The sequence below is a fragment of the Hesperophylax consimilis genome, chromosome 19, assembly GCF_061612785.1.
Source record: "Hesperophylax consimilis isolate HC1 chromosome 19, BYU_Hcon_1.0, whole genome shotgun sequence".
In the NCBI taxonomy this organism is placed as follows: Eukaryota; Metazoa; Arthropoda; class Insecta; order Trichoptera; family Limnephilidae; genus Hesperophylax; species Hesperophylax consimilis.
In genome coordinates this window covers 25,404,919-25,465,866 of record NC_142854.1, presented here as the reverse complement: position 1 = coordinate 25,465,866, position 60,948 = coordinate 25,404,919, and the positions used below count along the sequence as shown (strand labels likewise).

At 36.6% G+C, this 60,948-nt stretch overlaps 1 protein-coding gene across 1 annotated transcript; it reads left to right on the top strand.

Annotated features, from left to right (window-relative positions):
* Positions 1 to 247: 247 nt before the first annotated feature.
* On the top strand, positions 248 to 58,493 carry LOC149415044 (prion-like-(Q/N-rich) domain-bearing protein 25). The gene is made up of 9 exons (XM_089643063.1): positions 248 to 281; positions 2,528 to 2,705; positions 32,407 to 32,500; positions 42,685 to 42,834; positions 46,581 to 46,721; positions 47,959 to 48,091; positions 51,823 to 51,959; positions 54,834 to 55,000; positions 57,058 to 58,493. The coding sequence occupies exons 3-9, from the start codon at positions 32,413 to 32,415 to the stop codon at positions 57,232 to 57,234; spliced, it is 993 nt and encodes a 330-aa protein (XP_089499189.1). The 5' UTR covers positions 248 to 281; positions 2,528 to 2,705; positions 32,407 to 32,412; the 3' UTR covers positions 57,235 to 58,493.
* Positions 58,494 to 60,948: the final 2,455 nt, after the last annotated feature.

Below are 60,948 nucleotides of genomic sequence, written 5' to 3'. Positions count from 1 at the left end.
ATAATATGCTTTATATAAATGTTGATACGTTTTTACTACGTAGTGCACACGAATAATTGAAATATACAAGTTAGCGAGCAAAACTTACATGTAATAAAAGGGGCAGATTATAAGTATCTATGTATCAATTATCTTTCATAGTGATGTTGTAATTTTATGCTACGTGGTATTTGCTATACTGAATAATTTTTGGAACGCTACGAAGTTCGCCGTGTTAAATTTTAGTTTTCCCACGGCTACGGTAGATGGCAGTCATGTCGTTAGCGGTCCGATAGAAAAATGTTCGTGTTTTTAATCATAACAAACTTCAAATAGAAATATCAATATTAAAATACCAATGTACAGTTTGTACTGATTTGATTTATGTGAAGTGATTCATGGTCAAACGTTTCGTGTAGTTATAATTTTAAAACAGTGAGTTTTTAGGTATTATTTTGCTACAAGTGCATTTAGTGTTTTGGTTTTTGTTCTGTGATGTTTATGTGTATATAAATGCGTATATATCTTTATTATTCTCTTGTCGAAGGTTGGCAAACATCAGTTTGATGCATTTTACAGTACGACTAGCTCTATGCAAACTCTGATCTGCAAAACATGATTTTTTGCAGTATTTAGTTTCATAGAAATTTGATGCATGAATTAACATTATGAAATAACAAACGCATCTATTTCATTATTTCATAGGCCGGAATAATATAATAATATCGGAGGTTGTATCTGGATATCATCAAGTAGAAATGTGATGCTTTTCCAGCTGTGAGCTCTTTGCAAAATTGATTGTTGTTAATATATTGTCTACAAAACACAATTTACAGTAGGTGTTTAGTTTCATCAACAAATCTATAAGTCACGCATTTGAACAGTGTACAATTAATAACAAATGTGTCTGTTTCATTATTATTCTTATGATAATCTCTCCTATCGTATGTTGGCTATCATCTATCTATTTTACAACGGTGTTTGTTTCGGTTGTAAACTTGCAATTTTTAGTTTCACAAATGAATCTGTAAGTCACGCTTACAGCGTACAATGAGACAATATGAGAAAATGCTTGTGGCGGCATTTATTATGTAGGTTTGCTATCATCAGGTAGATATTTGATGTATTTTACCGCTGTGTGTATTGCTATATCCTAAAAGTTGTAAAATGTGTAAATTCATAACTTTGGTCATGCTTTTGAACAGTGTAAAAATAAGAAATTAAAAGAATACGATTTAATTTCCACTCTCCTCTTGCATTCTTTGTGAATCACCACATTTGTCAAACGATCATGCGTGGTTTTATCATACATACGACTCAGGGATCTAATTTCTACAGCATTCAGTCCGCTTGCATCCTTCCTCTGCCAGTTCCATGCATCACTGCCATACAGCAGAGTAGGTACCAGCACTCCATTGTGGACTGCTAGCCTCGCTTCTTTGGACAATGTGTTATTCTGTAGTTCCCTGCATTTACCCTTCTTTCAATATCTCTGTCAGCCTTCCCATCTCTGGTAAACATTCTTCCCAAATACACAAACTCATCCACCTGCTCCAAGTATCGTTGACAATTATTTTGCACACCGTTTTCGTGCTCTCTCTTTCAAATACCATAAATACCCGGTGTTGGTTTTGTGGTTGTAAATTCTAGTACCCGATAGCCGGGTAAAATATAATAAATAATATTATTATTTTGTAATTGTAAAAACTTCTTTATTTAGTTTTTAATTTAATCTTAACCACGTAAGTGAAGCAGTCGTGTACAAAAATATGCAATGCGCGGACCTAGTGTATTGGACAGACCTGTGATTGAATTTGCCTTATCAAATGTCTAAAATAAAGTGAGAATCTTAAGTGACGAAGTCGTGTAAAGACAATATTCTGTGCGCGGCCCGGCGTAATGGATAGACCTATGGTCGACTTTGCTCTAGCAGGCCTAGAAAATAGATTTTTCCGTGAAGTTTATTTTAATTATTTCTTATGAACGTATTACTAAAATCTCTAATGTTTTTAGAGGAATCCATCGGGAAGTTACTAATTCATCTTCTAGCAATATAAAATCAGGTGCTTACCTCTAATTTTATAGTTTTCAAATCGTTTTAGATAAAATAAATAACTTAGCTTAGATTAACTGAGATTTTAGTAATACGTTCATCAGAAATAATTAAAATGTGAGCGTCGAGAAAACCCCCGTTATTATGTAGTCTTCCTCGAACGTCTCCGACTTCTTCTGCGATTCAAACCACTCTCTAAACATTCCCGACACTAATAAGAACAATCTTCAAAATTTTCAGAGAAATCTGTCCAGTAGTTTTGAGTCTATATGAGACAAACAAAAATCAATTTTTTTATACTTATAGATAAATTATGTAATCATTTTATAATTTTTATAATTTGAGAGTGTTCAAAAGGAAGTCATTGAACAAGTGAACTGTGAAAAGGAACCAATCATAAAATTGTTGAAAATATACAATTATTTATTTTTTATAATCTCCTTTCCTGCAACCGAATTTGATTTTGTGATTATTCTACAATTAACATTAACAAAGTATTTGTGTTAATTAATAACAATGTGTATTGTTTAACACAAAAAAATATGTGATACGTTAAAAACTTTAAGAAAAATTAACTGATAAGTGATAAGATGATAAGATAAACTAGTTAAGCATCATGTGATTCTGTGCAGCTCACGGAGGGACATTTGAGAACGGAGCACATCTTTAAACGGTGAGTTTTCATTATTTAATTTAAAAATGTAAAAAAAATGTTTTTATTTTAAACTAGCTGACATATACCCGGCGTTGAAAGGTTTGTTGTAAAGTTTTGAGATTGTAAATTCTAGTGTTCCTGTTGACTTACACGTCATACATTCTACTTAGACTTCTTTCTTCGTTCGTCACTTACTAACATTCCCAGAAGAATGGGCTATCAATGCTAGTTATGCACTAGGTATAATAAAATTCAAAATTAAGTATTGCAAGATACAGTATGATGATGCCATCACTATTATTATTGTCAAGTGTCTATAGTAAATCTCAGTGTGTATTTTCAGCGAGCAAACTCGCATCTCTAAGTTCTCTCCTGTATAACAAGTCTAAATAAAGTAATTAAACAGTGCCTTTCTTAATCTTAGCAATTACTTTTCTTAATCTTACCAATTACATTTCTTAATCTTACCAATTACATTTCTTAATCTTACCAATTACCTTTCTTAATCTTACCAATTACCTTTCATAATCGTACCAATTACGCTTGCATGCCTTGCATTTATTCCGGATCTCCACATTTTGAACACGGCCATAACCACAGACATAGCAATTAATAGACGAGAAGATAATGGCGAGGGGTAAAATCAACTGTTGAAGAACGAAGGGCGTAAGGCTGACTGTGATTCGTCAATAAATCAATCTGACAGTAAATAGGCATCTCGCATTATAATATCACCATTTACTTCTTAAAAGTAAAATCTGCTTTTGAATGAATAGACATTTTTACACGGGAGCGCAAATTACTTGCCACGTTATGAACAAATTTGCGAAGTCCAAATTCGGCAAAAAAATTCGGTTCTATTTTCAAAGTATTTAGTTAAGACACTTTTATAAATGTTCATAATTTACTTCCCAGCAACCAACCAGCTTTGTGTTTCGCGTCCAGACGTTTCTCGATGTGATAGTATAATATGTTTCTAAAACTGATCTATATTTTACGATGTGAATATGCAAATAAAGTAAAATAATGCTTATATATGGAATGTAATACGACAATTGGGTTTATTCTCTTTTTCACATCTATTTTTACAAGTTTTCATAGTACAAGTCAACATTTTGCCGTGTTATTTCGTAAAATGAACCGATGATGCCTCGACCATAGTTCGCACAAGAATGATGACGTCACGTTTTCAAATTTCACTTGAGGCCATACGCGAGCCCAGCCGGCTCCAATGGAACCGGTATGGGGAGTGGGGATAATACGCTTTTAATCACTTAGGGCAGGTCTACTAATATTCATATGTCTATGGCCATAACAATGTTTTACCACACGAACGCCTCAGAGATCTCATTTCTACAGGATTCAGTCTACTTTCATCTTTCCTCTGCCAGTTGGATGCCTCACTGCCATTCATCAAGGCTGGCATCATCACTCCATTGTGGACAGCAATTTTTTTTTTTACGAAACATTACACAGGAGGCCCTGAGGAAAATAATCTCCTTCAGGACCTATTTCATCTTTGGGAATGCTGTGTAGAGGGTCTTTAAAAGGAAAGTAAGTTCTGGGAAGGGATAACTATGAGGGGTGGGTAGGAATCTTGGCGACGGACGTATTAATCCATCCCTCCCACTACGATGGATGGATCTAGATCAGAGATGGGCAAACTTTTTAAGGAAAGGGCCAGATAAAATAAAAAAATATCTAGGCGGGCCGGAAAAAAAAATTAATAAAATAATTTTTTATAAGTGATATAAGAACTTAATACTTTATTTTTTAATTTTTACATCATGCATAATATTGAGTACATTATATGCTAAAATGGTAAAAAAGTAACAAAAATTAATTATTCTTTAGAAGAGTATGAAGGCGTATGTGACAGATGAAACTGTAGCTGAGCTTCTAAAAGTTTATCATAATCTGGTAAAAACTGGGATGAGCTGATTCGCAGTAGTGAAGCTAAATGGTGGTCAGTCAATCGGTTTCTAACACTGTTTTTGCGAAGTTTCATAGTAGAAAACACCTGTTCACAGATGTAGGAAGATGCAAACATCGCAATTATCTTCTGAGCGTGAGATTTCAAGTTTGGGAAACTTGATTTTGACAGGGCCTTGTAGAACTCAATTTTGGAAACGTTGAGAAACAGTTGCTTCAATTCAGTGTTACATTGCAACTCAATCAATTCGAGCTGCAATTCTGGTTTGACTGATTCACAATCCATATTAAATGGCATGCTAAAAATGTCCAGGTCCTGTTCTATAACTTTGAAGTCTTGGAATCTTCGTTCAAATTCTTCATAAAGATATTTCACGCTTTTCTCGTAGTTTTTAAGTTGGTCCTCCCTAACTGCAATAGTTTTTAGTCTTCAAAAATGGGTAAAGTCTTTCTTGACTAGTTGTTTAGAAAATAGATTCAATTGCATTTTGAAACTCCTGATATGACCCCAAATATTATTGATTAATTGATTTCTTCCCTGGAGTTTAAGGTTCAATTTATTGATGTGACTGAGAAGATCTGTAAAAAATGCAAAGTCTGAAAGCCATATGTTTATATATATCTTTATATCCATATATATCTTTCATATGTTCACATTCGTCCATTCCTTTTTCTTCCATGAAAGAGATTATTTCGTCTTTTAAATCCCAAACTCGTTCGAAAACTCGTCCTGCACTGAGCCACCTTACTTTAGTGTAGTAAAGTACATTAGAATACTCAGACTGCAATGAGTCAAGAAACTCTCGAAATTGTATATGATTGAGTGCTCGTGAACGAATGCTATTAACAAGCTTAATAACAATATCAAGCACATGTTTCATGTCTAGAGCAGATTTACACAGAGCTTCTTGATGTATGATACAATGAAGAAACACAGCTTCGTTCCCAGGAAATGATTCCTTAAACATGCCTACGAAACCAGATTTCGTCCCTGTCATATTCGGTGCTCCATCAGTAGTTACAAATTTTGGTCAAAGGTACTTTCAAAGACGTGATAGTTTCTTGAAATTCTTGAAAAATGTCTGATCCTTTGGTCGTTCCCTTTAATGAACGCATGCAAGCTAATTCTTCAGTAACACAAAAGTTGTCATCAACACCTCTTATAAATATCAGTAACTGAGCTGTGTCAATTGTGTCCGTACTTTCATGAAACGCAAAAGAACAGAATTTAAACTCGCTTATCTTTGACTCTAGTTGTGAGACAAACTGCTTATCAATTACTTCAATTCTAGAAGAAATTGTTTTTCGAGACAAACTTACTGTCTCAAAATCCTTTGTTTTGTCAGGACACAAAATGTCACATACTTGGATCATGCAAATTTTTAGAAATTCACCATCAGAAAATGCTTTGTTACTTTTTGCAATATTGTATGCTACAACGTAACTGGCATGTGTAGCTAGCTTTTGAGAACAGCTTTGTTTTTTAAAAATATTTTGCTGACCTGACAGTTTCTTACTTAGAGCTTCTGATTTTTGCTTCCGTTCCTCTTCGGTCATAGTTTCATAAGTGGCGTTGTTATGTTTTGTCATGAAGTGTCGTAAGAGGTTGAATTCCTTAAATACCGCTACAGCTTCATTGCATATGAGGCACACAGGTTTATCCTTAATATGTGTAAAAAAGTATTTCCAAGTCCGCTCATCTTTAAAAATACGACATTCTGAATCAACTTAACGTTTTTACTTGCCATTGTAACGATCAAAAATGTCAAAAACACTACCAAAAAAGCACAACCATAGAAACACAAGCCAGGCATACAGCCGCAGAGGTGACTTGACACTGACTACGCCCGCGATGTCGCGTCGTGACTGTCCGAACTACACTGATGAACATTGAAAGATTGAACACTGACCTTGACAACAGAGGAAACGAAAATGGTAGCGCCCGATTCGTCCCGAACTTAGCCGAGCAACACACGCATTGCACTTCACATCGCCATGCATTCGCCATGCTACCGATCTGCAAAGCGCGAGGTTGTGTGCAAACTAATATTATATGCAATAATACCGTACTTAAAACACAATGAGAAGGAAACCGTTAAGTATTCTATTCTATCTACGTAGAGTATACATTTTGTTCAATTGGTAAATTGTGGTAGGGTTATTCAAAACAATGTCGCGGGCCGGATTGACTAGCCTGGCGGGCCGGACTTGGCCCGCGGGCCGTACTTTGCCCATCACTGATCTAGATGGTCTCTCAACCTAGGCTGGAGAAGTCAAAAGGTCTCTCAACCTAGGCTGGAGGGTTCAAAAGGTCTCTCAACCTAGGCTGGAGAAGTCAAAAGTTCTCTCAACCTAGGCTGGAGGGTTCAAAAGGTCTCTTAATCTATACTGGAGAGGTCGAAAGGTCTCTCAACCTAGGCTGGAGAAGTCAAAAGTTCTCTCAACCTAGGCTGGAGGGTTCAAAAGGTCTCTTAATCTATACTGGAGAGGTCAAAAGGTCTCTCAACCTAGGCTGGAGAAGTCAAAAGTTCTCTCAACCTAGGCTGGAGGGTTCAAAAGGTCTCTTAATCTATACTGGAGAGGTCAAAAGGTCTCTCAACCTAGGCTGGAGAAGTCGAAAGTTCTCTCAACCTAGGCTGGAGGGTTCAAAAGGTCTCTTAATCTATACTGGAGAGGTCAAAAGGTCTCTCAACCTAGGCTGGAGAAGTCAAAAGTTCTCTCAACCTAGGCTGGAGGGTTCAAAAGGTCTCTTAATCGATACTGGAGAGGTCAAAAGGTCTCTCAACCTAGGCTGGAGAAGTCGAAAGTTCTCTCAACCTAGGCTGCAGGGTTCAAAAGGTCTCTTAATCTATACTGGAGAGGTCAAAAGGTCTCTCAACCTAGGCTGGAGAAGTCAAAAGTTCTCTCAACCTAGGCTGGAGGGTTCAAAAGGTCTCTTAATCTATACTGGAGAGGTCAAAAGGTCTCTCAACCTAGGCTGGAGAAGTCAAAAGTTCTCTCAACCCAGGCTGGAGGGTTCAAAAGGTCTCTTAATCTTTACTGGAGAGGTCAAAAGGTCTCTCAACCTAGGCTGGAGAAGTCAAAAGTTCTCTCAACCTAGGCTGGAGGGTTCAAAAGGTCTCTTAATCTATACTGGAGAGGTCAAAAGGTCTCTCAACCTAGGCTGGAGAAGTCAAAAGGTCTCTCAACCTAGGCAGGAGAGGTCAAAAGTTCTCTCAACCTAGGCTGGAGGGTTCAAAAGGTCTCTTAATCTATACTGGAGAGGTCAAAAGGTCTCTCAACCTAGGCTGGAGAAGTCAAAAGGTCTCTCAACCTAGGCAGGAGAGGTCAAAAGTTCTCTCAACCTAGGCTGGAGGGTTCAAAAGGTCTCTTTATCTATACTGGAGAGGTCAAAAGGGGTCTCAACCTAGGCTGGAGAAGTCAAAAGTTCTCTCAACCTAGGCTGGAGGGTTCAAAAGGTCTCTTAATCTATACTGGATAGGTCAAAAGGTCTCTCAACCTAGGCTGGAGAAGTCAAAAGGTCTCTCAACCTAGGCTGGAGGGTTCAAAAGGTCTCTTTATCTATACTGGAGAGGTCAAAAGGTCTTTCAACCTAGGCTGGAGAAGTCAAAAGGTCTCTCAACCTAGGCAGGAGAGGTCAAAAGTTCTCTCAACCTAGGCTGGAGGGTTCAAAAGGTCTCTTTATCTATACTGGAGAGGTCAAAAGGTCTCTCAACCTAGGCTGGAGAAGTCAAAAGGTCTCTCAACCTAGGCAGGAGAGGTCAAAAGTTCTCTCAACCTAGGCTGGAGGGTTCAATAGGTCTCTTAATCTATACTGGATAGGTCAAAAGGTCTCTCAACCTAGGCTGGAGAAGTCAAAAGGTCTCTCAACCTAGGCTGGAGGGTTCAAAAGGTCTCTTAATCTATACTGGATAGGTCAAAAGGTCTCTCAACCTAGGCTGGAGAAGTCAAAAGGTCTCTCAACCTAGGCTGGAGGGTTCAAAAGGTCTCTTAATCTATACTGGATAGGTCAAAAGGTCTCTCAACCTAGGCTGGAGAAGTCAAAAGGTCTCTCAACCTAGGCTGGAGAAGTCAAAAGGTCTCTCAACCTAGGCTGGAGAAGTCAAAAGTTCTCTCAATCTAGGCAGGAGAGGTAAAAAAGGTATCACAATCTAGGCGAGAGAGATCAAAAGACGCATCCGGACCTGGACAAACCTCACCTTATGAACCCGGGTGCCTCTGTTAAGCCACCAAACGTAGCGAAATAATGGATGATGTCAGAGGTGTTGGTTATCCAATAAATGGTTCCTATACCCACCTCCAAAATTATTGCTTCGCTTCGCTTCTTTGGAAAATATTTACAGCATTTGATTCACTTGATCGTGGCATGTATTCCTCGGGCATATTGTAATGAATTGCAACGCCAGTTTTTCGAAAGACTCCGAGAATGTGAACACACGATATAAAGTTATCGTTTTACCAGACTTCATGCTCTGTTTAGTCGTGAATGTTAAACGAATTGTATTCATAGGTAACAATTATTTTAATGCATAACAATAGTTACTACCAGTTAGTAATTAACATAAAGTTTTTAGCGGTAGGTATTGGAAAGTAGCACGCTAAAAATATGCGAGCAATAATGGTCGAATCACACGACGCTATACTCTCAAAGCGTGGCCTATATCGCCATATCGCTCGCCAAACAATCCTATACAGACATGTCTCACGAAGCAAGTAATATATTATATTATCCGTGTTTTTTAACTCTTATTATTATAAGTAACAATTTTCATTAAAAAAGACAACCTCATTCAGAATAATTTTTTCAATAAAAAAGACAACCTCATTCAGAATAACTTTCTCAATAAAAAAGACAACCTCATTCAGAATAACTTTCTCAATAAAAAAGACAACCTCATTCAGAACTTTCTTAATAAAAAAGACAACATCATTCAGAATAACTTTTTCAATAAAAAAGACAACCTCATTCAGAATAACTTTCTCAATAAAATAGACAACCTCATTCAGAATAACTTTCTCAATAAAAAAGACAACCTCATTCAGAATAACTTTTTCAATAAAAAAGACAACCTCATTCAGAATAACTTTCTCAATAAAAAAGACAACCTCATTCAGAATAACTTTCTCAATAAAAAAGACAACCTCATTCAGAACTTTCTTAATAAAAAAGACAACCTCATTCAGAACTTTCTTAGTAAAAAAGACAACCTAATTCAGAATAACTTTCTCAATAAAAAAGACAACATCATTCAGAATAACTTTCTCAATAAAAAAGACAACCTCATTCAGAATAACTTTCTCAATAAAAAAGACAACCTCATTCAGAACTTTCTTAATAAAAAAGACAACATAATTCAGAATAACTTTCTCAATAAAAAGACAACTTCATTCAGAATAACTTTCAAATTAAAAATAAATAAATTTCTTTTGGTAATTTATATTAGGTTGAGAAATATTTACAGGTGCACATCACTAGACCTGACAAATAACGAGTATTTAATAGTAATGATATTGTCTAAATAAGTTCTTCATTTGTTTGTTACATAAGCCTGGTTCTCACCCATTTAGATGGAATTAGATCGAGAAATGGTTTCTTTGTAAGGTCATTTCGTTACTAAAAATAATTCTCACTACCTTGAGAAAAATCATTAAGCCAGGGGCTATTCGTGAACGAATATATACTTGAGAACCTTTTCTATAATCTCATAATAACTACTTTTACCATCACCCTAGAACCTAGCATGAAAGAAAACATTGACAAGATTATCTCATCAACAATATGGATTATTAGTCGACAGTTGTCTCGATTAAAATATCGTTAGTATACGAAGCTCGTTCGCTCTCTAGGGGATTTGTCAAAACCAACATCGACACGATAAAAGTTTATTTTTTATCAACAATGTTGTTTATTAGTCGACAAGAACTACTCTCCAAACACTCTTGGTACTAATAAGAACAAACTTTGAATTTTTCAGCGATATCAGTCGACCACTTTTCGAGTTTTGCGAGCAAAAACATACTCAGGCCGAATTTTTATATTTCAAGAAGATATTGGTTATTAGACGACATTAGTGAGCAGTACAATTAAATTTAACCATTCTCTCGGCTAAAGTATCGTTATTATACTAGGGGCTTTAACGTCAAATCCTACATCGACATGATAAAAGTATTTTTATCAACAATATTGGTTATTAGTCGACATCTTGTCTAAAGTTGTCTCGACTAAAATATCGATAGTACAAAAAGCCAGTTCGTTTTCTAGGGGCTTTTTGAAAGCCAACATCGACAATATTAAAGATATTTTTGTCAACAATATTTTTTATTAATCGACATTAGCGAGCGCGACCATTATATTTAACAGTTGATCTTGACTTAAGTATACACAAAGTAAAAGTTTTTTATCAACGATATTGGTTATTAGTCGACATGAGCGAGCACTACAATCACATTTTACAGTTTTCGCAACTAAAATGTTGTTAGTATTCCGTGTCCGTTCGTTCCCCAGATACCTTATCGTCAAAGACAGCATCGACCCGATTAGTCTTATCAACAATATTGTTTATTAGTCGACATGAACGCGCAAGCCACGTTTCGATCCTGGATGGAGGTCTGTCCGTCACCAAGGAGAAACTGTGTGTGTATTTCACTCTACATATTTAAAAAAAACATGTCAGGTAGTTTGTAATAATGTTCCAACAATAACAATAAACAAAGAATGACAAAGGTGTGTCGTGGTTTGGGAAGTTTGTCAACCGTACTTCCTGTCTGTCTGTGAACTTTCTCTGCGATAGTTGAATTCAATTTTCATGCATAAACAAACAGTAATTTCTTTCAGCAAGAATGGACAATTGAAAAAGTCATGTTTCAAATGCACGCTTCGAAAATATCGTGATATTTTTATAAACATCAAAATGTTGGACACAAAGAACTAACTAACCGTCACGCCATTCTGCAGGGGTAGGCTGAGAGAATAGGCCGCTAAACAACTCGGTTTTATCACGCACTTCTTGCTTCATTCATATTCATACATTGCCTCGTAAATTTTACAATGGAGGCCCTGAGGAAAATAATTTCTCTTGGGGCCTATATCGTCTTTGGGGCTGCTGTGTGGAGGGTCTCATCAAGGAAAGGTAGGAGGAGTAGTTCAGAAAAAAAAAAGGTATGAGGGGTGGGTAGGAATCCGGGAACCCGGGCACTCCTGCTAAGTCACCAAACGTAGCGAAATTTGGGCGAACTTGGCAGAGGTGTTGGTTATCCAATAAATGGTTTTCGGGGCGACGGTACCCATACCGCCTCCCAAATTAAAAATTTCTGTTATTCTGACTCTTGATATGGCCCGATTAAAGTATTTAGTTCACTTGATCGTGCCATGTCTTCCTCTGGCGTCCCCGATTTTTTCTAACATTCGCACACCGAGAAAAATGAGTATTTCTAATTATGTTAAAAATCTCTTCAAATTATTGGTAATCCGGTTAAAAATTTGATTGCAGGTCGTTTCCTGATAAACTATTAGCAAATTCCTAAGATATCGGAATACGTGTTCATGCACCTGCACTTCCATTGTATACAATGACGAAATGCTGAAATAATAGGATTTTTATGAACACGTGTTGCGACATCGTCATAATACGTTCGTAAATTACTAACAGTTTATCGGGAAACCTATCAATTAATTCGTTAAGGGCCTGCAATGTCATTTTTAACCGGATTACTAATAATTTGAACGCTTTAAGTTTTAAGGTCTAAATATACATATCTTATTTTTTATGTTTTATTCAGATACTCAGTTGATAAAGTAATTAATTATATGAAATTCCCCCTATAGAAAATAATCGCAAAATATGCTACGAAAATTATAAAAAAAACATCTGGTTCTGTTATTTAACATGTTATAGATATTGATAAATTCACAGTGTTTCTTTAAATACTACTTATCTCAGAAGCCAAGAGATTTTTGCTCTACATATTTTAAATAAGTCGTGTTTTGTTAAATACTTGCTGACGTGTATCCGGCGTTTCTAGACTTTTCTCTACTTTCTATAAATATAATATCCATGTATTATATATATAAACCTTCCGGAAGAAATTTTCTAAATGATAGTGAAAATCCTATCAAAATCAGTTGCATAGTTTAGAAGAACCAAGCGCACAAACAGACAGAAGCGTATAGCGATTTTGTTTTATACTATTTAGAGAAAATTTTAAAGAAATTTTCACTTACGCCCACAGACATAGGAATTAATAGACGAGAAGATATTTATTACTTTTATAAATGTTCATAATTTACTTCCCAGCAACCAACCAGCTTGTGTTTCGCGTCCAGACGTTTCTCGATGTGATAGTATATGTTTCTACAACTGATCCATATTATACGATGTGAATATGCTTAAAATAAAGTAAAATAATGCTTATATATGGAATGTAATACGACAATTGGGTTTATTCTCTTTTTCACATCTATTTTTACAAGTTTTCATAGTACAAGTCAACATTTTGCCGTGTTATTTCGTAAAATGAACCGATGATGCCTCGACCATAGTTCGCACAAGAATGATGACGTCACGTTTTCAAATTTCACTTGAGGCCATACGCGAGCCCAGCCGGCTCCAATGGAACCGGTATGGGGAGTGGGGATAATACGCTTTTAATCACTTAGGGCAGGTCTACTAATATTCATATGTCTATGCTTACGCCTCTTTATTATAATCATTTTTAATATTAGCGCGCTCTCTCTATCATTCGTATTTTATTCGTCCTTCTTTTTAAATGCTAATAACGAATCCTTGAGATATTTTCAAAAGACATCTTCATTTTACTTATCCGCCGAATAAATATTTGAAATCCTTAGAAGTTTGGCAAACTTTTAGACAACTGTAAGCCCTCGAAAGTTAACTTAACATTTTCTTTGTCATAAACTTTGAGAAACTCTGGTTTATGTCAACAAAGATATATACTGACTAATTAATATCCCCAACTGGGAGATCTACACTTTCCTACTACAATATAAATTATGGTATGATATATGTTGGTATGAATTTCAACTAATTATATTAGATAAAAAATAAAATAACCTTTATTTTTTTGTTTTCCAGTAGCGTAATGATACGAATGATTTGTCGGCAATCTTTCGCGCAATGTTTTCTGTGGATGTTTGTTGATATTTGTCGTTTGTAAATGCTTGGATATTCGTAATACAGGGTTTTCCAATAAGAGGTGTTATTTTGAATAGCTCGCTATTTCGGTAGATGTTACTTTTGAAGCTGTCATTTTTTAACATTTGATAAGTAGAAACTACGCCATTAATAAAAATGGAACGATACACGCTTCAACAACGCATTGAAATTATTAAAATTCACTTGAGTGAATCAAATGCAAATCATCTTGAGTGATGAGGCCCATTTCCACCTCGGTGGCTTCGTCAACAAGCAAAATTGTCGCATCTGGGGCTCGGAAAACACAAGAGTTATTGTTGAAAAGCCTCTCTATCCTCAACGTGTGACTGTTTGGTGCGGTTTATGGTCCGGCGGAGTCATTGGACCTTACTTTTTCGAAAATGAGGCTGGAACAACAGTTACGGTGAATGGATCGCTATCGAGAGATGATTAATGTTTTTTATGGCCGGAATTGGATGGTATTGATCTGGACAACGTTTAATTTCAACAAGACGGCGCTACGTGCCACACAAGCAACGAAACCATTAATCTTTTACGATTGAATATCTAACACCTCTTATTGGAAAACCCTGTATTTGTGGATTTTCGTGAATGTTTGTGGATACGCCTGCGGATTTTCACAAGGATGTTTGTGGATATTCGTGAAATTTGAGGGTGTTACGTTTGTAGATATTTGTGTATTTTCATAGATGTTTACGGATATACCTGTGGATTTTCATTTGTGCATGGTTATGGATTTTTGTACATGTTTATGGATATTCGTGGATGTTTGTAGATGTTGGTGTGTATTTGTGAATGTTTATGGATATTGGTGGATGTTTGTAGATATTAGTTTGTAGGTGTTGGTGTGTGTTTGTTGTGAATGTTTATAGGTATTGGTGGATGTTGGTAGATGTTAGTGTGTGTTTGTGAATGTTTACGGATATTCGTGGATGTTTGTAGATGTTGGTGTGTATTTGTGAATGTTTATGGATATTGGTGGATGTTTGTAGATATTAGTTTGTAGATGTTGGTGTGTGTTTGTGAATGTTTATGGATATTCGTAGATGTTTGTAGATGTTAGTTTGTAGACGTTGGTGTGTGTTTGGTGGGACCCAAACGCGATGTCAACTCAGCCACCGACCGGTCAATCAGATAAGATTATTAAATTATTAGATTAGGCTAGGTTAAGTTACTCTTAGTTTAATCTAGATTTACGGATACAAATCAGTTGAATATCGATGGTGAATTACAACAAAATCCCGAATATTTCATATTAAAAATAAATAATGATTATTATTATTAACTAGCTGACGTGTACCTGGCGTTTCTGGGGTTATCGTTATATATTATAGACATATACCACCGTAGACTTTTCTGTAGGCCTTATTAAGATATACAATTCCGTAGTATATTATTTTGATGTATCTCTTAAGCTTTAGCCAGCGTTGGCAATGTAGTGCCCGAAAACATCGACTTACCTGTACTTTCTATAAATAAAATACGCATGTCATATATGTAAACCTTCCGTAATAAATTCTCTAAATGATAGCGATCACCTTATCAAAAACCGTTGTGTGGTTTAGAAGAACTAAGCGCACAAACAGAATTTTTGGTATCGCGACTTTTTCAAAATTGCACGAAAAAATATATTTCTTGTGTGAAGTTAGGCTCACAATCAGTTAATAATACCATCAGTCAACTGTGTTTACTTTGTGCTAGGATATTTTTAACAGCTTTTCGTCACCTGCAAAAAAGTAAATAATTCCTAGTAATTCAGGTCAATGTTACACTTTTATTAGTACTCTGTTTAACAGGTCTGTAAAACACGGATGGCTTACTATTTAATCACCTGTCAATTAATTATAGTAGAATTTGCATTGAGAAGGAGTACGCTGTTTCAAATCCCGCCAATTTTGAAATTTTCGGACGTGGTACTACTACGATATATGAATTATTATGTGTTTGAACCATAGACATATGAATATTAGTAGACCTGCCCTAAGTGATTAAAAGCGTATTATTCCCCACTCCCCATGCCGGTTCCATTGGAGCCGTTTGTGCTCGCTTATTAGTCCAGTCAGTGGGGAGTTTTACCTTGCAAAAGGTTAGGTAGTAGCGATTTTGATATATGTTGTTAAGATTGGGACTCTAAGGAAAAAAAAAAGTTTTCGACCTTGGGAGGGTCGAGCTCGACCCGCCATCTTGGATTGAAGGTGCCAAAATTTGTTTTTTTCAAAATAATTGTGAAGTGGTCGTTTTTACAACCAAATTGTCCGAGCCAAACTTAAAGACAACTAAATTACCTACATTTTGTGTAGTAAGTTTTTTTTGTAAGTCTAATATAGGTAACGAGTTACAGTGGCGGAAATGTGAATATTTTTCTAAAAAATGATGAAATTCCCAACTTTGTAATTTTTTCGGGTTATTCATTACATAATTATAATAATTTTGTTAACTCATTTCCACACCACCATGAGGTAGAGAACATGGCGCATTTTTTTATTGTTCTATCCCCAGTAGGTCTACTCCACAGATATACCAGCGATGGTAGATTTCGAAATTATGTTACATTACTATGAATTATGTTACTATAAATTATGTTACTTAATAACAGTCTTCGTCATCAATGTCATCATCTAAATCATTGCCTGTGATTCTGGGCTTCCATTGACAAAATCTCTTCTTCTTCGTCCTCGACATCGATGTGAACCTCTGGCGAATTTCGGCATATTTGACCATTACAGCACCCACATACAATAGAACACTTCAATCCAGCTTTCCTGCAGCTACATACAACGCCGCATCCTTTTTTACAATTGCATGAAATAAATTTTAATAAAGTCTCGGGTGCTGGTTTCTTTGTCATTCTTACTGGAACGAGCCCGTTGGTGTCACGTTTCCAGCCCCAGTTTCTGGATTTTTTTGGATTCCATACCATTTTTGGACTTGATGGTACGTTCTAAATGCATGGTACCGTGCAGCGTCTTTCGTTGGTGGCAAAGAGGCAAGATTGAATTTGCTTTTTGTTGTCGACTTTGCGAAACGTTTGTAGCGGACTTCTTCCAAGGTTTCCTTATCCATGTCACCCCCGTACAAAGCAACAAGAAAGTGTGTTCCTGCAACTGCTGTCTTCTGGATCATGTTGTTTGAAGATTCCTATCATGGCATTGAGTCTTGTGTCGTTTTGCACAAGCGAAAAAATTTTTGTTTTTCCTTGGTTGAAGAAGGACGATGTTGTATCGCAGTCGCTAAAGGCATGAAGAAACAGAATATTCTCAGCCGCCTCTTTGTATTTCACACTATTCGCGGAATACAGTCTTTCAAAAGTTTTGCCTCTCCCAGGTTTGCGAAGATATATACTACTTTTGGGTGGTGCTAATGCTGTCAGCAGAACTAGGAGATCAACGTCTTCGCCAATAATGAAAACAGCGTCATATGATGAACACAAGGAAATCGCAGTATTGACAATCAACTCATCAGCATCTTCTTCAGCCTGCTTAACTGTAAAATCATCCTGTATAAATTGCTTTGTAAGCATCGAAATCAGACGGACTTTGTTATTTTCATTGGCTAAAAATCGTTCTTGTGAAACTTCAACTGGCATTGTTTCATCGAAAAGAACATCTGCAGACATGAGCATCCAGGCAACGTCCTGTAACCAGGACTCAATCAGTGTTGCCAAGTCAGCTGTAGACTAGGATCCCACTATAACAAATCAACGTCATCGAGCACACGAATGATGCTATATAGGTATATTGTAACGTAGAAATACGTTAAAATGATATTGTGTAATATGTTCGTACAAAATTTATCAAGAAAACTGGAGTTTTACAATTTTTTGTCAAAATTTTCTTCTTTCAACCGCTGTAACTCGTTACCTATTAGACTTACAAAAAAAACTTTCCACAAAAATGTAGGTAATTTAGTTGTCTTTAAGTTTGTTTTCAACTATTTGGTTGTAAAATCAACCACTTCATAATTATTTTGAAAAAACCAAATTTTGGCACCTTCAATCCAAGATGGCGGATCGAGCTCGACCCCCCCAAGGTCGAAAACTTTTTTTTTTCTTTAGAGTCCCAATCTTAACAACATATGTGAAAATCGCTACTACCTAACCTTTTGCAAGGTGGAGCCCTTTTTTATCCCCCACTGACTGGACTATATGGCCTCAAGTGAAATTTGAAAACGTGACGTCATCATTCTTGTGCGAACTATGGTCGAGGCATCATCGGTTCATTTTACGAAATAACACGGCAAAATGTTGACTTGTGCTATGAAAACTTGTAAAAATAGATGTGAAAAAGAGAATAAACCCAATTGTCGTATTCCATTCCATATATAAGCATTATTTTACTTTATTTTAAGCATATTCACATCGTATAATATGGATCAGTTGTAGAAACATATACTATCACATCGAGAAACGTCTGGACGCGAAACACAAAGCTGGTTGGTTGCTGGGAAGTAAATTATGAACATTTATAAAAGTGTCTTAACTAAATACTTAAACGAAATATTCGACTCTGAAAATAGAACCGAAATTTTTTGCCGAATTTGGACTTCGCAAATTTGTTCATAACGTGGCGAGTAATTTGCGCTCCCATGTAAAAATGTCTATTCATTCAAAAGCAGATTTTACTTTTAAGAAGTAAATGGTGATATTATAATGCGAGATGCCTATTTACTGTCAGATTGATTTATTGACGAATCACAGTCAGCTTCACTCCCTTCGTTCTTCAACAGTTGATTTTACCCCTCGCCATTATCTTCTCGTCTATTAATTCCTATGTCTGTGGTTTGAACTCTCAACCCTATGGGAGGTCCGCAGAGATCGGACCAGATGGTAAAGTTATTTTAACCTTTGGTTTCTTGCATAACTAACTATCGATGGGTTGAATATTCCAGTAATAATTTACGTTTGACTAGTTGTTAGCGTAGGCGAGATTTTACCCACGCTGTTACAATATAACTACCCATCACCCACATAAATATTGATTCAACGATGTGTACCTTCCTAGAAATGTGAAACAATATCTTCTGGTAATAGTTACAACTAGTGATGTTCATCCGGGAATATTCCTCTAGCAAGGCGATGCACTACGTCTTGTAATATTTTAAATTGAGCCGCTATCAATAACAACCCTTACGTAGATGGCGATAAGGTTTAAATTCCCGCTCAACACCATCCGCCTGTTTTGATTTATGCAAGAAAAAAACATGGCCAAAAAGTGCCTTTTATTTTATTTTGTGGATGTTCAGACATAAATATTTAATTTTTTTTCGATCATTTTATAAATAACTTAATTTGCCACATTATACAATAAAATCACAACCGAAAATGGGTTCGTAAGTAGGAGATTTTGAACTTTAAAGCAGTTTTCATTGGCCTTTACTTTATTTTTTCTGGGCTTATAAAAAGACTTATTTAAAAAATACTCGATTATTTCAAAGGCCAAGATTTATTCTACTCGCAGTATTTAATTAAAGCATCTGAAACATTTCTAGGCGACCAAATTATCAAACCAATAACACATGATTTTGCATTACTACGTATGGCATCGCCTTAAAAATTATTTATTAAGAAAGTTACTCTGAATTAAGTAGTTTTTAACTACTCAAGCTAATTTGTTCGGTTAACAGCCATCACCCGTAGAGTCAATTTTTCGCATTTCGGAACAGCTTCGGAAGAAGGTCTCATAAATAAATCGGCGTGACTCCCTTACTGCAAAAAACTGCACATTTCGAAACGATTCCAACTGGCCACAACGTCATGTCTGGTAAGAAGGCTGTCATCAACGCCGCCGAATTTACGAATAAAAACGAACATGTCGTTTTAAATCGAAAATGGCACTTTTAAATATAGAATAACTATAGAAAATTTATTTGTCAACATAAAAATAAAATAATAATAATGATTATCAGATAAATGGTTCCCGGGGAGGCGGTACCTAAACCTTCCTCCCAAATAATCCTCAGTATTTTCCTCTAAAAGTTCTGTTCTCAGCATTCTTTAATTAATATGATACATTTGTAAAAAAAACATGATATCTTTGAAGGACACAACTTCATAAGGATTTTCCATTTTATATTAAAATTTTCCCCGTTTCGAGAATAATCCCCAGAAATAAATTCCCGGGAATTTACCCACTATTAGGTACGACTAATAATTTTCAAATATCGATATTTCATTTTATACTAATATTGATTCTACGAAGTCAATCTCAAACTTTGGAACAATAATGTCTTCTCGAACCTTCGAGGAAGTGGTAATACTAGAAGTGTGTTTCTATTAATTAAGCTCAAATTTCCCCTACTTCTAGTGAAATTAAATAAACGTTTTAAAATTTTTGAAATTTATACATTATTAAATATTATTCGAAGGATATACCCACAGACATAGGAATTAATAGACGAGAAGATAATGGCGAGGGGTAAAATCAACTGTTGAAGAACGAAGGGAGTGAAGCTGACTGTGATTCGTCAATAAATCAATCTGACAGTAAATAGGCATCTCGCATTATAATATCACCATTTACTTCTTAAAAGTAAAATCTGCTTTTGAATGAATAGACATTTTTACATGGGAGCGCAAATTACTCGCCACGTTATGAACAAATTTGCGAAGTCCAAATTCGGCAAAAAAATTCGGTTCTATTTTCAGAGTCGAATATTTCGTTTAAGTATTTAGTTAAGACACTTTTATAAATGTTCATAATTTACTTCCCAGCAACCAACCAGCTTTGTGTTTCGCGTCCAGACGTTTCTCGATGTGATAGTAACAACTGATTCATATTATACGATGTGAATATGCTTAAAATAAAGTAAAATAATGCTTATATATGGAATGTAATACGACAATTGGGTTTATTCTCTTTTTCACATCTATTTTTACAAGTTTTCATAGCACAAGTCAACATTTTGCCGTGTTATTTCGTAAAATGAACCGATGATGCCTCGACCATAGTTCGCACAAGAATGATGACGTCACGTTTTCAAATTTCACTTGAGGCCATACGCGAGCACAGCCGGCTCCAATGGAACCGGTATGGGGAGTGGGGATAATACGCTTTTAATCACTTAGGGCAGGTCTACTAATAAATAAATAAATAAATAAATAAATAATTGTTTATTCCAGAATAATTCATATGTCTATGGATATACCCATCATTTTAATATATCATCGAATAAGAAGATATACTAAACGAAACATGAACCAGAACCAGACACAGAAAAATAAAAAAGACACTAGGTCTTACCGGGATAGGCGTCTTAAATCACTTGACCATTGTGACCTATTTTATCATATTGCAAACTACTTTTTCTCATATTTTTGGCATCTACCTTTTAAAATGAAAACAGAGTTTCTAATGAAATTGGTTTGTAACCTAGATAGTGTCTCGGCTAAACATATCCGATTTTAATTTTATTTTTAAGTATATCTTAAGGCGTATTAACCAGCGGCCGAGAATTCGAATTTGGTCTAAAGACGGTCTTGCGATCGGACGTTTTTTTAGAACGAGACAGAAATACCATATTCATTCCACTGCCAGCCGTACACTCCGCGCGGCGGTCGAAACCTACAGCATGGTTCCGATGAAATAACAATTATTGTGTTTGAATTTTCGGTTGTAGCTTTCTTCCTAATAAGTAGTTACATACATATTTGTAAATTATACGTCGGAGTGCGTAAACATAAATAAATACAAATGCAGTGCGTTGACATAGTAGGTACAAAATAGGTAGGTATTTGAATAAACATTTTTTTTTAATTTTTCAAATATTTTTATTCACTTGTTTTTAAAAAAAAATTATTTTACATAGGTTTTACAAAAGTGATTAACATTAAGTTTGATTGTAAAAATTCTCTCGTTTTACATATTTATCCGTTTGTACGATAGGTATTACCTGTAAGTTTTATTTCTAATACTTAAAGTAATTATGTCAAAATAACCTCGTTTTTTTTCTCCTAAAACAAGAAGCTCAATTCACAATATGACATTATGAAACTGACAAAAAGTAACACTAAAAATATTAAAATGTTGAATTATACCAACTTAATAGGGAATTGGACAATAGAATAGAAATTTTTAACAAAAACATGATTTGAATCGCACATCACGAATCAAAACCGTTATTTTGACGGGAATCATATACGCATATACTAAAATGTCGCGTTTCTGCAATAAAACACAAATTTAAAATTGAGCATCCGAATATCTGACCATGAGTGGCTATATTTTTGAGCTGTTCAAAGAAAAAGGCCATATCAACGATTCGATGTCCACTCATTGAAAGGTTTGGTTTTTTTCTTCTTCATTTTGCTTTTCTTGTTGCTGTCTTGTGTCAGATTCAGGCAGGTAATGTTCATCAACTGATACAGCTCCACTAATCTATGAAATAAGTAAACAACAACATAAGTAAACAATCAGGCAATAAGCTCGTCCATAAACACGCAATGTAAGCGATCCAATGTTCCCACGCGCAACTTGCACATTTGTCTCCAACACGTGCGCAACACATGTAAATTCAGAATCAAATTCATTTTGATGACGACCTACACAGATTATTGATTCTAAATTTATATTTTAGTAAAAATAAAAGCAAGTAAGTTAAAAAGAGAAGACGACATTGGATTCATTAAATAAATAAACAAAGATAAATATTTGGAGAGTTCTTTGTGCGTTGGAAGGCGAATGGCCATCCTTTCCAGCTTTCCAGAGTTATCTAGTTATCTTTACAGTTTCTTATCTGGTGAGCACAGATGCCGATCGTATGATCAAAACGAGATCTCATCAAAAAATATGGTGAGAATTTTATTACAAACAACAATAAGAGAACAGAATTTTATTACAAATAAGTTTACATGGAAATGGAATTAATCTCCTTCGAAGTACTGTGCTTGACTAGAGATATACTTATCCCAACGTTGAATCGTTCTTCTAATATCTTTGGTTGAATCCATGACTGGAAACATTTTACCACGAGTTACCCGACACCGTGTGTACAAGGTACTGTTGCTACGTGTTGCGTGTGTAGTAAATCGCGGTAATTACAGTTGAATCGGTCACCGTAATATACCATGCATTTCCCGACACTATGTATACAAGGGTATGGTTTTGTGCGTGTAACTCGCGTAATGCCGGGAATTATTGATATTTTATAATTACCGCGATATTCACGGTTTCAGTCACCGTAATTTCACCACGAGTTTCCCGACACCGTGTACACGTGGTAATGTTGCATGCGCGTAAATCGCGCAACACCGGGTAGTAAATGCTTGTTTATAATTACCGTAATTAGAGTTGAATCGGTCACAGTAATATACTACGCGTTTCCCGACACCATGTATACAAGGGTATGGTTTTGTGCGTGTAACTCGCATAACGCCGGGAATAATTGCTAGTTTATAAATACCCCGATATTGACGGTTTCGGTCACCATAATATCCATGATTCACAATATATTGTAGGTATTACCTATTTACATAATAAAATAATAATAATATTAATGTAAATTACACATACCGACGGAATTTTAGAGACAATATTTGCTTCAGAATCACAATAATTTGTTGGTAGTTGATTATTTTCCCTGAAAATTAAACAACACAAAATTATGGCTAAATGTTATAAAAAATATATGCGTATTCTGACTGATTCGTTTGAACGACCCTGTAGCATATAGAGTACGTACAATGTACAAGGATAATTAAATATGATTAACTCGTTTTTTTCTGCAAATATTTCTCCCATGTACGTTTTGATGACGAAATTTTTGTTTTCTTATAAAACTTTTGTCCGATAGTATTTTCATCCTCATTTTTAAGCGAGGAATTTCTTTAAAATGTTATCAAGTAGACTGGCGTGGAATAGACGTCTGCTCGCCGCTCTGTCGCAGCGGGGAATGATAAAATTTCGGCTTGAGCCGGGGTAATCACAAAAAACGAACAAACAACAAACGCGAATCGAAATTAATTACTATTATGTACTTTAAGAATATATTTCTTGGTCATAAATTATTTTTAATGTTTCAATAATATCATAGTAAATTATTTTTGTAAAAAAATCTCAACTTTACCAATTTGTAAGGTCATAAATAAATAGTCAAATTGAGGGATTTTCGTCACAAAACGCGTCCTCGGATTTATTTATTAGTAATTTTATTTGAAATAAAAACAAAATTCTTATACATACATATGATAGATAATTTATTGATTGTTTATACTGTATTATTATACGATTTGAAATATTTGTTGTATAATACAACTTCGCATTTGAAAATGCAACAAATCTGCGCATCGTCCAACGGTAACACTTTATTATGGTATGAAAATAATATTAGTTTTCAAAATTTAACATCTTACTTTACTAGATAAAATAACGATCTTTCGAAATCAATTTGTGTTTTTCTCTAGAAAAGTGTCCATACGTCTAAAAGTGGCCTCAAAAATGCCAAATTTCAGGTCAAGTCTACCTATTTCGCCTTAAAGGGAAACCTTAATGCTAAATCACTATTTTGATTAATCTTTATAACTAATTGGTGTACATTATGACTACCAAAAATATGCATTAGATAAATTGAAGGTTTTCCTATCATTTCGCTTGAGTAGAATACAAATAAAAAAATAAATTACTCAATCAAAAATATATATAATATTTTTTCAATAGAAATGTATGAACGCATAAAGGAAACAACTTTTGATAAATACAGTATTATAGCTAAGATTATCTGTGAAAGTTTCACTTGATTAATTTTTTTTCTTTCGTATAAAATGATTTACAAAATAAATAAAAATCAGTTTTGTGCTTAAAATCGAACGTTTCTAGACTCCGTTTGTCAAGCGATTTGAATGCCTATTACCTACAATATAAGGTACACCAAGAATGTACACATTTTTGGCTTGCAGCTTCCTCTTAAGTTACTCACATCGTCGTGTGTGCCAATATTTTTAGAAACATAAAAAAAATTACAGTAATTGGCAAACAATGGATCTTTAAATATTTTATTTTTATTTTTTTATGTGACACCTCACAAGAGTATCCCTGCCTGTGCAGTGTACAGACAGGGGAACTATCTCACCACCCGGTTGGGCGGCGTTGTGAGGCGGAATAAGGTAGGGGCTGTAGGAAGGGATTTGTTAATGCGGGCCTTGAAGAGGCTAGGATTATAGGAGGGAGGAAAAACAGATGCCGGTAGCTCGTTCCACATACGAGCCGACTTACACAAAAACGAGTCGTAAAAACGGCCCGTTCTCATGAAGCCAACGTCAACCGTGAACGGGTGTTCAGTTTGTGTCCGTCGAGTTTCGCGCACGTGCACCGGTGCATCAGGAATCAATGCTGCTAGCTCCTTGGAGCAGGCTCCATTGAAATACCTGTAGAACAGACACAGCATGCCTACATTGCGTCTATGCATTAGAGAAGGCAATCGGTCTGTTAACAACGGATTGTCAATCAGACGGATCGCTCTCCTTTGCACAGATTCAAGCAGGTTTATCAAGTATTTTGGGGCACCAGCCCAAAGGTGGCTCCCAAATTCAATAGTTGGGCGGACTTGAGACTTGTACAGTGTCAGCAGCTGGTCACTGTTGAAGAATCTCCTAGCCCTGTACAAGACGCCCAACTTTTTGGAGGCCTGATTTACTCGGGCTTCTATGGATCCCTGATACTTGAGCTGGTCTGATATAGTAACTCCAAGCATTTCAATGGAGTCTTTATTGGGGAGAGTGCTCCCATCAAATTGCACCAGACAGTCATTGATCTCCCTCTTTGCCGAAATCAGACACGCTTGGGTTTTTGAGACGTTGGCTTTACCCCAGGCACGAACCATCTCGAGGTGGTGTTCAATTTTTTGCTTCAAAACTTTAATTTGAAGATGCTCCGAAGATCTAGTGTTAAACGCGTGTCAAACATTTGAAAATAGTCGACTTTTAAAAACGCGTCAGTTCTACGACGCGTTCGTGACTTGAGTTGAGTTGCGTTTCCTCGCTCCTACAACATGGAAATCATGATTATTTATGCGAATAACGCACAAGAGTCCCAACTGTCTGAAGCAAATGGGGACTATGGCAATTGTGAGGTTGGGAAGGGAAGGAAAATGTAAAGAGGAAAGTTGGAATGAACCTGGCTGTATAGATCTGATCAGCAAACATAGTGAGCAAAATGTTTAGATTCTGAATTTCATTGGAAGAAAAATATATAAAAATCTTACTAAAGAAAAAATAGTTTGAAAAATGTGTCTTTTAAAAATGTGTGTTTTATAAATGTGGGTTATAAAAATGTGTGTATCAAAAAGGCGTGTATCAAAAAGGTGCATTTTATAAATGTGGGTTTTAAAAATGTGAGATTTAAAAATATGGGTTTTAAAAATGTTTGTTTTAAAATGTGTGTTTTAAAATGTGTGTATTAAAAATGTGTTATTTAAAAATGTGTGTTATTAAAACGTGTGTTTTGAAAATATGTGTTTTAAAAATGTGTGTTTTTAAAATATGTGTTATTAAAATGTGTGTTTTAAAATATGTGTGTTATTAAAATATGTGTTTTAAAAATGTGTGTTTTTAAAATATGCGTTATTAAAATGTGTGTTATAAAAATGATTTTTTTAAAATGTGTGTTATAAAAATGTGTCAACCCTAAACAAATGAATTATTTTCGAAATAATAATATTATATTAGTAAATTCTTATAAAAAATAATATCTTAAAACATTCCACAAAACCTATCGTTGTCCCTTTTTAACATTTATAACTGATAAACTGACTTCTCTTTCTATCTATATAAGATAAAGATGTACTCACACGCTACACCTTTTTCATTATCGGATAACTATATAGTGACTAAATAGGGTAAAAATATAATATGAGATAGCATAAAGTATTTGTTTTATCTTTCGAAGGGGAATGAGAGTGTAAGGTATTTTTAAATAAATCTATTTGAATTTCAATTTGGTTTTTGGTAATGAATGAATGCAAATATTGGAAGCGGAAATTAACCTACTTCCTGACATCCGATCGAGCTGACACTCGTAAGATATACTCGTTGTCGATGACAATGCATTCTCTCAACTTTTGGTGGCAATGATTTTTGGCAAAAAAATAACACGGTTTTAGCACAATGATCAAAATTAATTAATTAATTAATCTTTTAACTGTATTCATTGTTTGTGAAAATTCTCTATTAAGGCGATGCACTACGTAGTCATTTAAAATCATGTGTTTTTGGTTTGAAAATTTGGTCGCCTAGAAATGTTTCAGATGCTTTAATTAAATACCGCGAGTAGAATACATCTTGGCCTTTGAAATAATCGAGTATTTTTTAGATAAGTCTTTTTATAAGCCCAGAAAAAAATAATGTATAGGCCTATGAAAACTGTTTTAATGTTCAAAATCTCTTATTTACGAACCCATTTTCGGTTATGCTTTTATTGTATAATGTGGCAAATTAAGTTATTTATAAAATGATCGAAAAACATTTAAATATTTATGCCTGAACATCCACAAAATAAAATAAAAGTCACTTTTTGGCCATGTTTTTTTCTTGCATAAATCAAAACAGGTGGATGGTATGAAGCGGGAATTTAAGCCTTATCGCCATCTACGTAAGGTGTGTTATTGATAGGGTTCGATTCAAAATATTACACGACGTAGTGCATCGTCTTAAGATAACTGACTAACTAACTAACCATCACGCCGTTTCCCCGCAGGAGTAGGCAGAGAGGATGGACACACTTCTTGCCTCATTCACATTCGTGCATCGTCTCGCACATACTCTTCTGTTATTCTGACTTTTGACATAACCCGACTCAAGTATCTGGTTCACTTGATCGTGCCATGTCTCGGGCGTTCCCGACTTCATCTGTCATTCACATTTGCTTCATATCACTCCTTTCTTCGTTTGTTCACTGTACATTTATTCGTATAGCGTTATTTGAGGCTTAGAGTTATAAAATCAGAGACGCTACTGCGTACTAATATCTCTTCGTAACGTGTTCCACTATTAAGCAGTGCGCGTAGACCGGATTAGGTAATTTTAATTAGAAACTTGGGAGAGTTGGAGGTAAAAAAGTGGGACTCATTTTTTCGCTTCATTTCTCATCTAAATACGTGATTTTTCACAAAAAAGTCACTTTTTGAAATACATTTTAATTTTTTTTTATTATTATCAACTTTTGTGAATTGAAACGCCTTCCTGTAGGCCTCAGATAAGATTATACTCTGTTATCAACTTGATATTTTTTTCGGTCATTATTATCTGTGCTGCTTTCTGATTGAACCTGTTTTGCAAAGTTATACCAAAGTTAAAACAATTCTTCCGTTGTTCCCAAAGTAAGTACTAATGTTATATTTTTACAAATTCTAGTTCAACAGAACGCTCACATAAAATATAGAATGTTATCTAATTAAACCTACGTTGGTGGCGATAAGGTTAAAATTGGCACATAACTCCGCCCATGTTTTGATTTATTCTAAAAATACATCGCAAAAACGCATGTTTTGTTGTATTTTGTAACACAAAGTACTTAAGAGGAAGCTACAAGCCAAAAATGTGCATATTCTTGGTATTCCTTATATCGTAGGTAATAGGCATTAAAATCGCTTGACAAACGGAGTCTAGAAACGTTCGATTTCAAGCAAAAATCTGGTTTTTATTTATTTTGTAAATAATTTTATAAGAAAGCAAAAAAGTTAATCAAGTGAAACTGTCACAGATAATCATAGCTATAATACTGTATTTTTTAAAGTTGTTTCTTTTATGCGTTCATACATTTATGTTAAAAAAAAAAATTTTTAGTAGTTTGCATTTATATTTTTTATTGAGTAATTTATATTTTTATTTGTATTCTACTCAAGCGAAGCGATAGGAAAACCTTCAATTTATCTAAGGCATATTTTTTGGTATTCATAATGTACCTACACCAATTCGTTATAAAGATTAATCAAAATAGTGTTTTGGCATTAAGCTTCGCCTTAAATGTTTTCCCTCCACGCTGTAAAGAACTTAATTTGAAACATTATTAGATAAAACCGAATTCTTAAAAAGGTTCGCAAGATGGAGATTTTACACTTTGACAAACGCATGTATTCATACGATCTACAAAAATATTAATTTATTTTTACTAGTTTTCGGATGATTCATTTCAGTCGAATAACATGTTAACCCGATATGATTAAAGATTTTCACGGCCAAACGTATTATAGTGATTTGTTTTTGGGGTATGTTGCCGTGTTGCTCTACCTCCTCCTTTAGCCAACGTTTCGGACAGCATTGCAGTGTCCATCATCAGGGCAGATGTGTAATCCATATAATTACACGTCTAATATGTAATGCGCAACATGGCATATGTTAACATTAATTAATATTAACAGAAACGACGCGGTTAAAATTAATAGTTTTTGGTATTCGGTACGTGACGACTTCATCAAAACTAAACGCCGAAATACACATTAATTTCACGAATTATTATATTGAAATACCGACCTTACGTGGATTAACACGCGCAAAACGGTATCACTTCTACTTGATAATGAACACTATAACCCTGTCCGAAAAGTTGGCTAAGTAAGGAAGAAGCCCAACACGGCATCATATCCTAAAAATAATCATAATATGTTGTTTATTGATCAAATAAAAACATTTTTTTTGTAAATTTTTAGTGTGTGTATTTTTATCAGTGATTGATTATGGATTTAGTATCTGTTGACATTTTGAAGTGTTTCAGAAAAAATAATAAGTCGCGTGTCATCAATTTTGTATTATCACTAGATAATACGATGTCCCTTTCCAGCAGGACTCTCTCGACCCATCGCCTTGTACCCCAGTGGGAGGGATTGATTCATACGTCCGTCACTCCTGGTAACATTGACTCACCCCTCGTACCTTTTTCCTTCACAGAACATTCTGTCCCTCCTTTTCCTAAAGAGACCCTCCACCCAGCATCCCAGAAACAATTATTATTTTTTCATGTAAATTATTATACTAGAGATTACCCATCAATGTAAGGTGTATATGATTTCGTAAAATTTGGGAAAATAAGTATACAAGGTTATTTAATAAATACATACAGGGTTTTCCAATAAGAGGTGTTATTTTGAATACCCCGCTATTTCGATAGATGTTACTTTTGAAGCTGTCATTTTTGACATTTGACGAGTAGAAACTACGCCTACTAAAATTGTCGCATCTGGGGCTCGGAAAACCCAAGAATTATTTTTGAAAAGCCTCTCTATCCTCAACGTGTGACTGTTTGTGCGGTTTATGGTCCGGCGGAGTCATTAGACCTTACTTTTTCGAAAATGAGGCTGGAGCAACAGTTACGGTGAATGGATTGCGCTATCGAGAGATGATCAATGATTTTTTATGGCCGGAATTGGATGGTATTGATCTGAACAACGTTTACTTTCAACAAGACGGCGCTACGTGCCACACAAACAACGAAATCATTGATCTTTTACGATTGAATATCAAAATAACACCTCTTATTGGAAAACCCTGTATATTACACACTATTTTCGTACTCAATCTTTTTTTAAATAAGTTGATATACATGGGAGAATATTTTTATTCGTGCGCTTAATTCTTCTACACTACCCAACGGATTTTGATAGGATTTTCACTATCATTTAGAGAATTTCTTCCGGAAGGTTTACATATATAATACATGCATTTTGTATTTATAGAAAGTAGAAAAAAGTCGATGTTTTGTAATCAAGTCGTAAAAAATATATATTCCTGCGCTTACATTCTGCGAGATCATCCGCTTTTGTTTCAAAACTTTGTGCCCGAGCAAAGCCGGGTTTACGTCAGCTATTATATTATATAATATTTACTATTATTATATACACCTTATTCGTGCTGATAACGATACGTTTTAGTTTCATTCTTAGCAAACAATACAGCACATGAAATTTATTATGAATAAGTTCATATTGACTCAGCAGTCAACTAGCGTCAGTTTCAAGGTCTATTGCCGCGAGGCATTGTTATGTAAGGTTTATGAGGCAATTGCTTTGAGTTGAGAAAAATAATTATACGAATTAACATCTATTTCATCGTATGTATATATTTAACTCAACAAATGCAGTAAATTTATTTATTGGACAATTTGTATAGCTCCGCTTTTGTGAGATATCACCTCAGGGGCGCTTTACAGTTGATGCAGGTATTACAAAAAATATCTATAATTCAAAAATTAAGTTAAATAAAATGAAGTACAGGAACAGGTGGCACGAAGATAGAAGATGAAGACTCTTCAGCAAGAATCCTAGGTGGTGAAAAAACTGGACCAGCTGCTACAGCGAGAGAGTGCACCGCGTCCACCAACAGTTCCAGCACGAGGTTCGTCATCCGTCCAGGTATGTGTCTGCTGCTAATAGAGCGCTGACACAATATCCTCTCATAGATACCAGACCTTGGCAGTACCGCTGTGACATTCGACGAAGATAGAGGATGAAGATGATGGTGAAGAAACTGGACCAGCTGCTGCAGCGAGAGAGTTCACCGCGTCCACCAACAGTTCCAGCACGAGGTTCGTCATCCGTCCAGGTATGTGTCTGCTGCTAATAGAGCGCTGACACAATATCCTCTCATAGATACCAGACCTTGGCAGTACCGCTGTGACATTCGACGAAGATAGAGGATGAAGATGATGGTGAAGAAACTGGACCAGCTGCTGCAGCGAGAGAGTTCACCGCGTCCACCAACAGTTCCAGCACGAGGTTCGTCATCCGTCCAGGTATGTGTCTGCTGCTAATAGAGCGCTGACACAATATCCTCTCATAGATACCAGACCTCGGCAGCACCGCTGTGACATTCGACGAAGATAGAGGATGAAGACTCTGCAGCTAGAATCCTAGATGATGAAGAAACTGGACCAGCTGCTGCAGCGAGAGAGTTCACCGCGTCCACCAACAGTTCCAGCACGAGGTTCGTCATCCGTCCAGGTGTGTGTCTGCTGCTAATTAAGAGTTGACACAGTATCCTCACATAGATAACGGACCTTGGCAGCACCGCTGTGACGTTCGGCAATTCCATCATTCATCTCCATGTAATCTTGTTCCTGGTGATTATGTTAGTGATGCATTGTACCCGCAATAAAAGGCGACGGTCGGGATAATAAATTACCCTAGGCTTAACGAAACACTTGTTAGGGCCTTCGGAGTTTCCAAGAATTTCGTCGGAAACATCTGGCGAGCAGAAACTCGATTTTTTTTTAAAATGTCATCCGCACAAGAGTTCCAACTGCTCTCAAACGTCTGAAGCCAGTGATACTGGCATTCCCAATTGGGTTATGTTGTGAGGCTGATTGTAGCGGGGACGGGAAGCAGATGGAGGAAAGAAAAAGTTCCTGCCTATTCAGATCTGTTCACCAAACACGGCCAAAGCCATTTCAAACAATTTTTTTTTGGATTAATTTGTGTCATTTCACAAATTACGGTGACTAGATCCTAATAGCCAGGTACTTCCCCATATTCCTCTGCCTCATCTCATTCCCCTCCACACTACCTTCAACTTTACAACATACCCCTATTGGAGACACCTTAGTCACACTTGCTCCAAAAGTTTGGGAGCTGTTTCACTTTCCAATTTTATTAAATTTAATGTTTTTTTTCTAATTATGTATTTTCTTTGTTTGTAGGTGAAAATGGTATCCTGCTATATGAAAGCCTCCATAGCTATATGGCTCATATTCGCTTGCTTCCTTATAACACACGCTCAAGATGATGTCAAAAGTAAGTTTCATTTATTTTAATTAATTTCTCACCATTCACCAACAAATGTAGATATAATATGTCTCGACGCCATCTAGTGGGAAAATTTAGCACTAACAAAGCCTTTCCTACAAAAATAAAGTTGGTTGTTTACAGGTGAAAACATATAATAAGCAGTAATTGTTGATTGACGCACTAGTACATATTGAATCATTTGGCGTTTTGGAAATAAGCCGACATAGCTCAGTGGTTCAGAGCACCCGACCGGACATCATAAGGTGCGGGTTCAATTCCCGTTGGCAGCATTTATTTTTACTCGGGAGATATTTTCAATTTGTATTGATATTTCAGGGGACTAATTATTGCTTATTAATTAATTAATTAATTCATTCATTGAACTATGATTATGATGTGAATCATAAATAGCACGAACTCAACCTAATTAAAAAACTAATCTAACCTAACCTAACGAGGTAAGCTTTTAAAAAGAGAGAGGGAGATAATAATAAATGGAAATGCGAATGTTAGAGGGAGCGCGTAAATGTAAAAAAATAAATTATAATTAATAGGCGTAAGTGAAAATATTGGATAAATAAGCATCACTTATTTAGTAAAAAATCTCCCTGCAAATGTTTTAAGTAGCATTTAAAGAAACACTGTGAATTTTTTCATACCTATAACATGTAAAATAACTGAACCAAATGTGTTTTTTTTTAAAATAATTTGCTACGCAGAAAAGTCCCACAATAGACTGCGCTAAAAAACCTTTACCTTACTTTGGCGAACTTTACTTGAACTTTAACGTTAAAAATTAACTTGAACGGAAAAAAAATCCCTCAGGGCTTATGTTATCTTTGGTAATGCTGTATGGAGGGTATTTGTAGGGAAAGGAAGGACATAAAGTTCTGCGAAGGAAAAATGTATCTAGGGTCAATGTGTCCAGGAGGGACAGACGTATGAATCCATCCCTCCTAATGAGTCCGGCTGGAGAGGTCAAAAGGTCTCACTCAATCAGTCTCTCCCGATCCGACCCGCCACGCAGTAGGTGGGTAGGTAAATATTGTATTTGTTTTAGGTATTTGGAAGAGTCCGTTGGTTTTAAATTGCATGTTTCGTGAGTTTGACGGTCTCCGCGGTCAAGGGGTAAGGTTTAATCCGAAGGTTGCGGGTTCAAATCCCGGCGTGCGCGTGTAAATTTCATTTGACGAATTTGTGTCATTTCACAATTTATTCATTTAAAATAAAATATAGTATACTTGCGGCATGTTCTAGAGTGAAAGATACTGTCAGTGTCGCCCTGCTGTAAGACCACCGTTCAGAATTGATACGTTGCTTTAAATGGCTTTAGTCGTGTTTGGTGACCAGGTCTGAATAGCCAAGTACTCTCCAACCTCCCTCTTCCATATCTCCTTCCCCTCCTCACTACCTTTAGTCTCACAAAATACCCCAATTGGGGATGCCATAGTCTCACTGACTCCAGACGGTTGGGAGAAGTTGGGATTCTTGTGCTGTAATCACATAAAAGAATTAGTTAAAATTAGCTTGCTTTGTTTTTAAAGAGATGAGTTTAATTGGTTTTTGTCTAAATTTACCGAACGTTTTACATGAAATGTGGTTTGATATGAACTTTTTAAAGTTTTAAAATAAAATATTACAAATTTAGCATATTTCAAAAGGTGACCTGATAACTCAACAACGTGACAATTCAACACACCTTTAAAAAGTGATATAGAGTCGTGAAAAGTTATGAAATAAAAACTAGGTTTAATAGCTTACGTAGAATAGGTTAGTTTTTTTTTCATATGACTTTAAGTATAACTTCCTAAAATATCTGTGTGACAAGTCGTTTGTAGGATTTAATAATTATGCAGAGGCAGCTTCATACTTTAAAATTGATTCACTTAGTGTACGGAGGCATCATAAGGATGCACTATTTCTGTATAAAGTAGACAATAATATTTAATGCCCAGAGTTGCTAAACAAGATTCTATTCAATGTACCTGCGCGTTCAACGCGCTCTTCTGTCCTGTTCAGGGTGGATCAATGCAAAACGAACTCTAAGCAGAATTCTTGCCTGAACAGACTATATAATAATTACAATACCGTATTATCCTAGGTTGATATTTTTAGTTACGAACTTACCAAATACAAGAGGTCCATAAAATAATATTTCTCTGATGGTTTGTGAATAATGTTTATGTCTGTATTGTTTATATCTCTATTATGATTTGATTTATATCTACAACCTCTCTCCATGGCTATAAATGTATTGTTTTGTAAATTTTTCGTTTTAAATAATCTTTTGTTTGTATACATTTTTAAATTCATATTCCTTTCTCACAAATTTAATTTACTTATTCCTTATTATGCTGTCTCAGTAGAGGTAAAGTCACAAGGAGAAAATCAATAATTGGTTTTATTTTACTTTATAATACTTATGTACAAATTGATTAAATGTAAACGGTCGATTTCCCGAAAATGAATAAATAAATAAATAACTTTTGATGATTCATTTTTCTGCCTCCGATATTGAATCTATGACTGATAGCGTTATTATTATAACTATCTAAAGTATTTGATAATATAGACTTAAAAAAAACTATATTAGCTTAGGATAGATTAGTTTATTCAAAAGTGTTCTGTTATGACACCTTTTCGGTTTTGTCGGGTTTCCGTATAAATAATTCTTTTTTTATGTATATATTGGACTTTAGTTTTGTTACAGTTAGCAAATAGTTACGTAGCTACTTCAAAAGCGCAAAAAAAACAAATATTTGAAAGACTAGCTTTATGATAATATATAAATATAATTTAATATAGATAGTGCCAGCGGGAAATGTTCGTTTTTTTAAGCACATTGTGAGATAATTTTTGTATTTCTGATTAGAACTTCAGTAAACATGTTGTTATCTGATAAAATAATAATTCAAGGGACTCGATTAATACGATTATAAATCGTCATACTAACTATGCAGTCGAGGGCGTCGCTACTAGACATACACTCGAGCGATCGCGTCATTAGATGAAAGTCTTTATTCAATGTGTAACTAAAACACCGTTTAACGGTTGGAAAGTTTTATTTATTTATTATTTATTGGATGATTTGTATAGCGCCGCTTTTGTGAGATATCACCTCAGAGGCGCTTAAAAGTAAATATAATTAGTAAATATGTGTTATTTTCACATATTATTTTGACAATCTCTATTCCATGCCGAGTTGAAAAAATACTTATATTAAATTCCCTCAACAGAAAAATACTCATATTAAATTCCCTCAATAGAAAAAATACTTATATCTATTAAATTCCCTCAATAGAAAAAAATACTCATATTAAATTCACTCAATAGAAAAAAAATACTTATATTAAATTCCCTCAATAGAAAAAAAATACTTATATTAAATTCCCTCATTAGAAAAAATACTTGAATTAAATTCCCTCAATAGAAAAAAACGTAAAGTTTGCTCCGAAACTTATAAAAAACAGCTGGTTCATTTAGATGACATGTTATAGGTATGAAAAAAAATCACTGTGTTTCTTTAAATGCTACTTTTCATTTGATTTCGCTGTGTTTTTAACAAGTCGTGTTTATTCAGTTTGTTTTCAACAGTCGCCCTCTATTATTCGTATATACTTTTAAACCTTCTTCAGTTCTCTTCTTCTTTTTTTAACGCTATAACGTAATCGATTTTAAATATGCCATTTATTTTTTATACTCATTTTTGTACCTACAATATCTACAGTAGACTGCATTGAAGTTTGTGTATCTGTTTGTGAACATTGTTTACTGATATTAATTTGACATTTAGATTAGAAATTTTAATCAAAATCGCTTTGTTATCCGAAAATATTTTGAGGAATTTCAATTCGATTAATACATTTTTGATTAATGAGGTATGATTTGAAATTTTGAAGACCAAAAGTATTATAGTGATTTGTTTTTGGGGTATTATGCCGTGTTGCGCTACCTTATTCTTTAGCCAACGTTTCGGACGGCATTGCAGTGTCCATCATGAGGGCAGATGTGTAATCCATATAATTACACGTCTAATATGTAATACGTAACATGGCATATGTTAACCTCATTAATATTAACAGAAACGACGCGGCTAAACTTAATAGCTTTTAGTATTAGGTACGTGACGACTTCATGAAAACTAAACGCCGAAAACCATATTAATTTCACGAATTATTATATTGAAATATTTTTGATGATTTTGATTAATGAGTTGATTTTGTTAATTATTTAAAACTAGCTCTTTCTATAAATATACAAGTGTTATATATATGTATAACCCTATCAAAATCCGTTGCGTAGTTTAGAAGAACTAAGCGCACAGACAGACGGACGACTAGCGTGATTATTAAGTTTAATTTGTAGAACTCCATTTGAATTTAAATTTTTTATATATTCAATAATATTGTAATTGGGTTTATAAAAACAATTTATTTTTAATCAAGGTTTGATAATGCCTTCAGAGGGCGAAACAGCTGTCACGCGTAATAATAATTACACAGCAGAACTTGTTTAAAAATAAACTGTTTTTATAAACCCAATAACAATATTATTGAATATATAAAAAAAAATAAAAAAATATTTTATAAATCTTACATTTCCTCCAGTTTTGAAGGTCAAGAGTGGAAAATTTCAGAAGAAAACTGTAGATTTGTATTTAAAAAAAACAAGGCCATACTTTAACATATTTTTGAAGCGTTTACGATAATTTTTTTAATGCAGACTGAATGCACGTTATGCTCTCTGTCTAGCAAAGATTAAATCGTGTCTCACCATAATACGAAATGAGATAGCATATGTTTTATGAGACCGTGTCAGTCTGGGATATATATCTCCCAGAAAGACTTTACAGTTGTTTATGGTCTGAGGAATATCTCCCAAAATTGGTCAAGGGGTTAAACTATTATTCTCAACTATTATTATTAAATAGTATTCTTCTTCTTCTTCTTCCTAGCACTATCCCAACCAAAGATATTAGAAGAACGAGATGTGCTATGCGCAGTTCGTACTGAGTGGAATTGTTTTGCCGAGTGTCGCCGGTTTTGTTCACCAATACTACTGCACACCTTCGCTTGCGCTTAGGTATCCGCACTAATACATAGAACAGATTTCTGTGCGTACACGTCCCGATACCTTTCAAAGTACCCTAATTAGGTAGTACTCCGGCTACGGTCCGGCGGCCAACATAGCATATCTCGTTCTTCTAATATCTTTGATCCCAACTCATTGCCTAGGTAGGCTGTTGGGGTCGGCTCTTCTCGTTCTCAGGTTATAGCTTCTTCGGTTCTGAGTGTCGCTTTCATCTAGGCCATTTCTTTGTAGGATTTTGGAGCATTGGGTCATCCAGGAGTTCTTTGGTCTACCTCTGGATGACTGTCTTTGAAGCTCTATAGACATTGCCTGCTTCACTGTGTGGTCTGGTGGTCTCCGTCTTATGTGCCCATACCATCTTAACTGTCGTTCCTCTAGCGCTCTGTTTATGTCAGTGACACCCTGTAGGGGTTAAACTGTATCACATATAACAATAAGATATAACAATGAACGTTTCTTTCTTTGACCCCTATAGACTCAAAAACTACCACACCGATTTCACTGTCCATTTCAAAGTTTGTTCTTATTAGTGCCAGGAGTGTTTAGAGAGTGATTTGAATGCTAGAAAAAGTCGGGGATGTCCGAGGAAGACTTGGAATGAGATACGCAGTCGAATTAAAGTCCATATAAGATGTAGTTTTTTTAACAGTAACATTGCAGATTTCATACTACAGGGTTTTCCAATAAGAGGTGTTATTTTGATATTCAATCATAAAAGATCAATGGTTTCGTTGCTTGTGTGGCACGTAGCGCCGTCTTGTTGAGAGTAAACGTTGTCCAGATCAATACCATCCAATTCCGGCCATAAAAAAATCATTAATCATCTCTCGATAGCAATCAATTCACCGTAACTGTTGCTCCAGCCTCATTTTCGAAAAAGTAAGGTCCAATGACTCCGCCGGAACATAAACCGCACAAAACATTTTTAATTATATAGATAGATAGACGATTAATAGTTTGAAAAAAAGTGAAAACCTGAAAACTGGGTGCATTTTTAAGATGGAAATAATATTACCTTTGTTTTAAATATATAAATTTCCGTTATTTTTTTGTTTAATTTGGTAGAGCATTGTACAGGGTTTTCCAATAAGAGGTGTTATTTTGATTAGCCCGCTATTTCGGTAGATGTTACTTTTGAAGCTGTCATTTTTTGACATTTGACAAGTAGAAACTACGCCATTAATAACAATGGAACGAAACACGCTTGTCCTTCCTTCACTTACGTGTTTCTGCGTTTTCTATCTCGCTTTATTTTATTTCGACACGCTGATTTCGGGTAGCCAAAAGCCTTATATTATATTTATTTAAATTATAAGTGATTTTTGTGTATTTACAAACGGAATGAAACTACATCAAATACTTAATCTCTCAAAAGCGCAGGAAGTCATTTTGTGCCTAGAGCGACGTGTTTGTGACAGCTTGTCTGACGAACGAACTTATGAGCGATTCTAAACGCGGTAAATCTCAAGTACGTCCACTGGACCTAGTACGTTGCAACCACGCATGTTGTCTCAGCAATCTATCTTCTCTTTTAATTCGTCTAAGATTATACCCAAATAAAATCGTCAAAATGAGGTTTTGTAATACCGTTTACTCCTCCAAAACTCAACCGATTTTTAATGTTTTTTTCACCAAATGTGTTAGAAAAAAATATTCTATGACTTCACGTTTTGATATAAAAAAATACATTTTAAATTTGTATACTAAACGTCTGTTGATGGCGTTGAAACTAGGCAAGAAGTAACTTATCGAAAAAGCAAAACATGGGACGTACCAGTGGTCGATCTCAATCTTATAATAAAAAAATGTTTGCACCAGTATCAAAATCTAGAGAGGAAATATGGGAATATGTTTGTGTGGACAAAGAGCCACTCAAACTTTCTCTTAATTATGTGTTAATGCCGTATCTATGTAACTGGAAATCCTGTGTTTTCGCAAGTACTTTTTGGATGTATTGGTTTTTTCTTCAAAATACTTTTAAGAGTCCTAACCATCGTGCCAGTGAGATTATGGAATCCCCAATTGGGGTACGTTGTAAGGCTGAAGGGAGGGAAAGGAGATGGTGCAGAGGAAGGCAGGGAAGTACCTAACTATTCAGATCTGGTCAACAAACACAATTTTTAAATCCATTTCAAAGAAAGTTTAGATTCTGAAAGGTGTCGATGTCGGAATCGTCTGAATTCTTGACAAATCAGTTCCAATTTTGAAAAAAATAATTAAAATATTTTTTTGTTAAAAACATTATACTATAGGTAGGTACTTTATCACTTGTCTGAATTCTTCACTCACAGTTCTACGTTTGAAAATGACACTTAAATTCAAAGCAAATCCGAGTTATAGAGTTCATTGAATCAAAGTTACGCAGTATAAACACACAACCGAAATTAGTACCTATTTTTGATTACTTTAAATGAATAAATTGAGAAATAACACATTTTAACAGAACAAAATTTACTTTTCAACCACGGAGGCCTTTAACATTTCAAAGGCTTCTAAGTTCGTGGTAATGCTTGGTTTAGTTTCCATGGTTTCGAAGCCATAAATAGGAAATACCGATAGAAATTTTTTGTGGGCGTGTCAGTGCGCCCGAAGTAAGTTAAGAATATAATTTCCCTCAGGGCCTATCTCATTTACACCCCTGCTAAGATACCAAACGGAGCGAACCACTTACGACGACCTTTAGCAAAGGTGTTGTTGGTAATCCAACGCCTTTAATCGCCTTGTACAGGGTTTTCCAATAAGAGGTGTTATTTTGATATTCAATCGTAAAAGATCAATGGTTTCGTTGCTTGTGTGGCACGTAGCGCCATCTTGTTGAAAGTAAACGTTGTCCAGATCAATACCATCCAATTCCGGCCATAAAAAATCATTAATCATCTCTCAATAGCGCAATCCATTCACCGTAACTGTTGCTCCAGCCTCATTTTCGAAAAAGTAAGGTCCAATGACTCCGCCGGACCATAAACCGCACCAAACAGTCACACGTTGAGGATAGAGAGGCTTTTCAACAATAACTCTTGGGTTTTCCGAGCCCCAGATGCGACAATTTTGCTTGTTGACGAAGCCACTGAGGTGGAAATGGGCCTCATCAAGTGAATTTTAATAATTTCAATGCGTTGTTGAAGCGTGTATCGTTCCATTTTTATTAATGGCGTAGTTTCTACTTGTCAAATGTCAGCAAAAAGACAGCTTCAAAAGTAAAATCCACCGAAATAGCGGGCTATTCAAAATAACACCTCTTATTGGAAAACCCTATATATCATATAGCACTATCCAACGCTTGAATTACATATCTCCCTTTCAAACCATCTTTGACCGTAAAATTTTCCTACCAGGAAAAAATACATTATTATTCATTCAATTCGAAATTAAACCAGGCTAAATTCCAACGCTGATGACACACTTAGACTTATTGCAGATTATTTGTTACGTGAACATATTACCTACAACAGTCATCAAGCGAATTAGTCATATTGCTAATTAGTGACAACGGAGTGTCCTATTTCGGACTGTGTAAATACTATTTGTACCTACAATGTTAGGACTTTATTTAAATGACATACATAAGGTGTTGTATCAACTGTCAACAATACAATACGGTATATTGTATTCTATAATTTGAGACTCGATTCATAAATTATTTATGCAGTACACACATAGAATAAAATAAATGCTATGTATGCGTGTTTCGTGATCCAAAATGCAAAGTTCAGAAGAGGACAATACAGAAGACAATACAATATTGTCCTGTCACAGCTCCGTGAATGCTGACAACGCGAGTTACAATAAATAGTTACGTTAACATTATAACGCGAGCCGAGCCTCGGATTATTGGAAAGGAACGAAGCAACAATGCAAATGTATAAGCAGAATTAGGAATTTTATACCAAGATTGTAGTGTTCAAACAGTTCTCCAACTCGTCGTGGAAGGAGATTGTAAAGAATAATTTATTTGTGTTACGTCAGGGATTTATTCAACACTTTGCGTATTACAATAGTGACTCGATAGTCGACCTAACTAGAAGCTGGCCAATTGAGATCTGAAACAGTAAGTTTGTCTGGGAGCATTCCCACTGGCCCTAGCGACTACTGACTACTAGCTGCCATCTTGCGGACTTACAAGCAAGCTCTTTGCACTGCCCTCTATGAGTGCATCTGTGAAGCTGTTGTGTTCCCACAAACCGTTCTCCAACTCGTCGTGGAAGGAGATTTCAAAGAATAAGTTATTTGCGTTACATCAGGGATTTATTCAATACTTCGCTTATTATAATAGTGACTCGATAGTCTACCTTACTAGGAGCTGGCTAAATGAGATCTGCAAATACCAAGTTTGTTTGGAAGCAGCCTAACTGGCCATAGCGACTACTGACTACTAGCTGCCATCTTGCGGATTTCTAAGCAAGCTCTTTGCACTGCCCTCTATGAGTGCATCTGTGAAGCTGTTGTGTTCCCACAAACAGTTTTCCAACTCGTCGTGGAAGGAGATTATAAATAAATGGTTCTTTGTGATAAATCAGGGATTTATTAATACTTCGCGTATTGCAATGGTGACTCGATAGTCGACCTAACTAGAAGCTGTCTAATTATGATTTGAAAAAGTAAGTTTGTCTGGGAGTATTCCCACTGGCCCTGGCGACTACTGGCCACTGGCTGCCATCTTGCGGACTTCCAAGCAAGCTCTTTGCACTGCTCTCTATGGGTGCATCTGCGAAGCTCTTGGCTAACTAGCTTCCCAACAGCTAGATTGTATTTGTTGCCAGAGCGACTTGCTATTGTTCTACTGACTTGTCCAAGCGCGTTTACACGTGGACAATACCGACTTGCGGGGTGGTGGGGGTAAAACAATGTCCCGCCGAGATAGCTTGCACGTCTATCTCTAGGACAATGTCTTGGTTCATTCTTCTGTGCTCCAAACTTCTGTTCACACTAGGACAATGGGTCCAGAGCTTGGACAATAAATATTATCCTGTACTAGGCAAAATTCGTTATGAAAATTTCATTTCAATAGCTTCACAACTTCAGATAACAGCAAAGTAGACACACATCCAAAACAGTATTTTGCCAGTTTTTAACATATTTGTATTTATTTTGGTTTGCAGGGAAGCAAGGCAACACCTGTGTTAAGGATATAGACTGTCCGGACAATGCCTTCTGCAAGAAGCTCTCTTCGGAGGACCGCGGCTACTGCGAGTGCAAGGATGACTATCTCCTTCGTATGTTCAACTCCACCCACAGGGAATGCCTCAAGGGTGAGTTTTGGGACCACTATTAATATGTATTTTTAAAATCTTTCATTTTTTTTCAGTTATTTTCACAGGTTGTTTTTGTCTTAAAAAAATTACGAAATAAAGGTATTATAACTGTAATGTTCACCTTTTTTAATGTTTCTCCTTGGCCGGGAGACCTGTAGGTCTTCGGCCCCTAATGTAGCGGCATAATTTGCAGTCGGTGGCCACTTATTTCGTGTACCGCATCACTCACTGCCCTACCTACACACGCGGTATTAATACATGTGCTGGCGACATGGATTCTCTGCTGAAATGCCTCGTATTCTTTGGTCTGCCATCAATAGGATGAGGTCCTCCCACACCTGCTGTGCCCACATGATGTATAGGCCTTAAAGAGTCGACGATGTGTGACTGTGATGCTGTGCACATCACCGAACATGTGGTCAACGAATGTCCGCTGCATTCACTCCTCGGCGGGATTGATGAAGGTCCACAGGCGACGCCTGAGGCCCTAGACTGGCTCACTGACCTAGATGTTCCCCTCTGACCCCACACCATACGAAAATACATGTTCTACAAGGCTACTGTGACTACACCGAATGCAGTTTTAGTGAGTCCTATGTCTTCCAAGGGAGAGAGAATCCTGCTTGAGATGGTTCTTTTTTTAAATCATTGGTATGCCAGTGAGTTCTCAATGACTCTTCAGTAGACTGATGTGACTTGCACCCTTTAGTCCAAAAGGGCAGGGAGTGAAGCAGACTTATACCTCTAGTCTATAAAGGTTTCTAGGATGTGAGGCAGTTACCTTGAGATCTCGAGGGCACCTACCACTTTCCCGAACATTTTAATGACCAGATGGCTCCCTGTATCGGTTCTTAGGTCAATACTCTACTTGTTCTTAAATAAAGCCACTATTAAATGATTCTAAAAGCCCCCACAAACTGACCCTATACGGCACAACATAAATTTATACAAAAACTTTTGGGTGAGAACACCTAAGGCAATTTGTTCTTGTTCTTGAAGCTAGTGGAAAGAAAAAATTTATAAAGAGGAACACCATTAGGGGAAAATAGAAAAGAACAACAAATTATATAACCGAGATGATATTTAGAGACGTGAAGCTTAAAATTAGCTTCCACGTTTTAACCTCCAAATGACCTCCAAGCGTTCTAACTAAAACTACCGTGTCTGGTCTACGCGCACCACTTATCATGTTCTAATAGTGGAACAAGTTTCAATGCAATAGTGCCTCTAACACAAAAACAGTATCTACAGCTTCTAGCAAACCACAGTAGTCCTGAAAAGATACAGTTAGAAGTGGAACTAGAAGGTGGTCCTTGGAACCCTTAAACCATCCCCGGTGGCGCATTGGCAAGACGTGACCCCCACGAAGACGATGGAACAGAAGAAACTTCTGAAGAAACCTGGAGACTATAATATAACTCACTCTAGCCGACAGGACCAGCTTTCCGTGGTCAGCTGTTTGTTTTCGGACTTCGGACCCTTCAAGATGTGCCCAGGAGATTGGTGAAGTCATCAAATCGGCGATGGATGGCTTCATACAATCGAATTCTAAAGAAACTGGCGTGGGCTCAAAGCCGTGGTTCAGTCGACAATGCTCCGAAGCAGTTCGACGAAAAAACGCGGCTTACCGAGCCTTCAACACATCTCGAACGCCCTAAAGCAGATCAGCATACAACAAATCGGCAAAGGAATGCAAGAGAATCATTAATAGGTCAAAATTCGAACACGACCTGCAGATCAGCAAAAAGCTGGCTGCCTGCCCGCATGGCAGCAGAGCATTCTGGTCGCTTGCGGGCTCAATAGGTCGGAATTTTTGCAAACCCAGTTTGCCACCTCTTACCAGACCTGACGGCTCACTAGCAAACACCGCCACCGAAAAGGCTAACCTATTAGGGAAAATGTTTGCGGAAAACTCGACCCTCGACGACGGAGGTGCTGTTCCGCCGTCGGTTCCTCACTGCGGCTTCTATATGAAAAAGCGGAGAATCCGGCATCGGGATGTACTCCACGTTATACGGGGGCTCGATGTTAACAAAGCTAGTGGACCTGATGGAATACCTGCCCTGGTATTGCAGAGGTGTGCTGCGGAAATAGTTCCAGTTTTGACAAAGCTCTTCAAAATGTCCCTGAAGTGTGGCACTGTGCCCTCTGGTTGGAAAAAAGCGGTAATTCACCCTATTCCCAAGAAAGGTGACCGCTCCAACCCGGCCAACTACCGCCCCATAGCGATCACATCAGTTCTGTCCAAAGTGATGGAACGTGTGATCAACGACAAACTGCTCACATACCTCGAGAAGAACAAAATTATCAACGACCGTCAGTACGGATTCCGGCGGAACCGCTCGTGCGGTGATCTTCTCGCGTATGTGACGCATGTTTGGGGGCGGTGCCTGGAACGTCACGGTGAGACCCAAACGGTCGCACTAGACATATCCAAGGCCTTTGACCGGGTCTGGCACCGAGGACTTGTCAACAAATTGCCTTCTTACGGACTTCCCGCATCCCTGTGTACGTGGATTGCTGACTTTTTAAGGGATAGGTCGATTCAGGCGGTTGTTGACGGTTTCACCTCTTCCTCACACTCCATAAATGCTGGCGTCCCACAGGGATCGGTTTTGTCTCCGACTTTGTTTTTGTTGCACATCAATGACCTTTTGACATGTGCACCGATTCATTGTTATGCGGATGACAGTACAGTTCATGATAGCTTTTTGTTTGACAAGCCCCCAAAGGGCACACAAACTCCAACGGCTCGGAGGGCTTTGAAGCAGAGAATGGACGGTTATCTCGAGAGTATTTCCTCCTGGGGTAAAAATAATCTCGTCGAATTTAATGTTTCAAAGACCCAATCCTGTCTGATTACGTCTAAAAGGGATCCAAATGATAATCTAGTCTCCTTCAACGGAAGCAATCATCCGAACAGGCCTTCCATTGATATGCTTGGTGTAACTATAAGTGACCAGCTCCGGTACGGGGGCTCCATCGAAGCCAGAGTAAAGTTGGCCTCTCAGAAGCTGGGCGTACTGTACAGGGCCCGCAGATACTTTAATAGTACACAACTGCTGACCCTGTACAAATCGCAAGTGCGCCCTACTGTCGAATTTGGCAGCCATCTCTGGTCCGGAGCCCCTAAATACCTGAAAAAAACCCTTGACTCTGTGCAAAAACGGGCGGTCCGTTTGATAGATTCCCCAATCTTAACAAACGGACTGCAATCTTTAGAGCGCAGGCGTCAGGTAGGTATGCTGTCCTTGTTCTATCGGTATTACAATTGAAGATGCTCTGAGGAACTAGCGTCATTGATCCCTTCGGCACCGGTGCGTAGTCGGGATACACGCCAAACGCGCGCCCAACATTTGTACATGGTTGACATTTGTCACATGAGAACGGGTCGCTTCTACGATTCGTTCTTAAGTTCAACAGCTCGGCTGTGGAACGAACTGCTGGCCTCTGTGATTCCTCCCTCCTAAAACAGGGGACTCTTCAAGACCCATTATCACTCCTTCCTCTCCACAAAAAGACCCTCCACACAGCATCCCCAAAGATGACATAGGCCCTGAGGGAAATTATTTTCTTCAGGGCCTCCTGTGTGGAGTTAATATTAAAAAAAAAAAAAAAAAACTCTAGCCGACAGGACCACAAGAGAATGGGAGATCTTTGATCAGATTTACCTGCTGATTCTAGGTTATGTAAGATTATTGTTTTTTTACTATTAACATGCAAAAATGTATATTTGATTTCAGAGGCAAGGAACGTGGGTGATGTCTGTGTCCAAGATCTTCAGTGCCAGAAGCGACTCTCAGTGAATTCTGAGTGTAAGGATAACGCATGCCAGTGCAAGCAAGGCGCACATTTCGACGACGCAAGATGCTACGCCACTGCCAGTAAGTGTTAATTTATTATATACTAGCCAATGTGTTCCTGGTGTTGCTCGGGGTTATGGGAATTCTAGTGTACACGAAACCTGGATCTATACAGGGTGTATCGGCACGTACCCGACAAACTTTAACCAGCTATTCCTTAGCATATTTGGAGAAAAAAATCTTACGTGCACTTTGCTGTCCGGTAACGTTTTTTTTAATAAAATTTTTTTCATTCATATTTTCACCACATGTCACCACTGTTTTATCCTTTGTCAAAGTTTGAAAACCCGTCTGGCAATATTTTATTCGAATTCCGTTGAATAATGTACGTTTGTACCTATATTGGCGCGCTTTTACAATCACAACGAAATGGCACGGCACCATTCGTCTCATTTTTAACTATTATTATTTAGTGTGTGCGAAAGAGCGAAGACGCTTTTCGACATACTTGCTTATAACAGCTGTTGAACACGAAAAGCAATGCCAATGACAGTGATGTAGTGTGGAAATTTTTAATTTTTTTGTTTTTAATTGAAAAAAAAATGCTACCGGACAGCAAAGTGCCCATAACATTTTTTACTCCAAATGTGCTAAGGAATAGCTGGTTAAAGTTTGTCGGGTTAGTGCCGATACACCCTGTATATGTGGAATTAAAATTATTCTAAAGAATTGAATAATTTACTTTTTATAAGTTTTTTAAGGCGTCCCCGATTTCCACCATTCTCTTCTGTATACCATATTGTTACTATCACAAAAACCTACATTATATAGACTTTTCCCCGATTCCGCATCTCATACCAGTGCCGAGATATTGCGTTTAGTGTTCCTCGGGCGTCCCCGACTTCGCTTACCATTCAAACCTCTCTCTAAACACTCCTGACACTAATAAGAACAAACTTTGAAATTTTCAGTGAAATCGGTCCTGTAGTTTTAAGTTTACAGGGGACAAACAAAGAAACATATATTTTTTTTGTAAACATAAATTACGAGGGATTTATAGTGTATTTCTTATGTTATGGCATATGAGAAATGTGTATAGTAAGGTGAAGAGATGCAGTCTTTCCAAGTCGAGAGTTGCAAGTCGCGAATGCTATTGTTTTTGATAGACGCATATGGTATGTTTTTGCCGTTGTGTGTTCAGAGGAGAGGCTATAGAAGTCTTATTTTTTTACTGGGTTCGGCTATATGCCTTGTGTTATTACAGTCTATTGACTATTATCTTGCCATCCCAATAATACTATAATTTGTCATGTTCCAGTAATCGGGCAAAAGTGCGGCGTGACCCAGAACTGCTACCTCGGGCCTGACGAGTCCTTTGGCAACCAGGCCTTCTGCATCAAGGGGCTGTGCGCCTGCAACATTCTTCACAGCCCAAGAGATGGGGGCACCAGGTACTAATGCAACCTAACCTAACCTAACCCGACCCAACCGAATCCAACACAATCATATGATTACTACGCCAATCTCTTTGTAAAGGTACCAACTATAATAGTTGTATAAAGTATACATAATACAGGGTTTTCCAATCATCATCATCATCACTTTTGGCTCTACAACCCCTGGTGGGTCTTGGCCTCCTCAAGAGTCTTCCTCCACTCATCTCGGTCCCGCGCCAGCTCTCTCCAGTTTCGAAGCTCCAAGGCAGACAAATCTTTGAGGACGTTGTCGCTCCATCTTAACCTTGGCCTTCCCAGGCTCCTTCTCCCTATCGGTCTTGAGCTCAGCAGGGACTTTGGTTCTTGATGCTCGGTCATTCTCTCCACATGACCTAGCCACCGAAGTCTTCCCAGTGACATGAACTTTGTGACGTTTAGCTCCTTAAACAGAGTATAGAGCTCATTGTTATAACGTCTGCGCCAAAATCCATTTTCTAGAACCGGTCCGAAGATGCGCCTCAAAATTTTCCTTTCAAAAACATCCAGTGCTCGCTCATTCTTCTTAGTTAGAACCCACGTCTCGGCTGCGTACGTAAGCACTGGTCTAATTAGTGTTTTGTACACTAAGGGTTCTGAAAAGCAGTCTGGATTTTATTTGTTTTGTAGGCGGAAATAGCAGCGGTTTGCATTCACGATGCGCTTCTGGATCTCCTCTGTAGTGTTGTTATTGTTTGTTATCAGGGAGCCCAGGTATGTGAATCTTGGTACCGTTTCAAAATTTTGGCTTCCACATACGAGAGATGGGGTTTGTTGGGTACATCCTACGGCAATGTATTTGGTCTTCTGCTGGTTTACTACAAGACCCATATTTTTGGCAGAACTTTCAAGATTTATGAAGGCGTCTTGTAAATCATCAGGATTTTTCGCAATTATGTCGATATCATCAGCGTAAGCCAATAGTTGCACAGAGTTGTCAAATATCGTTCCTCTTTTCTCAATGCCTGAGTCACGAATAACTTTTTCTAAGGCTATGTTAAATAAGATAAGGATTTTCCAATAAGAGGTGTTATTTTGATATTCAATCGTAAAAGATCAATGGTTTCGTTGCTTGTGTGGCACGTAGCGCCGTTTTGTTAAAAGTAAACGTTGTCTAGATCAATACCATCCAATTCTGGCCATAAAAAATCATTAATCATCTCTCGATAGCGCAATCCATTCACCGTAACTGTTGCTCCAGCCAATGACTCTGCCAGACCATAAACCGCACCAAACAGTCACACGTTGAAGATAGAAAGGCTTTTCAACAATAACTCTTGGGTTTTCCGAGCCCCAGATGCGACAATTTTGCTTGTTGACGAAGTCACCGAGGTGGAAATGGGCTTCATCACTCAAGATGATTTGCATTTGATTCGCTCAAGTGAATTTCAATAATTTCAATGCGTTGTTGAAGCGTGTATCGTTCCATTTTTATTAATGGCGTAGTTTCTACTTGTCAAATATCAAAAAAATGACACCTTCAAAAGTAACATCTACTGAAATAGCGGGCTATTCAAAATAACACCTCTTATTGGAAAACCCTGTATATGTGAAAGAAGTCTTAATCTTATCAAAATTTTAAAAGGGTGTATATGAGTCGATGTATGAATGTGAACGAAGCGAGGAGTTTGTGCCATGACTGAGTTTTCCCAGGACTTTTGGCTCTGCTGCGGTGGTCCTTTTATTTCCTTAGGTACTCATTCGACCAAAAAATGAACCTTTCAAAAAAAATAAAAATTAACATTGATTAGGGACCTTTGGGGAACCACGGGGGAGTGAAGAGGAGAGCTGAGGTCTCCTCGGTGGACTCTTTCCTCATTGAACCTTCAGGGAATCCAAACATAGATAGACTTCCGAAGGAAAATCCCTTACCGCAACAGAATCCTCTGGTGGATCCATACGCGCGAAAACGTGAACATTTTCTGAATCTGCATAAATTAACAACGAAAATGTCTACTTCAGCACACTACTTATTATATAGTCGACACATTTGGGTTAGAGAGCTAAAATAAGCGATATTATTTTTAAATGCATTCAGGTGAAACATGCTATGTCGTCTCAAACAATAGTAATTGGGAACATTTATTTCAATATTAGTAGATCTTGCAATGCTTCAATATTGCTAATGTCTTTCTCGGGCGTCTCCAACTTCTTCCACCATTCACTACTGTATACAACAATATTACTGTTAAAATACCACATTACATTGCCTTTAATTCCACTCTGTATATCATTCAGGAGCAGAGATATTGCGTTAAGTATTCCTTGTGTTTCCCCGACTTCTACCATTCAAAACACTGCTAGCACTAATAAGAACAATCTTACAAATTTTCTGCGATATCGGTCAACTACTTTTTAGAGTTTTGCACACTGTACTGTGTTTCAAGTTGAGACGAAAGCCATCTTGGCCTGTGCATAGGAGAATATACGTATTGGGTACAGGAATAAAAACATATGCATATGTTCCGATAGCCAGGCAGCCCTAATGGCACTGGGAAGTAACCGATGCGACTCAAGACTGGTGATGGAATCCAGGACTGTTCTTACAGAACTCGCTACCATCAATAAAATAAAATTGAGGGCAACGAGCGGGCTGACGAACTAGCAAGGAAAGGGGCGACCACTTGTAGGATCCGAGCCGGCCATAGGAGTAGCAGCTTGCCACACAAAATTACATATTGATAGGTGGGTCAAATCCCAGCACCGCAAAGAATGGGAGAGGGCACCTGGAATGAGACAATCCAAAGTACTCATAAAAGGACCAGACCCTAGACGTACCAAGAAACTACTCGATATGGACAGAAACTCGCTGAGAGAACTGGTAGGACTACTAACGGGATACTGCCATCTCAGGAGACACATGCAGTTATTGGGAGTGGAAAACACCAACAGATGCAGGAAATGTAAAGAGGATGAAGAGACTCCAATTCATCTATGGTGCCAATGTCCTGCCCTGGTGGGAACTAGGCTCAGATACCTGCGGAGACATACAGTAGAACTAGAAGACATAGCCACATACCCAATAACAACCCTGGTGAACTTTATTAAAGAGACTGGGTTGCTGTTAAAGGATTGAGGTAAAATGGGAGAGCACAATGGGACTATGGCCTAAGTGCTCATGGGAACTACGTGTAAACCGTCTCCGCATTTAAAAAAAAATAAAATAATTTAGTATAAAGATGACCGTAAATTATTTTATGTAAACAATTGTCACACGTAAATTTCTGGGCCTAAGCATCTTAATGACTATGCAAGACGCAAGTCGTATGATCTAAGGTGATGATGTGGACCACATTTGAAAGATAAAAGTCTGTGGCAGTAATGTGTGTGTGTGTATTTGTAATTTACGGTGGCTGCCGGAACCGTAAATCGTGTTCAGGAGATGGGAGATTAAAAAATGAGTGTCTGCGATATTAATTAAATTTATTCGCGAGGATGAATTTACAATTTTACAGAACGCGGAGACTGTGGTAGACAAAGTAAAGATAGTGGCGGTAGAATCGAAGGTTGGAACCGGAATGAAGATTTCTCTACTGGTGCCCGCTTGCGTCTAGCGGCGGATTAATTTAAGTTAGTGTTGCCACATGTGGGATGAAATAAAGTAGTCTCACAAGTCTTTTAGAATTTATTTATAACCAATTCTAAAATGTTTTTATATTTACAGTAATGTGGATTCCAGATAATAAATACGAAATAATGTGTTGTTTCAGATGTCTAAAGGATGCAGTACTTGGAGACCAGTGTGAAGATGATGAACACTGTTCCGGTGATAACGTTCGTTGCAAATCGGTGTGCCGTTGTGAGGAAGGCTATGTGGTCCACCCCGATGAGTTCCGCTGCTTGAGAGGTTAGCTTCCTTCTACTTTATAAAATCTATTACTTTTAACCCCTTGGACAATTTCGGGAGATACTTCACAAATTGGGAGAAACTTGTTTTTGAGAGATATATATCTCAGCCTGACACTGTTTCATAAAAGTTATGCTATCTCATTTTGTATTTATGTATTTATTTGTTAAGACATACACAGTACAATAAGATACAGTTAGATATTTTTAATTATTACATAGTTGTAGTACCTATTACGTATGTCCATAAAATATCATTACGTAATTTCGCCTGAGATTGTTATAAAAGGAAGGAAGTGTGTGGATAGATAATAATAAATGAATTAAAAACAAGAATTATAATAAGCTCACGAATTGTAATTGACTGTTAATACATAGAAGTTTTGAAAAATGATGTGAAAATATTTTTGAAATATGTCATGCTAAGAAATTTAATAAGTTAGTTTTGTATGTTAGAAAGGAATCATGAAAGATGTCTAAATGTAGCAATTTTTCGTAATGGGTGTATGTTGTGATTGCGCGAGTAATTACTGAGTTTTTTTGCTGCATTGGTATTGTTGGCTTCAATATGAAATAGTGTAGTGTGCCTGGTACGCCTCGTTGGAACATTTAAACCAGAGGTTCCCAAACTCTATTGTCCCGTAGACCACTTGCCAAATATATTTTTTTTCCGTAGACCCCCTGCCTGCCAAATATTTAATTTTCCTAAAACTATTAACGTTCTATGTGATAATCATTTCTCTTTTTCGTAAGAAGATTCCCTTCCCTCGCCTGTCCAACAACCGGGTGGCGGTATAGTTCCTCTGTCTTTACATTGTGCAGACAGGGGCGCCCTTGTGAGGTATTACACCAAATGAAAATGGAGCAGGATAAGCAACGGGAATTTCTTTCTGTATCTGGCCCTACAGAACTACCCCTTAAGTTCTTTGTTAGCGCTTATTCCGATCAGTTCTTCTTGTTATATGATATCCGATTCTTAAACATTCCACTACCACAGTCAAAATGTCCTCAAACTTAGTTTTGAAGTCTGTGTGAAGAACATTTAAATGTTGAACGTCATTATTACCCTGGACGTTTTTCAAAAACAAGTTGGGAATCTAGGAAAAATCGCGTCTTCCGATGTGCAATGTTTTGCTTCAATATATTAATACTGACGAGAAAAGGAACATATAATTTTATTTATATTCCTCAATAAACAACTTTACGAAATATAAAAATAGAAATATCAAATAAGTAATTTCTCAGTCTATTTTTAGTATTACGTAAACTACGTTATTTGTGTTAGGTGTATTGTGTCATTTACAGAACTCCTAAATATTGAGTTGAGGTAAATGGGGGTCCGCTCGTATGTACCCCCATTTGAATCTCGTGGACCCCCAATTTTTTTTCTCGCTGACATAGACCCCCAGCAAGCCGATATCGACCCCTGGGGGTCCATATTTAAACCAATGACGGATAGCAATTCGGGAATATCTATTTTATTATTTAGCAGATTATGTAGAAACAACAGGTCTCACAATGTGCGTCTTTTTTGTAAAGTTAACATATTATTTGTAGTTTTGTTGTATTTCTTGAGTAAATGTTTCGAAAATTTATTCTGTATACTTTCTACTAAATCTATGTACAGTGAAACCCAGATTTTACGTCCCCAGATTTAACGTTTTCTCGCCAATTACGCGTAATTATTTCAGTCTCGATATATTTTAGTACATTTGATACTCTCTTTTTACGATTTTTTTCCCGCAATTTACGTCGAAAATATTAAAAAAATGTTAGTTTCGCGGGCTTGACACGGCCGTGCCGTAATTGATCGGCTTACGGCGCGCAACGCGGTGATTGGCCGACATATTTCAATTTTAGCTGGCCGTGCCGTGATTGGTCGGGGTACGGTGCATAACGCGGTGATTGGCCGACATTTTTGAATTTTAGCCATGTGTAAAATACTGTAGCATCATTTGTTCGGTTTTCAACTCGATTTGTGACGCTTCTTTCTGACATTATTCGCGATCATCACATAGTTTTTAAAATTTAAAATGTGTTTTTCTTCAATACCCCCCCCATGATATACATGATTTTTTAAAAATAAAAAGTTCTTTTCTTCAGTATCCCTAATATATATATACACAATTTTTGTAATAAAAAATAAAATTCAATACCCCCCATTTACATTTTCCCTCCGTTTAAGTTTTTTTTTTTCAGTCCCTTAAAAAACGTAAAATAGGGGTTTTACTGTATTCCATATTGTGGATTCTATATTGTGGAAGCATACTCCAGTGGACTTCTGACCAATGAACAAAACAACATTTTCAGATTCTTAGCACTTTTGAAAACTTTGCATATTCTTAATAAGAAACCTAGCATTCTGTAGGATTTAGAAATAATGTGTTCAATGTGCTTGTCAAAAATTAATTTGCTATCTAAGTAAACACCTAGATCTTTACACGTAGACATAGGTTGTAAAGGTTTGTTGTTCAAGTTGTATGGATAGATGATTTTGTTTTTATTTCTAGTAAATGTAATCGAGTGACACTTAGATATGTTTAAGGACAATAAATTTGATTCACAATATACGCACAAATTATCAAGATCGCTTTGCAATTCCATACAATCGGGTAAACACTGTATAGCTTTATAAATTTTCATGTCATCCGCGTATAAAACAAAGTTACTATTTTTAAAGCATACGTAAATGTCATTTATATAAATTATTATTACTTTGAGATTGGTTTACACGGTGTTAAAGAGAGAATACAGTCCAGAGGGTGATTGAATTTTTGGGTTATTACGCATTGTTGCGCTTCGTCCGTCTTTAGTCAACATTTGAACAGCGTTACGGATGCTAGAATCTGATTGTTATGTGTGTTTCGTATTGCAGCCGCGGCCGCTTTAAACGACGCTTGTGAAATCGAGGCCCAATGCACGGCCAAACTGAATGGTACCACCTGCATCGACCAGCAGTGTCGGTGCCAGTGGGGCGCTCACCTCGCCGAGGGCTCTTGCTTCCTATCCAAATACTCCGGACAGAAGTGCATCAAAGACCAGGTAATAATCTGTTTACATGAAATCATGTCTATATCAATTTGGGAGGCGGTTTTCAATTCTGTTCAATTTATTATTTCAGAAACATTAGAAAATTGTTCAGTTACAAAATAACTAACCATCACGCTGTTTCATCGCAGGAGTAGGCAGAGAGAACAGACTGCCAAGCAACTTGGTCTTGGCACACACTCTTTGCCTCATTCACAGATTCTGTTATTCTGACTTTTGACATGGCAAGTGATTTGATCGTGCCATGTCTTCCTCAGGCGTCCCCTACGTCTTCTACCATTCACATTCACGTCATACTTTCTTCATTCATTTGCTCTACATGCCCAAACAATCTAAGCATCCCTTTCTTAATCTTACTTATTACGCTTACATCAGCCTTTTATTCTTACTCTACTCCGTTTTGGACTGCTAGCTTTGCTTCTTTGGACAATTACATAAATATAAAAAGTAGGTTTCAACTGTACTAGTAGTAACAGAGCTTACTTAAAGGCAGCTTCGTTCGATACTAAATATGTCGATATCCGAATTGATTCCGTTCAACAGCAAGATTGTTCTCCCCACCGACAGGATCATTGTTAGTCCTGCAGGCTGGAATAACCATCGGGAACATAGAAATAAGGCTCTACATGTCTGCCTAGTTTTCAAACCATCCATGAAACAGTCTGAAGAAATGTGTATATACCTTCTGTAATATCCCCGAAGATGGATAATTCGGAGCATACCCAAAAGAAAGTCAGTAGAACAGAGGAACGACTAGTAGCCATCCTCGCCTGTGTAGAGGAAATCTTAGGAATTTCTTCTGAACTCTCTTCAATATGAGGATATACTTTGCCTGGTGCGGACTCAAAATTACCGACCCGCTTTCAAGTTTACTTATTACTAAGGAATTGAGGTTATGGGTACTGCCATAGGTACTACTGTACAACACCTCTGCCATAGGTCACCTCAATTGGCAAGCTTCCGGTGAGTTAGCAGGGGAGCCCGGGTTCATGGGGTGATGTTTGTCCAGGTGTTGACGGCGGATGTGCCTGTCTACCAGCTGCGTGACAGGCGGGATCGGAAGAGGCCGCAGACCCTTTGACCTCTGCAGCAGGACTCTCTCGACCCATCCCCTTGCACCTCAGTCGGAGGGATGGATTCGTTCATCCATCACTCCTGGATATACTGACCCACAAATTCCTACCCACCCCTCACACCTTTTTCCTTCCCAGAACTTTCTCTACTTACTTTCCTTAAAAATGCCCTCCGTTTAGCATGCCCAAAGATAACAAGCCATGAAGGAAATTATTTTCCTTAAGGCTACCTATGTAGAGGATCTATTTGAATTTCTATTTTGTTTCTGAATGAATGAATGAATGCAAATCTTGGAAGTGGAAATTTCCCGACATCCGATCGAGCTGAAACTCGTCAGATAGACTCGTTGTCAATGACAATGCATTCTGTCAACTTTTGGTGGCAATCACGCAAATATACGCATTTCTCTGAAATTAAATGTCATTACAGCAGTTAATATACAAAATAAATGTCAGTCCTACCCAATCAGGATTTGGTTCAATTATTAGCGCGGTTGACTACAGTGACAAGAGTCAGTGTAGGAGACAGTCCCTGTGGTTGAAAGTTCAATCTTTAGTCAAACAAAAAAAAAATATTTGCTATTTTTAAAATATTTTTCACAGCTTGATTTTTTATTTAATTGTAAAAACAATAAATAACCTGTCCAGACGGGAGTTAACTAATAACTTAACGGAGATGCTTGTTCCTGGTCATCAATTCTCGACGAAGTCATTCCACTCGAACAACGAGTTGTTTTACGCACTCCTTGTTCGACACACTCCTTGTTCGACGCACTCCTTGTTCGACGCACTCCTTGTTCGACGCACTCCTTGTTCGACGCACTCCTTGTTCGACGCACTCCTTGTTCGAGTGGAATAGCTTTTGACGTTTGGCGTATCTATCTACCTTCCACGAGACCGAGACCGATTGGAGAATCGATACCTTGCAACTGTGTACATAATAAACATGCGTTACATTTGCTGTTTTTATCTTTGCAGGAGTGTCTTACAGAAGCCAACGAAGCAGGCCAGTGCAAGGAAGGAATTTGCACATGCAAAGGCTGTGCCGCTTACTCTGACGATGGTGCAATGTCATCCATCAAAACTAGCGCTTTCCTCATCGCGGCGCTCTTGGCCGTGTCAACATTAGCGCAGCAGGCTGCTTATTGGTTGTGATTAGTCATTTAGGTCCAAGATTATAATGTCCCGCTAAAAAAAGTCAATCTTCTGTATTGTCGCATGCCGATATCGATAATTGCACGATTCTATCGGGAAGCATTCCTGCATCGACCAATCAAATCAATGTTAAAATCAAGAATTTTATTTTAGACTTTTAGATAAAATTATAACTTTCCGATACGGTTGCTGATAAAGAAATACCAATCTGCTGTTTTATAAAATGCCTATAATATCTTTAGATGCCTTCTGGCATGATTCTATCGAGAAGAATAATTGATAACGGAGGGTAATCCTGTTAAATAGAGCAGTCAATCAATAGCACTGATCGATCTTTCAAAGAATGTCTTCTATAAATGACATTCTTCAGTCTTTCAGGCTCAAAATTATATGGTTGCCGATAAAAAAATACCTGCTGAAATCCCAATCTGCTGTTTTAAAACAAACCGATCTCTTTAGATGCACTAACCATCTCCGAGAGAACTGAACAATTAAAAAATTTATATTTAATTAATTGTAAATAAATAAATGAAGCTGATGGAACTTCACAGCTATTAACTTTTCTTACCAATCAGTCGATTCTTATCAGGTATTGTCCCGGTATATCAGTCGGTCCGTATCCTAGCTATGTGCGACATTTCTCACTCAAATTTAAGTGGGCTAAATCAGCAGCTTAATCCTTGGTTTAAGCTTTAGTCGCCGAGGCGTTAGCAGTAACTAATGTCCAATATGACGTATGACGTATAATTATATTCTTCCATCTCACCGAAATTCACATAATTTGCCTAATTTTATCAGTTCGGATTATTATATTCAACGAGCGATGAGGGATTTTGATGTTATTAATTGATAACTATCTTAAATAGACAAATAGTCTAGTAAGATATTATAAGAGGAATTTTTCAACGTTCTGACAACGTTTTCATCAGTTTGTTCGACATAATTTCATGAATAGTGCATTGATTCCAGCAAAACAAACACTGTTTAAAATTAGTATCCTCGCGTATTGCACCATGCTATTGAAGTGAAGCTCTGAAATTTTGAAAGCTCTCAATTTCCTGATGATAGTAGAGAGCATAGATATAACACTCATGTAGACAGTAATTTGGTTTTACATAGAAAAAAGAAGCACATTCCTCTATTAATATCATAAACAATATGTGTAATATTGCTGATGGCAAGGCTTACAACGAATTATGTTACAAGCCTCGCTAAGCTTGACATTCCAACCAAGCCGAACTTAAAAAACAACTGATATACCGGGCTATATTCACAATCTAACTGATGCTTTCTTCTATCTGTTAGTTATTATAATCTCAGGCTTAAATACTTTGTAATTTTTAAAGTTATTTAAATGTGTCAATATGTCAGAGACCAATTATTTAAGTTGGTTAAATTGCGATTGATATTTTTGGGTACCTAATACTAGGTACAAATGGCAACTTTTTACTGTACATAAATATTTATAATATTAATAAATAATATGTACTATATATATTAAAAAATATTTTTCAATTAACAAGTTCAATTTTTTTGTTTAAGGTTAATTGCGACTCGTTATAATCTATGTGTTCATAAATGGCGTTAATTAATTTAATATTAAAAAAGGATAATTATTAAGGAAAAATTGTGAAAATATTTAATAAAACACGACTCGTTTGAAATAGAGCAAAAATTTCTCGACAAATGCTTTAGTAGCATTTAAAGATACACTGTGAATTTTTTCATGCTTATAACATACTAAATAACAGAATAAAACGTGTTTTTAATAATTTTCGGAGCTTACTTTGCGATTTTTTTCTATCGAGGGAATCTTCAAAAATAACATCCATATATGATTACGAGTTTATTTTTTAACCTTGTTTTTCTTTGCATGTTTTCAGATTTTTTAGGCTGAAATAAATATCATCATTAGAAGAGATTTTAAATGTTCTTAATATTATATTATGCTATTTTACACTTATAAGCTGAACCACGAATTATTGAAAAGGATCGAAGTAACTGCAAATGACGCGAAACCCTGCTTGCGGTTGCTTCATTCCTTTCCCATAATTCACGGTTCAACTCACTCTTCAATGTATATGCAGGATTAGGTATATCCCTGATTTTTAAATAAACTATTTAGGAGCTACTTATAAGTAATGTGTATCAAATTAGTTTCATTGTTCATTTGCTTTCAACTTATTTTATTTTACTAACTGTACCCCACCACGCGTTTCTGTGGCTTAGTGTGAATGTGCAGATAGAGAAACAATAGCGTGTGTTGCGTTTACATCCATCAGATGGCGCTGTTTTTTAAAAAAGCATGTTTGTCCAACAGATGGTGCTGTTTTTTTAAAAAAAAACATGTTTGTCCAACAGATGGTGCTGTTTTTTTTAAAAAAAACATGTTTGTCCAACAGATGGTGCTGTTTTTTTTAAAAAAAACATGTTTGTCCAACAGATGGTGCTGTTTTTTTTTAAAAAAGCATGTTTGTCCAACAGATGGTGCTGTTTTTTTTTAAAAAAAATCATGTTTGTCCAATGGATGGTGCTGTTTTTTTTTTTTAAAAGCATGTTTTTACCTGTCACAGGTGACATCTATATAATATAAAAATAAAAACACACGCTTATTCGAACGCAACGTTGTGTCAAAATTTCTTTCAAAAAGAACTTTTAGAGATATAAGATTTTGAACAAACATACATTTTTATTTATATAGATAGTTAGATAGATTGATTTGTCATTTCTAAAATGGATACATGTATATATTTGGATCTTCCGTCTGTATTGCCATGATTGAGGTTTGGCAAAATATGAAATAAAAACAAAAATTCAATTTGACAGCAAATGAACTTTGAAAAATAGTACAAAGTAGTTTAAAAGTAAGCAATTTTAAACCAAAGTTATTCCAACCAGTATTTTTGCAAGTCAATGTAGTTTACTGCAATGTTTTAGTTGTTAGTTGAGTTTTATTTTTATATTTTGTTTTGTGTTTTTATATTGTTGTTTGTAATTGTGTCATTGAATTTATTATAAAGACAAACATCATTTCTGCCACTAAAGTAAATTATTTTTTGGGTAAAGATTGTAGTGAAGTGTTTCCGTATGTATATAGATTTGATACCGTACTGCCAACTCCAATCCTCTAAGAGCTGGTATTACAGTATAATTTAAAACACAGTAACTGTAAACACAGTGACTGTAAACGCAGTAACTGTAAACACATTAACTGTGGACACAGTAACTGTAAACACAGTAACTGTAAACACAGTAACTGTAAACACAGTAACTGTAAACACAGTGACTGTAAACACAGTAACTGTAAACACATTAACTGTGGACACAGTAACTGTAAACACAGTAACTGTAAACACAGTAACTGTAAACACAGTAACTGTAAACACAGTGACTGTAAACACAGTAACTGTAAACACATTAACTGTGGACACAGTAACTGTAAACACAGTAACTGTAAACACAGTAACTGTAAACACAGTAACTGTAAACACAGTGACTGTAAACACAGTGACTGTAAACACAGTAACTGTAAACACAGTAACTGTAAACACATTAACTGTGGACACAGTAACTGTAAACACAGTGACTGTAAACTAAGTAACTAAAAGCAGAAAACCATTCTAAACACGGTGTCACATCTACATACATTAGCACCAGAGATGTGCTTTATTTCAAATAAATCCATTTCAAATGGAAATGCAAAATGCAAAATGG

Coding starts and splice junctions, on each gene's coding strand:
- LOC149415044 (XM_089643063.1), top strand. CDS start 32,413: ATGGTATCCTGCTATATGAAAGCCTCCATAGCTATATGGCTCATATTC. Junction 46,722..47,958: donor AAGATGCTACGCCACTGCCA/GTAAGTGTTAAT, acceptor GTCATGTTCCAG/TAATCGGGCAAAAGTGCGGC. Junction 55,001..57,057: donor AGAAGTGCATCAAAGACCAG/GTAATAATCTGT, acceptor TTATCTTTGCAG/GAGTGTCTTACAGAAGCCAA.